The sequence below is a fragment of the Cervus canadensis genome, chromosome 27 (assembly GCF_019320065.1).
Source record: "Cervus canadensis isolate Bull #8, Minnesota chromosome 27, ASM1932006v1, whole genome shotgun sequence".
NCBI classification, from domain to species: Eukaryota; Metazoa; Chordata; class Mammalia; order Artiodactyla; family Cervidae; genus Cervus; species Cervus canadensis.
The window spans coordinates 51,940,510-52,012,598 of record NC_057412.1 but is presented as its reverse complement, the minus strand read 5'-3'; the positions used below and the strand labels follow the sequence as shown (position 1 = coordinate 52,012,598).

The window sequence follows — 72,089 nt, the reverse complement described above, 5'->3', positions numbered from 1 at the left end:
TCTGCGGCTTCAGTGAGGCAACCTCTACCTAGCACTCCTGGCTGACAATTAGCAACCATCTCATTGTTACCACACTAGGGCTAAGCTCTTATTTTTCTAGATCTATAACTATATTAACAATGGTTTCTATAACACAACCTTAGCACATTAAAAGCAAAAACACAGCAAGCAAATGTTAACCCAATAGCTACTTTTAGAATAATTTTTCTTGTGTTTTCTAATAGGGCTTCCTCACCCCCCGAAGGGCTCTATGTCTGTTAGGGCCTTTATATGATCAGGTTCTTTATGCTATTTTATGATTAGGGTATTATAAGCAATCATGCATATTAGTACCAAGGGCATAAATGCATTTGCCAAACAAACTAAAACTAAAATACCACCAAAGGAGCTTAAATTAAAACACTCCTTTCACTCTGGATAATCTCATAAAATACCACCACCCGAAAAACTTATTGATTAAAGTTCTAAATTGATTCTTATTTGGAAATAGATCGGGGAAGGCCTTCTGCCTGTGTCACAGAAATTAGGGAGTAGTCTATTGAAGCAAGCATCAGAAAGACAGATATCATCTTTAAGGTGAGCGCCAGGGGCAGCTTTTCAGAATCCCTGAAAACCTGATCCGCCTTGCCTGTCAGGCTGTCTCCTAGTGACCTTGTCATGGGTGAGATCTCGTGAGCTGGCCTTTTCGAAACCCCTGAAAACCTGATCCACCTTGCCCGTCAGGTTTTCTCCCTCATGACCTTGTCATGGGTAGGGTCTCGTGTGTTGGCTCTCGGCACATCACGTGATGAGTCACAGGGCAGGGTTGCTCACCTCGCCTGCTCCTACTAACCACCGTGTTTATTGCCTCTGACACCCATCATTCTTCAGGTGTGCAGTTTTTTGGTAACAAGTTCCATATTTTCAGTAGTTCAATTAAGTATAGGTTTGGGGTTGTGGCTTTTAATCAGTCCAGCCTGTATAATTTTTGTCTTTCAGTGATTCCTCCCAATTCCTTAGAGAGGGTGCCTTTTTCTTCTTTTCAAGTGCAGTGATTGTTTTACTCACACATTTATACAGTATGTGTGCTTTCTGCGTGTTTCCCATTGCTGCTATGGTAAATAACCACAAACTTGGTGGCTTAAGCCAATAGAAGTTTATTCTCTTACAGTCTGGAAATCAATTTTAGTGGATCAATATCAAAGTATTGGAACAGATGTGATTCCTCTGGAAGCTCCAGGGACAATTTGGTTCTTGCTTCTTCCAGCTTCTGTTGGCTCCCAGAAAATCTCAGCTTGTAGCTGAGAAACTTCAGTTTCTGCTCCCATGGTTTACCTTGTCTCTTCCTCTTCTGTAGGTGTCAAATCTCCTTTGGCCTGCATCTTACAAGGATGTATAGGATTGCATCAGGGTCCACCTGGATAATCCAGAATACAACCACATTTCAAGATCCTTAACTTAATCACCTACAAAAAGATTCTTTTTTCAAACAAAGTAATAAAGATAATCTTTCCAAATATAATATTTATAGGTTCTAGGGATGAATACTTGATAACTTCAGGAACCATTTTTAGACTGTCACTATACACATGTGCCCCACTCCAATTTATCCCCAGAAAGATAATATATATATATGTGTGTGTGTGCACTATATGTATTATATCATTTACATATATATGCATATATTTATCTGAACATTTTAAAAAAGTTTTCCAGAGTTTATAGCTTTTATCCCAAAGGTATCAAACTCAATTCATATTTAACAATAGAGCTTTGAAAATGCTGAAATCAACTGATACTACTTGAAGGATGTAGTACATTTGATAAATCCAGCTCAAGTTTCTTTTCAGTTACCTTAGAAATAACACATGTTGTGAAAGTTCAGAATTCCAAGAATCCCTAGTAGCAGTTTATGCTAATTAATACACACAAAAAAACAAGCATGGAGTGGAAAGAGTATCACATTCTTTGGCAAAGGGAAGAGAAAGAAGGGGAAAAACAACTTATCATGAAAAGGGCAGGGACCCAAAGTACATGTGAAAGCATGGACCCTTGGCAAAGCCCTGAAATAATTCTTTTAACAGATGGTCTGTTTTGCATTTAGAAACAAAATAGTGATCAACAAGTCTGAATATAATCTATGCATATATGTGTACATAGGTGCTTACATATGTACATATTTTAGTCTTTTTTTAAAGAAGCTAATTTGAAAATGAGAGGGTAACAGACAGGAAGGCCAGGGGTCTCCAAACGGAGGAAATAGGCTGCAAGTGTCAGACACTTTTATCTCTCTTAAGCAGCAGGAGAAAACAAACTAGTGACATATTCTTTTTCTCTTCCCTTCTCTATACAAATTTAAAAAGGTTCCTCTTAAAATACTGTGTTGCCATAATGATACCTGGTTTCACCTGAAGTTAACTATTCTCAGTCCTTGAGTTAACCAATGCATTTTTCTCTTGGAAATGTTTGTCTTAAGCTATGTTAGTGTACTATGGCTTTACCCCAGACTCTGTCTTCAAGTCGGTTCTGGGTTCCACCTAATGGCTCAGAACCTACTTACAAACCATTATGTTATACTCAGATATTGTTCCCCTAATCTATGTAATTGAAACTACTTGAATGGTAATCTGCCCTTCTACAAGATTCAAGTCAATCATTTTATGGCCCGGGATGACTGTCTGGCGCCAAGATTATCTCAAAATACATCTATGGATGAGGGGCCTGGTGCCATTCTGAGTTTTAAGACATTCCTTTCTTTAACAGACTGCTGGTGACTATATAACATTCAGCTGAAGACTAGCAGGGGGGTACTCTTTCTGCCCCCTTCTGATGCCTATGTCAGAAGCTTTCTCTGTCTCCTTTATAATTTAATAAAACTTTATTACACCAAAGCTCTGAGTGATCATGCCTCATCTCTGGCTCCGGATTGAATTCTTCTCCTCCGGAGGCCAAGAATCCCGGCGTCTTTTCATGGTTCAGCAACAACCTTTCAAAAATAAAGTTTACTAAACTTCCAGTTATATGATGAATAAGTTCTGACAACCTAATATACACCATGGTGATTATAGTTAACAGAACTATATTTTATACTTGAAAATTCCTAATGTTCTCACCACAAAAAAGAAATTATATGATGTAACAGAGGTGTTAACTAACCTTGATATGGTAATCATTTCACACACAATATAAAAATATGCCAAATCATCACACTGTACACCTTAAACTTACTCAGTGTTATGTCAACTGTATCTCAAAAACACTGGAAAAAAATAAAATTAATTGTAAACCTAATAATATATAAAGAAAATGATCCTTACAAAAATAAAACTTAAAAGACTTAAAATAGATCACCAAGTCATAAGCCTTTGGTCTTTAATGATGGTGGTGTTTTCCCCTTTTCTTTCTTCAAATAACATCTTTTTAAAGTTCATAGGTTACTGTTTCCCCTCACTTTCCTTAGGTTCCATATCCATGGATTCAACAAACTGAGATTGTGTAGTACTATATTTACAAACCATGCAATGTAATGTTAATTGCAGCACTATTTAGGATAGTCAAGACATGGGAGCAGCCTAAGTGTCCATCAGCAAATGAGAGGATGAAGAAGATGCGGTATCTGTATGTATGTATTCCATTGTGATATACATATTCCACTTTGTATAAAACATATATATGCAGTATGGAATGTTAGCCATACAGAGAATGAAATCATGTCATTTGCAGCAACATGGATGGACCTAGCAATTATTATGCTAAGGGAAGCAACCCAGAAAAAGCAAATAAATGATATTGCTTATCTGTGGAGTCAAAAAAAAAAAAATGCAAATGAATTTATTTACAAAACAGAAAGAGATTCACAGACTCAGAAAACAAAATCGTAATTACCAAAGAGGAAAGAGGGTGTGGGAAGGGGGATAAATTAGGAGACTGATATTAACATACTGACACTACTATGTGTAAACAGGTAACCAAAAAGGACCTACTGTATGGCAGAGGAAACTATACTCAACATTTTTTAAACTTTTAAACAAAAAATTTAGTTTGTATTGGAGTACAGTTATTGACTACGCCAAAACCTTTGACTGTGTGGATCACAGTAATCTATGGAAAATTCTGAAAGAGATGGGAATACCAGACCACCTGACCTGCCTCTTGAGAAACCTGTTTGCAAGTCAGGAAACAACAGATAGAACTGGACATGGAACAACAGACTGGTTCCAAATAGGAAAAGGAGTACATCAAGACTGTATATTGTCACCCTGCTTGTGTAACTTATATGCAGAGTACATCATGAGCAACGCTGGGCTAGAAGAAGCACAAGCTGGAATCAAGATTGCCGGGAGAAATATCAATAACCTCAGATATGCAGATGACACCACCCTTATGGCAGAAAGTGAAGAGGAACTAAAGAGCCTCTTGATGAAAGTGAAAGAGGAGAGTGAAAGAGTTGGCTTAAAGCTCAACATTCAGAAAACTAAGATCATGGCATCTGGTCCCATCCCTTCATGGGAAATAGATGGGGAGACAGTGGAAACAGTGTCAGATTTTATTTTTTGGGCTCCAAAATCACTGCAGATGGTGATTTCAGCCATGAAATTAAAAGACCCTTACTCCTTGGAAGGAAAGTGATGACCAACCTAGATAGCATATTAAAAAGCAGAGACATTACTTTGCCAACAAAGGTCCGTCTGGTCAAGGCTATGGTTTTTCCAGTGGCCATGTATGGATGTGAGAGTTGGACTGCAAAGAAAGTTGAGCGCCAAAAAATTGATGCTTTTGAACTATGGTGTTGAAGAAGACTCTTGAGAGTCCCTTGGACTGCAAGGGGATCCAACCTGTCCATCCTAAAGGAGATCAGTCCTGGGTGTTCATTGGAAGGACTTATGCTGAAGCTGAAACTCCAGTACTTTGGCCACCTCATGCGAAGAGTTGACTCATTGGAAAAGACCCTGATGCTGGGAGGGATTGGGGGCAGGAGGAGAAGGGGACGACAGAGGATGAGATGGTTGGATGGCATCACCGACTAGACGGACATGAGTTTGAGTAAACTCCGGGAGTTGGTGATGGACAGGGAGGCCTGGCGTGCTGCGGTTCATGGGGTCACAAAGAGTCGGACACAACTGAGCGACTGAACTGAACTGAACTGATTAAAGATATGTTGTTGGTAACTATACTTAGTATTATGTAATAATCTACAAGGGAAAAGTAATACATTTATATGTGTATATATATACACCTGAAACTTACATGCTATTATAAATCACTTATACTTCAGTTAAAAAATTAAAAAGAAAAATTAAAGTCGAAAGACTCTTGCTTCTCTAAGAAAGCTAAATGAATTATTTGCTTACTCATTTATTCAACACACTTTTTTCTGTGCTAGTCTCTGCATAGGGCTTCCCTGATGGCTCAAATGGTAAAGAATCTGCCTGCAATGTGGGAGGATCTGGGTTCGATCCCTGGTTTGGGAAGATCCCCTGGAGAAGGGAATGGCAACCCACTACAGTATTCTTTCCTGGAAGAATCCATGGAGAGGGGAGCCTGGTGGGCTATAGTTCATGACATCTCAGTCAGACATGACTGAGTAGCCTTAGTCTCTGTGTATGTGCCAGGCGGTGAGTACAATAAGCATGGTCTTTGCCCTTGTAGAATTTAAAGTCTAGTTTGTCAAGAAAGCTTCCCTTGTGGCTCAGCTGGTAAAGAATCCACCTGCAATGTGGGAGACCTGGGTTCGATCCTCGGGTTGAGACGATCCCCTGGAGACGGGAATACCAATTCCAGTGTTCTGGCCTGGAGAATTCCATGGACTATATAGTCCATGGGGTCGCAAAGAGGACACAGAAACGCGCCTTTCACTTTGTAAAGAAAAACTTCTTTAGTTCTACCATACTGTACTTCTAGGAGAAAGCAAAAAGCAGGAGATATTGATATAGAAAAGTCTAATCTGAACTTTAGGTATTTATCCATTTGCCAGCCCATTTTTACTAAAAAGCAAATTTTATTCCAAGTATGTTATCCTAAGTTGTTATGGCTTCAGTTAGGTTCAACCCAGACCAGTGAATGAAAGATGTATTCATTTTTTCCCTCAAGAATGAGGTACAATTCACAAGCCATAATATTCACCATTTAAAAATGAGCAGTTCAGTGGTTTCTAGGATCTTCACAAAGTTGTACAATCATCACCACTGTTATCATCACTATTTACATCACCCCCAAGAAGAAACTCTGTATCAATTTGCAGTCACTTTTCCTATTTCCCACTCAGTGCCTGGCAGCCACTAATGAGCTTTCTAGGGATATGCTTATTTTGAATATTTTGTATCAGTAGAATAGTTACAATGTGTCTGGCTTCTTTTGAACCCATGGGTGAAATCCGTTTCACCTGCTTTTTCTAATGGAGGTTTTAAGACTTTCGTGTCTTCCAAAGACCTGGTAGCCTGAACAACACGATGTTTGCCTGAGTTGTTTTCCAAAAACTTGGAGTCAGCTGCATCTAGTTCAAGCAGAGCGAAGTCAGCTTTGTCTAGCTGAAGTTGAGCTCATCAGTACCAGAAAGGACCACTGACCCTGAGCTGGGCACGCGCAGGCGAGCACACCCGCGCCCTCTGGACGAGCGGAAGCCTGTGCCTTGTTATGTGCCCTGCTCAGTTGCTCGGTGTGTCCGACTCTTTGTGACCCCCGGACTAGGCTCCTCTGTCCATGGAATTTCTCTGGCAAGAATACTGGAGTGGGCTGCCGTTTCCTCCTCCGGGGGATCTTCCCCACCCGTGAATCAACCCGCGTCTCCTTCATTGACCGGAGGGCCACCTGCGCCAGCTGGGAGGCCCGTCACTTAGATGCCTGGTAGAGAAATGAGTATCTTGCCTTCTCGGAGCAGATGAGACCTGTTCTCCTCGCTTCACTGCTCACTTGAGTGATTGATCACTTTGGCCTGCTGCAGGCACACTGGGCAAAACAAACCCGGTGAACAATGCCTTCACTCAGCATCAAGTTTCCAGGTTGATATGTGTTGTGCTCGTTGTGCTTACTTACTTGCTCAGTCGTGTCTGATTCTTTGCGACCCCGTGGACTGTATTGCAGCCTGCCAGGCCCCTCTGTTCATAGGATTTTTCATAGTCTCTGGCATTAGCAGGTGGATTCTTTACTACTGAACCTCCTGACATATGTTGTATCATGGATAAGTACTTCATTCCTTTTTGTGGCTGAATAATCCATTATACGGATATACTATACTACATTTATTTATCCCCCCTCCCTTTTATTTATTTATTTTTTTTTTTTGTATTATGAATGTTACCATAAAAACTTACATACAAGTGTTTGTGTGGAGCCAGATTCTGTTTGTTTGAACTGGTACCAAACAAAGCCCATAGAATGTGGTTAGCTGAGACATCTTTTAAGGCTCTATGGTTTCTCCTCTACTACTAACCCTAACCCAACTTAATCAAATTTGTTGAAGAAATTGAGTCATTTGTCCTGTACAGTTTTACAAAATCTGAATTTTGCTGATTGCATTTTTTTGACATAATTTAACATATTTTTCTAACATCTATAGTTTCATTAATAGCTGGATGTAGAGATTTGATTGGATTCAGACTTGATGGGACAGGGAGAGCTGACAGATTATACTTTGTTATTCTACAAGGGTAATGCCTGGTTGTCTGTATTAGCAACCATGGATGATCTTTGCCTAGATACATTATGGAATGAGAAGTAGAGATAGTCTGGTTTTGTCACTTCTTCTTTATTCATTAGCTAGAATATAGTATATAGGGAAAAAAAAATCTTCCCTCAAATATTTTGTTTTAAAAGGGATTCTTTTTAACTTTCCCTTTTCAACATTTCATTGTTAGTGTAAAGAAATGCAATGGATTTCTATATGATAATCTTGTTTCCTGCTACCTCACTGAATCTGTTTAGCAGTTCTAGTAGTTTTATATTAAATAAATATGTTATTTTTATCTAGAGGATAATTGCTTTACTTTGTTATGTTGGTTTCTGCCATACAACAGTGTGGGTCTGCCACAAGTATACATATGTTTCCCCTTTCTTGAACCCTCCTCCCACCCCACTAGGTAGTTACAGAGCACCAGGTTAAGTTCTCTGTGTCATAGAGAAACTTCCCACTAGTTATCTATTTTACGTGTAATAATATATGTTTCAATGCTACTCTCTCAGTTCATCCCACCCTCTGCTTCCCCTGCTGTGTCCACAAGCCTGTTCTCCACGTCTGTGTCTCTATTCCTGCCCTGAAAATAGATTCGTTAGTACCATTTTTCTAGATTCAGTATATGTGTTATTATATGATATTTGTTTTTCTCTTTCTGACTCACTTCACTCTGTTTTTAACAGGCTCCAGGTTCATCCACATCACTAGAACTGACTCAAATTCATTCCTTCTATGGCGGAGTAATATTCCATTGTATATGTGTACCATAACTTTTTTATCCATTCATCTACCAGTGGACATCTATGTTGGTTCCATATTCTAGCTATTGTAAATAGTGTTGCAATAAATTTGGGGGTACATATGTCTTTTGAATTATGGTTTTCTCAGGGTATATGCCCAGTAGTGGGATTGCTGGGTCATATGGTAGTTTTATTCCTAGTTGTTTTTTTTTGTTTTTTTTTTTTAAGAAATCTCCAATAAGTTGCAACAAGATCCTCTATGATTCACCTCCTAGAGAAATGGAAATAAAAACAAAGGTATTCATTTTAATGTCTTCCTTTTATTGGGGAAAACTAATCATTCAGCTAGATTATGTTGGAACTTAACAAGAAAGAAGGGCACTAGGGTGATTTCTCTAGTGGTAAGCAATCCACCTCAGCACTCTCTACCAACCACTTTGTTATTGGAATCATGAGATCTTTTTAAGATCAATGTAAATAATGAGCAATTGTTGTCTCTTAGGGCCATCAGTTTTCTTATCTAATTCTTATTCCATCTACCATTTTTATTTCAGAGACATTTGGGGTAACATTTGAAAATTTGGAAAGGAGAATTTTTATATTTGCCTCCAAAACATTTTGAATTGGAAATAAGTAGCCTTTAATAAATTTTTATTTGAGTATAACTGATTTACAATGTTGTGGTAGAGAAATAGTCTTTTAAAATCAGTGATTAGTCTGAAAGTCCAATTGAGAGCAACTGAAGAGCAAGTAACTGGTGAAGTTCAGACCATCAGTGTTTATTCTTTATACTAGAGGAGGCTGAGTAAAGTGTTTTGTTTTGGTGTACACCACAAGAATGTCAAGGATGAAGAGTGTCTTATTCTTTATTGTTTTCACAGTACTTAGCACACATTTTGTCAACTCAACAAATTCAACAAACCTGTGTTGGAAGAATAAAGCAAGTGAATACACAGAGCTCCAAGGAGATGCATGATGAGGGTCCTTTGGGGCAGGAGCCACTTCTCTTTTATCTCAGTATTTCTAGTTTCTACCACAGTAGATTCTTAAAAGGTGGTTGCAGATTTCGATTAAATGTAATTGAGTGGGTCTGTTATTCTTCATTGTAGATAGCAGGTCATTTACAAGAAAAATGGTCTCAAGGAAGCTTGCAGATTGGATCTAAGTAATTTTCTCTTTACTGTCCACGTGTCTGTCCTTTGCATTCCCACACAAAGACCACACTGACAGTGCATGGAAGCCAATTATCTGTAGTGTCTACTGTTGTGTTTTCTGTGCATATTCTCATTGAATTATTGTAACAATCATGTAGACAGGAATTCTGATCTCCATCTTACAGGTGACTAATCTGAGACTTAGGGGGGACTGGTAGAGGAGCATATTCTGGAAAGCAACAGATGGGCACAAGTCTTTGGTGACAAATCAAGTATGCCATTTCTATATGAAGCTATAAACATACTTTCTTAGTCCTGAAATACGCCAGCCTAGGGCAGATAGTCAGTAGACTTTTATTAACAAGTTAAAAACCAAATTCCCTCAATTTTAGAATGAGAGAAAAGAAATAAGAAAATGAACAAAATCAAGTATAATACATAAAGGCAAATTTAGAATTATTTTTGTTGTGTTTTTACACATATATCTGATTATATGTACTTCATGATCCAGTCTCTTCAAAATGTTTCTTTGTTATTGAGTGAAAACTTTTTCTTATTTAAAACTTCCTGTGGAAAATGTTTTGATTATTAGTAAGTTATGCCCTTGACACCAGTCCCAGGTGTCAAGGGAAAATATTACTAAATGGAATAAAAATTCTTCTTAGTTCAATCGAGTTTCCATGACTATCCACTTACGTCAGTATTTTCACTCTTTTAGAAATGGTATACCGAGTATGTTGGAACCATTTCTAATCTTAACACTTTTCACTTTATATTGGAGCATACTTGATTAGGTGCATGGGCTTATTTCTGGGCTTTCTATCCTGTCCCATTATCTATTCTTCCATTTTGGGCCAGTAACATACTGTTTTGATGCCTATAGCTTTGTAGCATATGGTAGTCTGAAGTCAGGGAGTCTGATTCCTCCAGCTCCATTTTTCATTCTCAAGATTGCTTTGGCTATTTGGAGTCATTTGTTTGTCTCCATACAAATTTTAAGATTTTTTTTGTTCTAGTTCTGTGAAAAAATGCCATTGGTAATTTGGTAGGGATTGCCTTGAATCTGCAGATTGCCTGGGGTAGTACAGTCATTTTGACCTCATTGATTCTTCCAATTCAAGAACATGGTATCTCTTTCCACCTTCTTTGCCATTTTCTGTTTCTTTCATCAGTATTTTATAGTTTTCAGAATACAGCAGAGGTCTTTTATTTCCTTAGGTAGGTTTATTCCTAGGTATTTTATTGTTTTTGATATGATGATAAGTGGAATTCTTTAATTTCTCTTCTTGATCTTTCATTGTTAATATATAGAAATGCAATAGATTTCTGTGTATTTTGTAACCTGCAACCTTCCCAAATTAATTGATGAGTTCTAGTAGTTGGCTGATAGCATTTTTAGGATTTTCTATGTATATTATCATGTCATCTGCAAACAGTGACTGTTTAACATCTTCTTTTCCGATTTGGATTTCATTTTATTTCTTTTTCTTCTCTGATTGCCATAGCTAGGACTTCTAGAACTATGTTGAATAAAAGTGACAGTAGACATCCTTGTCTTATTCTGTTCTTAGAGGAAATGCTTTCGATTTTTCATCATTAAGTATGTTAGCAGTAGGTTTGTTGTATATGGTCTTTATTATGTTGAGGTATGTGCCCTTTTATGATAAACAGGTGTTGAATTACGTCAAAAGCACTGGGACAACCCAGAGGGATGGAATGGGGAGGGAGGTGGGTGGGGGTTTGGGATGGAGGGACACATGTACACCTATGGTTGATTTAAGTCAATGTATGGCAAAACCCACTGCAATGTAATTAGCCTCCAATTAAAATAAATAAAATTAATTTTTTAAAACTTTTTTCTCCATCTATTGAGATGATCATATGGTTTTTATTCTTCAATTTGTTGATGTGGTGTATCACATTGATTTGTGGATGTTGAAAAATCCTTGCATCCCTTGGATAAATCTCACTTGATCATGGTGCATGCATGCTCAATCACATCTAACTCTTTGGAGCCCTATGGACTGTAGTCCACCAGGTTCCTCTGTCTATGGAATTCTCCAGGCAAGAATACTGGAGTAGGTTGCCATTTCCTCTTCTAGGGGATCTTCCAGACCTAGGGGCTGAACCCACATCTCCTGCATTGGTAGGTGGATTCTTTACCACTGAGCCACTTGGGAAGCCCATGATCATGGTACATAATATCTTTTTAATGTATTGTTGGATTCAGTTTGCTTGTATTTTGTTGAGTATTTTTGTATCTATGTTCATCAGTGATATTAGCCTGTAGTTTTCTTTTTTTGCGGTGTCTTTGTCTGATTTTGGTGTCAGGGTGATGGTAGCCTCATAGAATGAGTTTGGAGTGTTCCTTCTTCTGCATTTTTTTTTTTTTTTTGAGCTGTTTCAGAAGGATAGATGTTAACTCTTATCTAAATATTTGATAGAATTCACCTGTGAAGTGATCTAGTCCTGGACTTTTTGTTGGAGGTTTTCTAATCACTTTCAATTTAGGTAGTTGTGACTGGTCTGTTCATATTTTCTATTTCTTCCTGTTTCATTCTTGGGAGATTGTGCTTTTCTAAGAACTTGTCTATATTTTCCAGGTTGTCCATTTTATTGGCATATAGTTGCTTGTGTAGCCACTTATGATTCTTTGTATTTCTGTGGTGTCTGTTGTACCTTTCCCTTTTTCTTTTCTAATTTTATTGATTTGAGTCCTCTTTCATTTTTTGTTGATGAGTCTGGCTAAAGGTTTATCAATTTTGTTTATCTTTTCAAATAACCAGCTTTTAGTCTAGTTTCATTTAATTTCCATTTGAATGGAATAGCTTCTCCCATCCCTTCACTTTCAGTCTGTAAGAAGTGAAGTGTAGTCGCTCAGTCGTGTCCGACTCTTTGCAACCCTATGGACTGTAGCCTACCAGGCTCCTCAATCCAAGGAATTCTCCAGGCAAGAATACTGGAGTGGATTGCCATTTCCTTCTCCGGGGGATCTACCCGACCCAGGGATCGAACCTAGGTCTCCCACATTGCAGACAGATGCTTTACCATCTGAGCCACTAGGGAAGCCCAGTTTGTAAGTGTCCTTAAATCTGAAGTGCTCTCTTGTAGACAGCATATAGTTGAGTCTTTTTTTTTTTTTTAATCCGTGTAGCCACTCTATGCCTTTTGGTTAGTGTATTCAATTCACTTACACTTAGAGTAATTACTGATATGTTAGGACTTGCTAATCTGTTCAGTCCCTCAAAGGTGTCCGACTCTTTGCGACCCCATGAATCGCAGCACACCAGGCCTCCCTGTCCATCACCAACTCCCGGAGTTTACTCAAACTCATGTCCATAGAGTCAGTGATGCCATCCAGCCATCTCATCCTCTGTCGTCCCCTTCTCCTCCTGCCTTCAATCTTTCCCAGCATCAGGGTCTTTTTCAAAGCAGTCAGCTCTTCACATTAGGGGGCCAAAGTATTGGAGTTTCAGCTTCAGAATCATTTCTTCCAATGAATATTCAGGACTGATCTCCTTTAGGATGGACTGGTTGGATCTCCTTGTAGTCCAAAAGACTCTCAAGAGTCTTCTCCAACACCACAGTTCACAGGACTTGCTAATGGTGTCTTATTAATTGCTTTGTGACTGTTTTGTCACAATACAATCTAGATTTGTGCTTTGTAATTACCATGAGGCTGACATAAAACATCCAATAGATAAAACAATGCATTTTAACTTTGAAGGCATACAAAAGCTCCACCCTTGTACTTCCTTCCCCCTTTTATATTTTTGATGTAATAATTTACCTTTTTCCATATTGTATGTTTATTAACCAATTAAAGTTGCTGCAATTATTTTAAGTACTCTTTTTCTTTAACTTTTAGACTACAGTTAGGTGGTTAACACACCACTCTAGTAATTAGAATTTTCTAAATCTATGTATTTAACTTTACCCATGTGTTGTATGTTTTTGTACATTTTCATGTCACTAATTATCACTTTTTAATTTTAGCTTGAAAAACTCCTTTTGACATTTCTTGCAAGGAATATTTAGTGGTGATGAACCTCTAGGTTTGGAAAGTTCTCAGCTATTTTCTTTAAATCAAATTTCATTTCCTCTCCTCCTTTTGGAGTCCAAATTATTCTAATACTTGCATGCTTGCTGGAGTTCTATAAATCACATACACTTTCTTTACTCTTTTAAATTTTTTCTTTTGTTCTCCTCAGGGTTATTTCAAAGTTGTTATCCTCTAGATCATTGTTTCTATCTTCTATTTGGTCTACTCTGCTATAGATACTCTCTGGCACATTTTTTATTTTATTCATTAAACTCTTCAGTCCTGAATTTCCTTTTAGTTCATTATTATGACTGTTATCTCTTTGTGAAATTTCTCATTTTGTTCACATATTGTTTTCCTAATTTTGTTGATTTATCTTTTGGTATTTTCTTGTAGATTGCCAAGTTTTCTCATTAAAAGCTATTTTAAATTCTTTATCAGCTAGTTTGCAAAATTCCATATCATTGAATTCAGTTATTGGAGAATTATTGTTATCTTTTGATGATGACATATTTTCTTAATTCTTCATGCTCCTTGGACTTTTTCATTACTGATTTCACATTTGAAATAGCAGCCATCTCCTCAAAGCTTTACTGATTGCCTTTGGGTGGAATGTACAGTTGGTCCTGCTATAGATGAAAATTTCTCTGACCTGTATGAATACACCTAGTCCACACTTCTTTCTCCCTCTCAAGGCAGAATTCTTAAGTGTTTGTATCTCCTGTTCTTACGTCTCAAAAGGTTGGCAGCTGAAAATTTCTCTTTTATTTTCCAGGAAGTAGTGCTACAATTCAAGCTTGTGATTTCTCCCTTATCACAGATCCTGAGCTGATTTTCTGAGAGCACCCTGTTTATCGGAGTTCACTTTTGTCCCCTCACTCAGTAGCATGCAGAAGAGCTGGCCACAGAATCGGGGAAGTTTGGATTTGGCACTTGGGACATCTGGGGTGTCCACAGGCCTAGGGGGGAAATCCTAGAGTGAAGTGCTCCCAGAAGCTCATAGGTAGATTTCCTGCTGGCTGAGCACAGTCAGAAAGAACCATATCCTTTAATGCCTTCTGATATTCTTCTCTTGTCTCTTTCCCAGTCTGCCCCTTGCTGTAGTCATGGATGTCCCACCTCAGTACTTTGGGTGCTGCTGGAGAGAAATGGGTTTCTTCTGCAGTGTCCCACAGCTGGGACAGCCAGACATCCCTCACCCTCTTCCTTTTGCCCTCAGTGAAGTCTCCACCAGCTAGTTTAGTCCTGTGCTGTGTAGCCTTGGGGAAGGGATGGCGCTTCACATTGTTTCTTGTACCCTAGCCAGTGCATTCTTTTGCTCCAATGGCATGCTGTAATTTTCCCTTGGGAAGGCTGGAGTTCCACAGACTCTTTGTTGTCCATGAGTGTCTGCCAATTGGCACTCTCCAGGTTTTCCCTTTTCATGGCCAAGAGGGGTTGGTGTAGGTTTGCAGGCTCCTACTAATTCTGCAGACTCTACTGATGTTTATCTGCTTATTACCAAATGCACAGGTAGGAGAGACTCCTCCTCAGGCTCTTGGCACATGATATTGGATCCACAACTTTCACAGAGGTGCTTTTGTTTGGGGATGAATGCCTATTTTGTTGTTTAAAAGGAAGAAAAGAAAAGAGGATATCTATGCCATGTTGTTGCTGACATCACTGACATTTATAGTCTTATAGGCAAACTTAACATGAGGAAAAGAAGCCAGTAGAGAGACTGATACAAAATTCAGGAGAAGAAATAATGAGTGGTGTGAAGTCCTGAATAATGGAGATAAGAAGTGAGACACAAAAAAAGAAGGAGCATCCTTTTGAGTCATGAGGGAAAGAAGAGGGGATGGAACAAGGAGAAGGGATAAATGGGAAACTGGATCTGGGCTTGAATATTTCTACTGTGGTTTCCTCCTGTGCCATAAACATGAACACTCTGTTCTTCATTCCCCTCTGTGACTGATAGTATCAGAGAAAAATAAAACCATGCTGCAAGACATATAGATGCCTCTATAGTTAGATCCTGAACTGTGAAATCATTATATCCTTGGAAATTCCAGTCAGAAATGTTTAGAATACGTACCTATTTCTGCAGGCACCTCTTGCAGAAATGTAGCTAAGAGGAACTATGCATCGTGAACCTGAAGGGTACAGCAGTTGATTTAATATCCCCCAAGTTTTGCAGTTTGGGGAGCAGCAGGAGATAGTACCAAAGGCAGGGGGCACTGTTCTCACATGGAGGATTGGCCAAAGTGGTCATGGGAAATGCCTCCCACAAGTGAATCTCCGGCATTAGTCTCAAAGGACATGTGTTCCTGAGCACATCTGAGAAGCTTCCTTGAGATGCTTCAAGAAATCACTAGAAGATATTTTAACTGGTGAGACACGGAGGCAGGGCCTGACAAAGGTCCTGATTCTAGCACCAGGAGATGAGTTGTCAGAATCTAGACTGTCAATGTTAATGTTACATTATTTGTATCCATAGGCTCATTAGATTAGAAGACATTTAGACAGCATGAATTTCAGCAAGTCATTTTTATTTATTTCTTAAATATGTAAGAAGTTAATCAACACAGAAGCTTCAATTAATTAAAATTGGGAGACCAGAGGGGAGCTCTCTCACCCTGAGACTTCCTTGTCTTTCCTTGCAATAATTCAACCAGTGACAAGCCATGGACTCTTTATTATTGTCCTCCCAACTTCCTTTTCCACCCTATAAAACAGTTTTCCTTCCCTTGCTGTGCAAGGACTTGCATGTGGTTTGCCATGTGCAAACCAATTAAAAAGTATTTTAATTGGAGGATAGTTAACTTTACAATATTGTGATAACTTCTGCCATAAATCAGTATGAATCAGCCATAGGCATACATATGAACCCCTCCTTCCTGAATCCTCCTCCCACACCCACCTCCACCTCATCCCTCCAGGTTATCACAGAGTACCAGTTCTGGGTTCTGTGCATTATACATCAAACCCCCACTGGCTGTTTACATATGATACTGTATATGTTTCAATGTTATTCTCTCAAATCATCCCACTCTCTCCTCCCACTGAGTCCAGAAGTCTGTTCTTTGTGTCTCCTTTGCTGCCCTGCATGTAGTATCATTGGTACTATCTTTCAATTCCATATATATGTGCTAATATATGATATTTGTCTTTCTCTTTCTGACTTATGTCACTCTGTGTACTAGGCTCTAGGTTCATCCACCTCATTAGAACTGACTCAGACGCATTCCTTTTTAATACTAAATAATATTCCATTGTGTATATGTACCACAACTTCCTTATCCATTCATCTGCCAGTGGACATCTGCTTGCTTCCATGTCTTGGCTGTTGTAAACAGTGCTGCAATGCACATTGAGGTACATGTGTCTTTTTAAAGTATGGTTTCCTCAGGGTATATGCCCAGTAGTGGCAAATACCCAGATTGCTGGGTTGTATGGTAGTTCTATTCCTAGTTTTTAAAGAAATCTCCATACATTTCTCCATGGTGGTTGTATCAGTTTACATTCCCACCAACAGTGTAAGAGGATTTCCTTTTCTCCATACCTTGTCCGGTAATTATTGTTTTGTAGACTTGTTGATTATGGCCATTTGGACTAGCATGAGATGATATCTCATTGTACTTTTGATTTACATTTCTCTATAATGAGCAATGTTGAGCATCTTTCCATATCTTTATTAGCCATCTGTATGTCTTTGGAGAAATGTCTGTTTAGGTCTTCTGCCCACTTTTGATTGAGTTGTCTGCTTTTCTGGTATTGAGCTGGATGAACCGCTTGTGTATTTTGGAGATTAATTCTTTGTTAGTTGTTCCATTGGCTATTATTTTCTCCCATTCTGAGGGTTGTCTTTTCACCTCACTTATAATTTCCTTCATTGTGAAAAGGCTTTTAAGTTTAACTAGATCCTGTTTGTTTATTTTTGCAAAACACCAGTTTGCCAGGAAAGCAGCTAGCAATCTATTTGTTTTAGGTCAACAATAGAAATCACCCTCAGTAGTATCAGCATTTAGCCACAGGGGTTTAAACCCTAAATAGAAACTGGAGCACATGGAGCTCACGTGACAGCCATATGAAGACGTTTCGTTTTCATGAAGAGATGCTATCTCAGCTCATGGTCTGGGGCACACATGGAGCTCATGTGACAGCCATATGAAGACATCTCATTTTCATGAAGAGATGCTATCTCAGCTCATGGTCTGGGGACATGTGTACCCTGTAGACTAGGGAGAGATGAGTATCACTGAATGTGTAAGAGTGCCATTTTTCAGATCATACACATATGTGTATGTGTTTATTCCTGTCAAAATTATCAATATACTCTTGTCTTTCACTTCCTCCTAAATTGCAGTGCTCAAGTACTCCTCCTGGTGTCATTATATTGTCAAAAAAAAAAACCTCCCTGAATAGCAAGTTGAAAGATAACAGTCTTACTTCTTTCTAAAAAGCGGCCTAAAATATCTTTTCATTTGTGTTGCTTCACATGAAATAACTTCAATCATGAAATGTGTTCATTATTCCAGCATTCTAAGAATTTGATTTATATGTTATCCTTCTAAAGGCATACCCTTCATATGCCAATAATTCCCCAACTTATATCTCTAGTCTTCATCTAAACTCCACATTCACACATCTAATTCTATAACTGATAACTCCACTTAGATATCTGATGTAAATGTCAAATTTGGCATGTCTGATACAAAACTCTTAACTTCTTTCCTCTTCCAAGCCTGCTTCTGATGTCTTTTTATCTTAAGTAAATAACTCCTTACCCTTTTAGTTATGCCAAAAACCGTAGACTCACCCATGACTTCTGATTCATTCTTTCTGTTACATCAGCCCATCAGCTCCCTCAAAAATGTATCTTTATTATACCCATTCATCACCATACCCTTTGAAAAAAAGTGAAAGTGTTAGTTGCTTAGTCATGTCTGACTCTTTGCGACCCCACAAACTGTAGCCTGCTAGGCTCCTCTGTCCATGGCAAGCATCAGGGTCTTTTCCAATGAGTCAGTTCTTTGCATGAAGTGGCCAAAGTACTGGAGTTTCAGTTTCAGCATCAGTCCTTCCAGTGAACACCCAGGACTGATCTCCTTTAGGATGGACTGCTTAGATTCCCTTGCAGTCCAAGGGACTCTCAAGAGTCTTTTCCAACACCACAGTTCAAAAGCATCAATTCTTTGGTGCTCAGCTTTCTTCACAGTCCAACTCTCACATCCATACATGGCCACTGGAAAAACCATAGCCTTGACTAGATGGACCTTTGTTGGCAAAGTTATATCTCTGCTTTTTAATAGGCTATCTAGGTTGGTCATCACTTTCCTTCCAAGGAGTAAGCGTCTTTTAATTTCATGGCTGAAATCACCATCTGCAGTGACTTTGGAGCCCAAAAATACAAAGTCTGACACTGTTTCCATGGTTTCCCCATCTATTTCCCATGACATGATAGGACCAGATGCCATGATCTTAGTTTTCTGAATGTTGAGCTTTAAGCCAACTCTTTCACTCTCCTCTTTCACTTTCATCAAGAGGCTCTTTAGTTCCTCTTCACTTTCTGCCATAAGGGTGGTGTCATCTGCATATCTGAGATGATTGATATGTCTCCTGGCAATCTTGATTCCAGCTTGTGCTTCTTCCAGCCCAGCATTTCTGATGATGTACTCTGCATATAAGTTAAATAAGCAGGGTGACAATATACAGCCTTGACGTACTCCTTTTCCTATTTGGAACCAGTCTGTTGTTCCATGTCCAGTTCTAACTGTTGCTTCCTGACCTGCATACAGGTTTCTCAAGAGGCAGGTCAGGTGGTCTGGTATTCCCATCTCTTCCAGAATTTTCCATAGTTTATTTGTATTACAAAAGATCAAATAAAAGTAAAAAGTGAGCTTAGAAGCCAAGGTAAATTATCCTTCTTGCTAGCTCTGCTCTTCTTTCAACATCAATTCTTTTAGCCCCAGAGCACATTTTGAGCTTTGTCTCTGACAGAGCTGGTCCCTCAGCACCAGTATTAGCATCCTGTGCTTAACTTCCAGAGTTTTCCTCTGCCCTGGCCTTGGTCTGCAGGGATTTTTACCTATCTTTTTTTCAGCCTTGTCCTGGCCAGGTTCTGAAACCTTCCCTTCCTTAGGGGAGAGATCATCCCACTTCAGATGGCATCTTCCTAAGATATTTCTAAGTATTCCACACACACCCCCCCCCCCCCACCCCCAGTGGAGATGGGATAGGTAGAGCAAAAGGAAGATGAAGGATGAGGCAAAGGGACTGCAGGATCTGGCCAGGCTTGTGGTCAGGGTATTAGGGATGAGAGCCAGGGGACTGATGTAGAGGATTTGTCCGAAGGGAACCCATCCTCTTCTCTTCTTCAGCACTCTGTTAGTCTTAACCATTTGAGACTTCTGGAATTTATTTTGTGCCTTGAATCATATTTTCTAAAATAAAGTTGTTTTTCCTATTTCAATGGAAATCTGAATGCAGTGTTAACAGACTTCTTTCAGTAAATGAACAACAACCAAAAAAAGTGTTTTAAGAAATTTCCCTTAATAAGAATTCTGGGTCAGCATGAAAGATGAACTTTAACAGGAAGAAATTACCTTCTATTGCTATCAATAGCATCATTATTCACTGGATTTTCCATGAGTCTCTTGTAATATTTTCTCCAAAAAAGTAACTCAGTGAATTAAATGAAGGAAATACCCAACCATAATGAAGTTACAAAGATTGCATAATACTTCTTCGATACAAAAATAAACTTTTAATGCAGAGTCCAAAGGAAGATTTTAAAAAATACTGTTCAAACAAAGGGAAAGTGCAGTTCAGTGAGAAACAGTGAGAAATATAGTAAGACAGAGAAAGAGAAAGGATGGGATTCTGCATGAATCACATGTGTTTTATAGACAAGCTACTCGGTATCAGGAGATGTTGCTGTTGTTTGGTCACTAAGTTGTGTCCGACTCTTTACGACCTCGTGGACTGTAGTCCACCAGACTCCTTTGTCTGTGGGATTTCCTAGGTGGGTAATGTGGGCTGCCGTTTCCTTCTTCAGGATATTGTCCTGACCCAGGGATCAAACCTGCACCTCCTGCATTCTTAGGTGGCTTCTTTACCACCAAGCCAGCAGGGAAGTCCATCAGGAGATAGCCCCTACTATCAGAATGGACTCTGTTCCAGTCTCCATATGTGGTCTTTGGTTTAGCTCTTGGAACAAGGTTGAGAGAGTAATGTCCTAACGCATTGGTAATAACCTATTTAACCTTCAATATGCCTAAAGTTCTGCAACAGCAGTGACTTACCAGCCCAAAGGATTGTGATACCAAACAAAAATGAACTCAAATCCACAGTGTCAGATATGGGAACATATCTTCACATTCAGGAAAGAGATCAAGTTCCCCATATTCTATATACCAGTAACAATGACAGTCTCCTGGTGGTGACCTCATGGCCTAGGCAGTCTTTGGAGTGAGAATGGGAAAGGAACTGGAGAAAGGTGAGGCTACCATAAGAACAGAGAATGGCTAAAGAAGGGCTCCAGGAGACTGAAGTTGGAGGAGGAGTAGGGTTTTGACTTGTTGCTGGATAACTCCTCAAAGACAGTTTTAGTTTTGATTGCTTTTTTGAAATTTTTGTTGGATTATAGTTGATTAATAATGTGTGTTAATTTCAGGTGTATAACAAAGTGATTCAGTTATACATTTACATGTACCTATACTTTTCCAAGTTTTTCTCCTATTAAGTTATTACAGAATATTGAGCAGAGTTCCTTTTACTATACAGTAGGTCCTCTCTTTGGTTCCTTTGTTATCCTTTGGATAAAGAATTATTCATTCCCAAATTTCATAGTACTGAGGTGGAGAAACTGTGGCATAGAACATCACCTTGGAATTTGTCAGAAATACAGATTATCAAGCCCCACCCAGACTTAAATGAAGTGGAATCCGAGAGCAGGACCCAGAATTTGTGGCTTAAGATGTCTTCCAGATGATTTTGATTCTCAATATAATCAGAGAGATTACTTTGATTGAACTATAATTTTTTAAAAATGTAAATCTTGCTAGTTTCACTTCTTTATGTTATTCAATTTCACCATAAGATTCTTTTCTAAACATTTCACAACCTACTGAGACCATTTGGCCAATCCTATTATCAATCATATTCAGGTGAGACATCAGTGATTTCTTAACATGGTTAATTTGAAACTCTGAATGATGAAAAGTCTCATGATAACAAGAATGACTAATCAGAATATCTCACATCAATAGTCTGACAGGGTGACCTAAGTATAACTGGTGATACAGGAAGGATGAATGATCAATCCAAAATTTCACCTAAGGGACATGGCAGATCTTTAAATTTGACATCTAGCAATGAGATCTAACCAGTCCATCCTAAAGGAGATCAGTCCTGGGTGTTCATTGGAAGGACTGATGTTGAAGCTGAAATTCCAATACTTTGGCCACCTGATGCGAAGAGCTGACTCATTTGAAAAGACCCTCATGCTGAGAAAGATTGAGGGCAGGAGGAGAAGGTGATGACAGAGGATGAGATGGTTGGATGGCATCACCGACTCAATGGACATGGGTTTTAGGTGAACTCCACGAGTTGGTGATGGACAGGGAGGCCTGGCGTACTGCAGTTCATGGGGTCGCAAAGAGTCGGACATGACTGAGAGACTGAACTGAACTGAACTGATGGTGAAATGGTAAGGTTTTGGCGAAGATGAAGGAAAATATGGAAATTCGCCTCCCTCAATCTAAACAAAACATACACTACTCATAGTGTAACCTGCGGGTCAGGACTCTTGGCAGCATGTGGGGGCTGTTAGCCGTGCAGCATCTCAGGACCCACTATAGACTCATTAAATCAAATATATAAACACTATATTTTCCTAAGTTCTCCAGGTGGTTCATATGCACATAAGAGTTTGAGAAGCACTAGAATAATTCAAGAGCAATGTTGTCTGAGAAGTACATCATTTCCTTACTGTTTTTGCTTTTGATACAACGATGTCTTTTTGGGTTCCATTACTAACACACACTTGAATACATAAGGAAATTAAATTAAAAAACTTTGTTCTCTAATTTCCTTGGAAATGAAGCATCCTAATTTTGAAATAACAGAAAATATCCTAGTCAACTTTCTGCTTTTGCCAAAGTTGAGTAACATCCAACTGTCAACTAAAAAATATAGTCACAGCCTGAAAGTAGAGAGTTATATTATTTGGTGGGAATGTTTAGGACTCCGAGCCCAGGAGAAAGCATCTCAGTAGCTCTGAGAAATCTGTTCCAAGCAGTCAGGAGGGGAAGTCAGGCTATATACAAGTTTGCAACAAAGGGAGCAGGTAGTCTGAACATCAAAGATCAACTATCAAGTTAAGGGATTTACATCTACATATGGGAAGATGCAAGCCTCTGGGCTCACTGAATTCATTCCTTTCATATGCACCTCACATATTTGGGGCCAATCCTGTTTCCTACTTCACCTTAAGGAGTGGCAGATGGCTGCTTCTTGCATTCTCCCAGCTCTGCAGCAGTCACCGTTGGGGGTGGCAGCAACCTCTGGATCACAGTTTTGGCAGCCCTATTCACATTTGGAGGCCAGGGATCGCTGATACCTGTGACATTTCTTGTTTATTGGTACGGCAGGCAATATTTTCATTTCACAGAACTTGGATGCCACTATCCAGACAGATAAATGAAGGAACCTCATGTCTGCAATATACAATTCTTTCCTTCTTTCTTTCATTACTCCTTCTCAGCCTCCCATCACCACTGCTTGGTTTGTACTTTTATTCATGTGAAAAATACCTTTTGAGCATCAAGTGTGTGCCAGGGTCTGTTCTAAGTGTTGGTGGTTTATGGAATGAAAAACATAGCTCATAACTATATTTAAGGGCATAATTTCTAATAAACTATATACAAATGAGATAAAGGACAGACTTTCAATTTTTTTTCAAGTGTCAAATAAATTTGATACAAGTTTAAAACATTAAATGGATGAAGTAAGTGACAGACTTATAGTCTAATGTTTTTTTATTGGACTTCCGTGGTGGTTCAGACAGTAAAGAATCTGCCTGCAATTCAGGAGACCCAACTATTTGGCACATATTTTACAAATATTTTCCTTTATGAACCTTCTATTGTAGTAGTTTCTTTCCATGTCTTAATCTTTGGAATGAATGACAACTGAAATTGTTAGGGGAAGCACACTGGTTGAAACCGCCCACCCTGGCCAGGCACCATAGTAACCATTTGCATGAGTTGTTTTATGGCAGGAGATCCTGATAAGGAATACGGAACTAATAGGCCACCACCAGCGGGAAGAGTTCGGGAAAGATCGAGAGGAGACACTGCCTGTCCGTCCACTTCCCAGAATCCCTCTTGCTAGCATCCATCTTGGCTGAGCGATGCGTGCGCCACCAGGAAAGACTCTGAATTAGAATGTGGCCAAAGACCACCCGGAAACTAATCCCATCACCATAAAACCCAAGACTGCGAGCCACGCAGCAGAGCAGTTCTCCTGGGTTCCCTTACCTACTGCTCTCCACCCGGGTGCCCTTTCCCAATAAAATCTCTTGCTTTGTCAGCATGTGTCTCCTCGGACAATTCATTTCCGAGTGTTAGACAAGAGCCCAGTTTCGGGCCCTGGAAGGGGTCCCCCTTCCTGCAACAAAATGAGCAAGGATAAAGCAATAGAAAGAAGTCTAGGATGAGGGACATCTCTATTTGGGCCCCTAGGTCAGTCTGTTTGCCTTGGATTAAAGTCATTTTCTGTTATATCAATTCAGCCAATGAATCAGGATATCTCCTCCCATATTAAAGTGGGGGAAAATGTAATTTAATTTTTTTCATATATTTGACACTCTTTTGGGCAAAGTACACTGGAAAGGATGCTGTACTGGGTGTTGGGAGAAGGCAGTTTGAGCTCTGGCTTTGTCCTTAACTAGCTATGAGACTGAGTCTATACTGTCACATTTCTGAAACTCAGTTTCCTAAAATGTAAAATGACAATAAATGTAGTAAAATTTATGAAAGCACTTTGATATAAGGATGTCATTAATCATGTAAGAAAGAATTACTGTGTTTTGGGTCTTGCATTGTTTGGGGAATAATGCTTACTCAGAGTTATCATGAAATGAGGAAGTAAGCCGCAGCTGATGGAATTCTGAACAATTCCATATAAAACACGTTTGAATTTGTTTACAATAGCTTCCTGAAGACCCAGAATTACTTTTGCCTAATCCTGTTTAGAATTTCCAACAACTGATCTCCTGAGTATATTTACACATCTAACTTTACCATCAGATGACTCTATTGGGGGTCACTTGTAAGTCCAGGTTGAGGTACTCTTAAAGAGAAGAGGTTATCAATATTCAATCCCTGCTGCACTCTTTTGCAATGATTTTCTATTAACATACCAGGCAGGTATGAATGAACAGTCAAAAAAGCAACATTTAAGGTGGCTATTCTCTCTTAGATGAGCAAAATAAGTCTTCTTTATCTATTAATAAATGAAAATTATTGATTAGAATTGTTCCACTGTGCATATATAATTAAGTAAAACCAATTATTATAATCTTTTAAATTTTATCATCTTGATAAAAGGGGGGAAGTACACATAAAATGAGATATTCTTCTATTTTTATCATTAAAACTCACATTTTTATTTGTCTTTCTCCCTGTTTGTATCCTGTCAACCTTATGCTAGATTGAATTGATTGACCCTTTAGGAGAGATTGGTCTAGGAATTTATTTCCAGTCTTTGCCAATTTTACTCCTTTTTTTTAATCAAAAAATATTATTATACATGACACTGTGGTTTCTGTATCCTCAGATCCCTCTTACTTTATGTCTAGCCAGTCAGAACACTTCCGTTATTGTTGCTCATCTATGCAAAAAAAGAAAGAAAACTAACATTATATTTTGTTGTGCTTTCTCATTTATTCTTCAAAGCAATGCCAAGAATTATTCACAAATGAGGACATGTGAGCATGAAAAGTAAGTTTGTGATTATGTAGTTAGTGTATTGCAGACCTTGGATTTGCACTGAAGATTGACTCCAAACCTCATCATATTGCTATACTACTTATTTCTAGCCTGCTGGTCTCTTTTAAAACTAACATGTTTTTGAGCATGAAAATCCAAATTTTCCTTCTAGTCTATCACTCAAATCACAATTACTTCATAGGAACACCACAAGTGCTAAAATGTTAAAAGTCATAATGCAAATTCCAATTAATAAGGTACTTTAGTATTTGATGGTTATACCTCACTACCTCTTATATTTCTCTCAACAGTAGTACAAGATGAATCTCTTTGTAAAATTTTTATTTGTAGGATAATGATTTCCAATGTTGTGTTGGTTTCCACCGTACAACAACCTGAGTCAGCCATACGTATACTTATGTCCCCACCCTCTTCAGCCTCTACATCCCGCTTCTCTAGGTTATCACAAAGCGCTGAGCTGAGTTTCCTGGGCCATACAGCAGCTTCTCGACAGCTATCTATTTCACACTTGGTAGTGTATATACGTCAGTACTACTCTCAGTGTGCCCCATCCACTCCTCCCCTTGAATATCTTTTTTAAATAGGGAACCAAGGTTTAGAGGGGTAACTGACTTGTGGGAGCTGGCACAGTGATGGTTTTGACAGTGTGAACCTTGGTTTTCTGGCTCCAAATCCACCATAGCTGCATGACTCTACTATGTCCAGAGTGTTTTGTTGAGGAAACATCTGTAGCTTTCTTTCCGGGGAAGAGACCATCAGAGGAAGGACAACAAAGATCTCAGTGGTCTTTGACAGTGGTTTCCTTCACTAACAATTTCAAAAGTGGTCCCTCCCCCATTTCCTTTCTTTTTTCCAGTGAAGGTCTAGAGTGGTAGGTAGTCACTATGGCTGATATTTGAGGTGGGTTTTTTTTTTTTTTTTTATCTTGGAGATATGCTTCTTCTCTCCCCTTATTTCCTTATGATCATTCATTGAGAGGTTCAAACACAGTTTGCAGTGTGGGTGCCAGAACTTGTTACTAACTGAAGAATGGCTGAGCCAAACTATTGCAAAAACCAGTCCCACTGGCTGACATGATTGCCAAAGTGGGGAGGCTCTTTGTCCACTCATCCACCCTTATGGGAGCTCTTGCTCTTCTTGGGTAACCTTTTCTCTCAATTTCTTTAGTCTTTTTTGCAACATTATCCATGTGGAGACCTGAGGGCTGTATTCTTGGCTGGGTTTCTGAAGACTGACACTGAGTTTGATAAGAACATGAAGTTTCACAAAGGACAAGATTGTTGGAAAAAGGGGAAACAAAACAGAATCTTTGATAAAGTGAAGTTGTGAGTCAAGTAAACCAAACAAAATATACATTGAAAAGGGTGAGAGTGTATATCATGGGAGAAAATCAGATAAGAGGCCAGGATAATGGTGAGGAGAAAGGCAAGGGCTAGCTTAGAAGTGCCTATGAAGACAAAGTATGAGGAGTTTTACTGACGCACCCAAGGTAGAGATAAAACCCTTTTAATATAGGCCAGGGTCACAACTTCTTTACCAACTGAGCTATCAGGGAAGCACTCAATATGTCAGCAAATTTGGAAAACAACAGTGGCCACAGGACGGGAAAAGGTCAGTTTTCATTCCAATCCCAAAGGAAGGCAATGCCAAAGAATGCTCAAACTATCACACAATTGCACATATCACACGCTAGTAAAATAATGCTCAAAATTCTCCAAGCCAGGCTTTAGCAACACATGAACCGTGAATTTCCAGATGTTTAAGCTGGTTTTAGAAAAAGCAGAGGAACCAGAGATCAAATTGCCAACATCCACTGGATCATCAAAAAAGGAAGAGAGTTTCAGAAAAACATCTATTTCTGCTTTATTGACTATGCCAAAGCCTTTGACTGTGTGGATCACAATAAATCGTGAAAAATTCTGAAGGAGATGGGAATATCAGACCACCTGACCTGCCTCTTGGGAAACCTGTATGCAGGTCAGGAAGCAACAGTTAGAACTGGACATGGAACAACAGACTGGTTCCAAATAGGAAAAAGAATACATCAAGGCTGTATACTGTCACCCTGCTTATTTAACTTATATGCAGAGTACATCATCAGAAACGCTGGGCTGGAAGAAGCACAAGCTGAAAACAATATTGCCGGAAAAATATCAATAACCTCAGATATGCAGATGACTCCACCCTAATGGCAGAAAGTGAAGAAGAACTAAAGAGCCTCTTGATGAAAATGAAAGAGGAGAGTGAAAAAGTTGGCTTAAAGCTCAACATTCAGAAAACTAAGATCACGGCATCCAGTCCCATCACTTCATGGGAAATAGATGGTGAAACAGTGGAAACAGTAGCTGATTTTATTTTTTTGGGCTCCAAAATCACTGCAGATGGTGATTGTAGCCATGAAATTAAAAGACACTTACTCCTTGGAAGGAAAGTGATGACCAACCTAGGCAGCATATTAAAAAGCAGAGACCTTACTTTGTCAACAAAGTTCCATCTAGTCAAGGCTATGGTTTTTCCAGTAGTCATGTATGGATGTGAAAGTTGGACTATAAAGAAAGCTGAGCACTGAAGAATTGATGCTTTTGAACTGTGGTGTTGGAGAAGACTCTTGAGAGTCCCTTGGACTGCAAGGAGATCCAACCAGTCCATCCTAAAGGAGATCAGTCCTGGGTGTTCATTGGAAGGACTGATATTGAAGCTGAAACTCCAATACTTTGGCCACCTGATGCAAAGAACTGACTCATTTGAAAAGACCCTGATGCTGGGAAAGATTGAGGGCAGGAGGAGAAGGGGACAACAGAGGATGAGATGGCTGGATGGCATCACTGACTCAATGGACATGAGTTTGGGTAAACTCTGGGAGTTGGTGATGGACAGGGAGGCCTGGCATGCTGCAGTTCATGGGGCCACAAAGAGTTAGACACGACTGAGTGATTGAACTGATCTGACCTGGGTCACAACTTTTGTTTTAATTCCTTTGCTCTTCACTTGAGAATGGCAGTTCCAGGTGAAATGGAGAGGATGGAATCAAGTCAGGTCAGATACTCCATTGAGAAACTAGAGAAAAGTCACCCTTGGTTTAGTCAGAAGACATTTTGGGACATTTAAACAATGACACCAGGACTTACACTTCAGAACGTTAATTTTCTGGGGCTTCCTTAGTGGCACAGTGGTAAAGAATCCTCCTACCAATGCAGGAGACATAGGTTTGATCACTGATCCAGGGAGATTCCACATTAGTTGCTGTGAAGCAACTAAGTCCGTACACCACAGATGTTGAGGCTCTGCTCCGCAACAACAGAAGCCACCCCAAAGAGAAGTCTGCACCCTGCAGCTGGAGAGTAGCCCTCTGCTCACCGCAACTAGAGAAAGCCCACACAGCAATGAAGACCCAGCACAGCCAAAAATAAATAAATAAAAATTATTTTAAGAATTTGAACACAGAACTTTAAAATGCAGAGCAGACAGTTGTAAGTATAACAGGTATTCAGGTTTAGGCAAAAATGAGAAGGACTTGTTTACCTCAGAGAAGGATGGGCTTGTGTCAAGCTTCCCTCCCTCTGAGATGGGATTGAAAAAACCATAAGACTAACAATATGGCAGAAAGAAAAAGTTACAGAAATTATTTCACTTAAAAACACTATCATCAGATGCTAAGTAGAACACAAGCACTTGTCATATAGTAGAAGCTCAATAAACATCTACTGAGTGTATGAATAAATGACTCAAAGTCATTATGATACACACAAGAGGTGTTTGGCTTTAGCAGTGAATATAACATTTGATAGTATCAAGAAAATGGGCATCTTCTTCCCACATCAAATTTTATTATTTCCAAAAGGTAAGCTAAAGCCCCAATAATTTGGCCACCTGATGCAAAGAGCCAGCTCACTGGAAAAGACTCTGATGTTAGAAAAGATTGAGGGCAGGAGGAGAAGGGGATGACACAGGATGAGATGTTTGGATGGCATCACTGACTCAATGGACATGAATTTGAGCAAACTCCAGGAGATGGTGGAAGACAGAGAAGCCTGGTGTGCAGCAGTCCATGGGTTCACAAAGAGTTGGAAACAACTTAATGACTGAAAGCAACAATCAAGAAAAAACAAAACTCTAACAATTGAGAAAAAGAAGTAAATGCTAAGATTGCCTTAAGAGTTTAAACAACATTGGTAGTTGACAATGATTTATTTCTTAAATTTTGTGGGGTGGATTGCATTTTTAGTATATTACTCTTTATTCCTTATAAAGCCTTTCTTAATATCTTAGTTTAAAATAAATTACAAATTTAATGAATTGAAGTAAAGCTCATTATTTTGTACCCTGCCAAAATGTAGGGTCTACAGGGTCAGGGAGGAATTGAAGCTGAAGCTGACAGGGAGTGAGCAGACCAACCCCCAGAAATCCTCCTCTGCCGAGGATCTAGGAGTATCATGGAGTCCATTCTGGTGGCATTTGGGAGGATTTTACTAACCAGCTCAGTCCTCTATTTTTCTATCCACCATAAAGTTTTATTTAAAAAAAAGTCTTAAAATATACAATTAAATATTTTTCTGAATGCCCCTTAGGATCTAAAACACTAATATGACTCTGTGAAAGTTATTATGGAGCCCTTTAACCTGACTTTCTGCTGCCATTGAACTCAGTACTGGGAAGTACAGTCTACAGTAAGGAAACTATCCCTTCTCAACCTTTAAACCAGCTAGTTAGTGAACTAGATCTGAGTCCCATGTCCAAATTTCCTATAGTTTGATCAGAGTTTGACTGAGTCAGCTATAGTCCATTAATTTGCTGGCACCTGGTCTAGAAGCAATGATTAGGAAGCTCAGCATTGTCTTCCAAGGAATAAAAAGCTACTCTAGACCTACATTGTTTCTAATCAATGACAAATTTATATGAATTTCAGGGATGCAGAAATCCTTGTCCTTTATTCCAAGATTGCTCAGAAGTCACCCTGGAAGAAAAATATAGTACCTTAATTGTTTACCCTTATTTAGAATTAGGCATGCAACCATACTTGAATATTATTTTCTATTTAAATTTGTGATCACTTACACATATTCTTAAAAACAGAATTCAGCTAACATGATACTTAATGGTGAGAAATAAAACTTTCCTGAAAAGATCAGGAACAAGGAAAGAATGTCTCCTCTTACCACTCCTTTTCAAAATTGTACTGCAAGTCCTAACTAATGCAATAAGACAGAAAACAAACAAAACAATATATTGAGAATGAAAAAATATAACTGTCCTTTTTAGCAAATACCATATGTAGGCAATCTGACAGAACTGACAAAAATATTCCTGGGACTAAGAAGTGATCATTACTATGTTGCAGGATTCAAGATTCATATGCAAAAGTTAATCACTTTCCTATATATCAGCAATGAACAAGTGGAATTTGAAATTATTTTTAAAATGCCATTTCCATTATTACCTCCCAAAGTGAAATACTTACATATAAATATAACAAAATATGTACAAGATCTATATGAGGAAAACTATAAAACTCTGATGAAAGAGATAAAAGAAATAAATAAATGGAGAGATACTCCATGTGCATGGATAGACTCATTATTCTTAAGATTTTTGTACTTCTCAAGTTGATCTATAGATTCAACATAATTCCAATCAAAATTCCATTGTTATTTTGTAGATAGAAACAAATGGTTTCTAAAGTTTATATATTCACTGGCAAAAGACCCAGAACAGGGAAGACAATACTGCAGGAGAAGAGCAAAGAAGACCAACACTACTCAACTTCAAGACTCACTACAAAGCTACAGTAATCAATGCACTGTGGCAGTGGTAAAAGAATAGACAAATAGATCAGTAGAACAGAGTAAAGATCCCCCAAATTGGCCGCATAAATATATTCAAGTGATCTTTGACTAAGGAGCATAGGCAACACAATAGAGCAAAGAATATAGACACAGATCTTTCATCCTTCACAGAAATGAACTCAAAATGAATCTTGAACTTAAATATAATGTGGAAAGTTATAAAAACTCAAGAAGACAACATAGAAGAAAAATTTAGGTGATCATGAGTTTGGTGATGACTTTTCAGATACAACACAAAAGGCATGACACTAAAAAATAAAAAATATTCTGCTCTTCATAGAACACAGTCAAGAGAAAGAGAAAGCAAGCCATAGACTGGGAGAAAATATTTGCAAAATGCATCACTAATAAAGGACTGTTACCCAAAATATAAGATGAACTCTCAAAACTCAACAGTCAGACTATAAACAACCCAGTTCTTTAAAAAGTCCAAAGATTTGGACTCTCAAAGACAACTCACCCAGGGGATACACAGGCGGCAAATAAGCACCTTTATACACAATGAACTACCACTATACACTTATTAAATGGCCAGAATCCATACACAGACAACACAAATGCTGGCAAAGACTCAGAACAATAGGGACTGTCATTTACTTCTGGTGGGAAGGTAAAATGCTACAGCCTCTTTGATTTCCGAAAGGAAATCAGTCCTGAAAATTCATTGGAAGGACTGATGCTGAAGCTGAAGCTCCAATGCTTTGGCCACCTGGTGCAAAGAACTGACTTATTAGAAAAGACCCTGAAGGCAGGAGGAGAAGGGACAACAGAGGATGAGATGGTTGGGTGGCATCACTGACTCAGTGGACATGAGTTTGAGCAAGCTCTGGGAGTTGGTGATGGACAGGGAAACCTGGATTGCTGCAGTCCATGGGGTCGCAGAGTCAGACACGACTGAATGACTGAACTGACTGACAGCCACTTTGAAAGACAGTTTGGAAGTTCCTTACAAAATTACACATTCTGTTAACCATATGATCCAACAGTGGCACTCAAAGAATTGAAAACTTAAGTCCACACAGAAACTTGCTCAAGGATGTTTGTAGTAGCTCTGTTTATAACTGACAAAATTTGGAAGTGACCGTGATGTCTTTGGTGAATGGAAAAACAAACTGTGGTCCATCCAGATGATGGAATATCATGCAATGCTAGAAAGAAATGAGCTATCAAGACACAAAAAGACACAGAAGACACTTAAATGTATGTTACTAAGTAAAAGAAATCAATATGAAAAAGCAACACATTGTATGGTTTAAACTATATGACATTCTGGAAAAAGCAAATGTATGAAGAAAATAAAGGACCAGTGATTGCCAGAGGCTGGGGGGAAACAAGGGATGAAATGGTAGAGTACATAGGAATTTTAGGGTGTGAAACTATGCTATATGATATATAGTATATATAGTGTATACAGGGCATTATACATCTGTTGAAACCCATGGAAGGTACAGCACCAGTGAAGACTAATGTGTAGTATGGACTTTGGGTGATAATGATGTTTCAGTGTAGATTCTTCAACTGTTACAGATGTACCCCTCTAGTGCAGAATGTTGATAGTTAGGGAGGCTGTATCTGGGGAGCAGGCAAGAATGGGAAACCTCATACCTTCTGCTCAAATTTACTGTGAACTGTTATGCCCAATGTCCGAATCCCCGAGCGGGAAGAGAGAAGGCCTCCAAGACAATGCAACTCACAAAAAGGGAAGTTTATTGCTGACTCGAGTCAGGGCTCCTGCCGCATCCAATGCAGTGGTGTGGGGTCAGAGAGCCCCGAGCCCAAGCTGTTACACAAATTTATAGGGTGAGCACACGCCATTGGTAGTTGGTTTAAGCGGATTGGTTACAAGTTTGCAAAGCAATTTCATTGGTCAAACACACTCAAAACTTTCACGCGTGCGGGACTTTCCCGGGGGTTTCCGCCCCGTTCCTAATTGGCAAACAGCAGTCAGTGTTAAACTGATTGGTTGTATCCAGGTGGCCTGATAATCTTACCACCCAGAAGTAGGAAGGCCTACTCCTAATCTAAGCTGCCTGCCATGGCGTTACTTCTGCTCGCCTCACAAACCTAAAACCAAAATCTGTTTTTTAAAAAAACCAAAACACTAAAATGTAAAATTGAGAGACACGGGTTTCATCCCTGGGTCAGGAAGATCCCCTGGAGAAGGAAATGGCAACCCATTCCAGTATTCTCGCCTGGGAAATCCCATGGATAGAGGAGCCTGGCGGGCTATAGTCCATGGTGTTACAAAGAGATGGACATGACTGAACAACTAACACTTTTTCATGGAACACTAGTATGAAGAAAAAAAAAAAGGACTGTGTACACAGAGTCCATCTGTGCCTTTTAAAAGATTTGCTTTACGAGTTTTCCAGAAAGCTGCCTGTTCCTCTTTTGAGTCCCTAAGGACGATCATAGGGACTTTCTTGTGCGGAAGGTGGGAAAAAATCGGAAGCGTCTTCTCTGTCCCTTGGATGAACTAAAGCAAAAAATGCTGAAGAAGCCATTGAAAGCGTTTTCACATTTCTTGTTCTCCACTTAGGCATCCACTCATATTCTCTGAGTGACTCTTATATAGATACTGTTCTGGACACTGAAAACATAGGAGTGGACAAAATAGAAAGTTCACACTTGATATGGAAAGTGAAAGTGCAGTCGCTCAGTCGTGTCCGACTCTTTGCGATCCCTTGGACTGTAGCCTACCATGTTCCACTGTCCATGGGATTTTCCAGGCAAGAATACTGGAGTGGATTCCTTCTCCAGGAGATCTTCCCGACCCAGGGATTGAACCCAGGTCTCGCGCATTTTAGGCAGACGCTTTACCATCTGAGCCGCCAGGGAAGTCAAGTGAAATGTGGTTGCGGTCGTATCTGACTCTCTGCGATTCTGTGGACTGCAACCTGTCCCACTCCGCTGTCCTTGGAATTCTCCAGGCAAGAGTACTGGAGTGGGTTGCCATGTCCTTCTCCAGGGGATCTTCCTGACCAGGGGATCGAACCTCGGTTTTCTGCATTGCAGGCAGATTCTTTACCAACTGAGCCACAAGAGAAGCCAAATATTTCTTTGAGCACCGCCCCCTCTCTTTTTTGGGGGGGGTGCAAGAATACTGGAGTGGGTTGCCATTCCCTTCTCCAGGAGATCTTCCTGACCCAGGGATCAAACCGTGTCTCCAGCACTGTAGGCAGACGTTTTACCGTCTGAGCCACCAGGGTGTAGAGGAAACAGCAAATACAGACAAAAACCCTAATCTGTAAACCAACAGATATGCCTGCCAGCAGCATAGCTCCATGTGGTTCAACCCTGGTGACGGAGAAGTCACTGTAGAAGGGGTGGCAGGAGGAGGAGGTGGGGCTTCCAGGGAGGGCCAGCAGCCAGATAAAGGTCTGCCTGGTTTACATTTTAATCCATCTGAACATGTTTCTCCTGATCTGCTTCCTCCCATTCACGCTCTGACCCTGACCTCAGTGCAGATGGACATTCTCTGCCTTATAAGGGGAGGAGGTCTGTCGTGGTAGTGCCGCCTGCCAGGAAAGTTTACTAGTTTCAAAAGAGTGGGAAGGGGAAGGAGGGACAATTGAGCTCTGTTTACTGAGTCACAGAACCGGCACCAGGCTCTGCTGAAAGAAGCACAAATCACACCCTTGTTTTCCAGAAAGGCACTGCCCACCAAAACCCCTTCAGGGTAAAGAGTCTGAAAGAAGCCAGTCAGATTCATTTTTACCATAGCAAGTATGTGTATGTCCTTTGGAAGTGGGAAGCATACTGAAGAGGGCTTTTTTTTTTTTTTCCTTCTTTGCTGCCTCTTGCATAGTTTTTCCAATTAAGGGATTTGGGCATCTACCTTCCTGGGGATCCCTAATTCATTCTCTCTGCTCCATTGCGAGTGAAGTTCCACGGTTCTCTGCACACTGTTTTTCTCTCTAGCTCAACCTCTTTCTATCCTGGCTTTCTCTCAGCCTCACTTCCATCAAAACGATTTTTTTTTTTAGATCCATCTCAGACTGACAACAGTCGGCTTCTTTTTTTAATTGCATAGAGGCTTTTGTGGACAGGAAACAATACTTAACAGTAGCCTGTGCTATCACTGATGTTCTATCTACTACAGTTATAAACTGAAAACCTTGTTCTTTTTAAACTATTAAACACAACTGCAAAAATCTAGTAAATTAAGAATTTTAGATTGGAGTTAAGCACAGTATATACTTTATTGTTAGATTAGCTTATACATTTCATGAACAAATAGTGCATAATCTTTCAGACGCAACATACAAATTTATTACTTTATTTAAACATATAATTCAACAAATGAATGTATAAAGCCATTAATTTGAATGTTTCTATGTATTTGAACACATTTTAGAGACCTGGTTACTTACATTCCTATAAATATTTCCATCTATATTCGCATTTCATATAGTGGATTTCCTGGTGAACAGCTAAGAAAGCAGACATGCAAACCCCATAAACAAAACCTTCCTAAACACATACACAACTATAGTAAACCTAATTATAACAAAAACTTCTACAGATGATCCTTGAATAACACAGGCTTGCACTGCATGAGTCCATTGATATGTGGATTTTTTTCAGTAAATACTACATGACTGGTTGAACCGTGGATACAGAACTGAGGATAAAGAGAGGTGGGGGAGGGGCTCAGCTTCCCTAATCTCCTTGTTGTTGTGGCCAACTATATATTTACATATGATTCTCATAAGCATTTCAAAATCTTAAAGCCTAATTTAGTAAACTTCTAATTTAGTAAATCAGATTATCTCAAGTATTGAAAATTGATTATAAATATAAATGGGTAAAATACCTTAAGTGTCTCAGTAAAAATCATTTGTCTACTATGTTCAGTTCAGTTGCTCAGTTGTGTCCAACTTTTTGAGACCCCATGGACTGCAGCGCGCTAGGCTTCCCTGTCCATCACCAACTCCCAGAGCTTGTTCAAACTCATGTCCATTAAGTCAGTGATGCCATCCAACCATCTCATCCTCTGTTGTCCCCTTCTCCTCCCGCCTTCAATCTTTCCCAGCATCAGGATCTTTTCTACTGAGTCAGTTGTTTGCATCAGGTGGCCAAAGTGTTGGAGCTTCAGCTTCAGCACGAGTCCTTCCAATGAATATTCAGGACTGATTTCTTTTACGATTGACTGGTTGGCTCTCCTTGAAGTCCAAGGGACTCTCAAGAGTAGAGAGTCCTTTCTTCCCCAACACCACAGTTCAAAAGCATAGTCTACTATGTTAGTTTCCTATAAACATATTTTAATATAAGTACATGCAAAGCAGTAAAATGATTTTTTAAACTTGATATATTTGTATTAAAATAAAATTTTGCAGAAACAATGTCATATTTAGTTTTTTAGCATCCATGTGTTTATTTCTTGGTACAGTCTTAGGTTTGCAAATCATTTATTTAAGTAGAACAGAATCATGATTCAAGGCCCATCATAGTAGCTGAAATTATTTACTCAGAGTCCTTGATTAGACATTTTATACCATAACTCAGTTGATAAACAATCTGCCTGCAATGCTGGAGACCCAGGTTCGATTTCTGGCCTGGAAAGATCCCCTGGCAAAGAAAATGGCAGCCCACTCCAGTATTCTTGCCTAAAGAATCCCTATGGACAGAGGAGCCTGGCAGGCTACAGTCCATGGGGTTGCAAGAGTCGGACACAACTTGGTGACTAAACCACCACCACTATGGGTTGGGGGGTATTGGTCATTGGTCAAGGAATTAAAACCTGGAAGATATAAACCAATACAAAACACATACCAAAAAAGATTCAATTCGGGTATACAGGGTAAGACTATTTTCATGGCTTCTGCTATGTCAGTGGAGAATCCACTGCATCAATTTCATGTGTTTTGTAAGTCCTGGTCCTCTTTTCAGTATCACCCTTACCCAGATTTTATCATTTTTACTTACAACATTTTATCATGTGATTTAAATAAATAAATACTATAACACATATCCAAATTTTCAATCTCTCTGCTTCCTGATGGGAATAAACACAGTTGTACAATATTGTATATTTTATTGCTTTAGCAATCACTATTATTTAAGTTGGGCAAGGCAAGAAATGAGGACATAAATGGAGTAAAGTTCAATGAAACTATGCATATTGGCTTACTATAACTACTGTAACAAAGTGCCACAAAGTGAATTGCTTATTCTCTCAAGTTCTAGAGGTTAGCAATCCAAATTTCAGTCAGCAAGGCCATACTTTCTCTGACATCTGTAAGGAAGAATCTTTGCTGCCTCTTCTCGTCTAGCTTCTGGTGGTTTGCTAGCAATCTTTGGCATTCCATGAGTTGCAGATGGATCTCTCTAATCCTTCATCTTCACATGAGGTTCTCCCTGTGTCTCTGTCTCTTCACATGGTATTCTTTTTATAAGGACACTAGTCATATTAAATTAGAGGTACACCATACTTCAGCATGACCCTGTCTTAACTAGCTGTATCTTCAATGAGCCTATGTCCAAATAAATTCACTTTCTGAAGGACCAGGGGTTAGGACTTTAACATACAATTTTTTTTTTTTTTTGGAGGACACAGTTCTTTATATAACACCATGGTAGAACCAATGGCTTGTAGATACTGGTCATGTGAAGCAGAGTCTCTCAATCCTGGCACTGTTGACAATTGAACTGGATAAACCTTTGCTGTGGAGGGCTGTCTTGTGCATTATATGATGTTTAGCAGAAGACCTCTACCTGCTAGATGCTGGTAACACTCTTCTATCTGTGAGAACCATAAATGTTTCCAGACATTTCCAATGTCTTCTTATGGTTGGAGGGTAGAGGCCAAATTGCCTCAGCTGAAAACCACAGATAAAGGATAATTAATGTTGGACTACTTGAGAGGAAAAAGAAAAAACAGGAACAATAGGAGGCTGTCTAATGGCAGTGGGAAGTGTGAAATGGGAAAAGGAAGTCATGAAGGGTAGCAGTTTCGTGATAACAGAGATTAGGATGTGATCATAGGAGTGTGTGTCATAAGTAGGAATGAGAACTAGGTTAGTAGAGGGGAAGAGGCCAGGGAATGAAAGAATCATCTACACACATATTGATATAATCAATAATTATGACAGAAGTAGTTTCGGAGACCAATGACTGAAACTAAAATCTTTAAGGAATGAGGGGCAGTTACTTGAGAAAGGTAATGATTATATAAAAAAGAGGAGAGGTTCATAAATTATCTGATGATTTGAGACTTAATGAAGGGGTTTTTAATGGAGCCAAAAAGGAAAGCAACTTGGAAGTGGCACAAGGAGCAAAAACGATACCTCCCCACATCACAGCCCAGTCCAGGGATATAAGGAAAGCAAAACCACAGCAGAGGGCTTCAAGGAAATGTTGTTCTCAAAAGGGCACCAGGTTCAATAAGTGCAGGAAATAAAAAGAAACCTTTAGGAAAAAAAGGTTGAGGATGTAGGGGAGTTTGCTGGTTATTGGTCATATGTTCCAGGGAACAGAGTTGAGGCTTTCAGGAGCTGGTGATTGGTAGGAGGCATGGTCAGGAAAGGGAATTCACAGAACCAGAATTTAAAGGTTAGGTGCAGGAGGATGCGCTGGAAAGATAAGAGAAAATATCTAGAGCACATAGCATTATAGATGATAATAGAAGAGAAATTTTAAAGAAAAGAGAATCTGATGTGAGATACTGTGAGAAGAGGTAAAAGATATTCATTGAACTTGATGATATGAGGGTCACCAGAGTCCTTCCAGAAAGAAAAAATTTGCTAACAATTTTAGAGGATGGTGGAGTTATCTCACCATCTACCCAAGAAGCCCAGGTTAAAAAACTTCTGCTGTTGCAGAAACCAGTAATTGAGAAACCAAGCACCACACCCAGACAGTTGAACTCAGGTTTATCACACTGGTGGGCCCAGAGGAGTTAACACTCTAAGCTCTGAACCCTAAACAAAGGGGCTACAGAGGTTTTATACACAGGCATGATTAAGTGGGTTTGCAGGTTTGCAGGGGCCGGGTGATTGCAAAGAGCAGGACGAGGGTGAGTGAGATAAGCTCCAGTTCCTAGCATTGTGAGTCCCACTTTCTGAGACCTATGTGATCCAGACTTTGCAAGGAGCAAGCTGAGTTACAGAGGCAGAAGGAGCAGGAGGTTATGTAAAATTTTAACTTTTCTTCTTCACTATGTGGCTTCCAAAAAGTCATCTAATCAGTAATCTACATGGGCTCAAATTATTGTGTTAATTCTTTACTATCTCAAAAATAAGGAAAATTTTTAGTTGACTTTAAGGCCAACTGTGGGGCTTCCCAGGGGGCTCCATGGTAAAGAAACCACTTGCCAGTGCAAGAGGTATGGGTTTGATCCTTGGGTCAGGAAGATCCCCTGGAGAAGGAAATGGCAACCCACTCTAGTATTCTTGCCTGGAGAATTCCATGGACAGAGGAGACTGGCAGAGCTACACAGTCCATGCAGTTGCAAAAGAGTTGGACCTGACTTAGTGGCTACACAGCAAGGCTAATTGCAATTATGTGAGTTTTGTGTCCTCAGGTAGGCTAGTGGCCCACAATAAGAGGTCATCAGAAAATAAAGAAGGCATATTTGCCTGTAAGAAAATCTGTTCCTCTACAAGTGTAGAAAACATCAGATGAATCAGCTTTAGGGAGATGAGTTATGATGTCTGCCAGATATTCCCAATCTGTTTTCCAAGCATAATCAACACTGACTTCCTCTGGCCCTAGAAACTAATCTTCCTGTTTGGATTTAACTGAATTATTCTTAACCCAAACAGAGATGATGGACAATGATCTGAATAAAAGCTGGGTATTCCTGAGAAATGATTCCAGAAAACTGCAGTCAGAAATATGTAAATCTGACTCCCATTTCCATTCAGTGGACTCTCTTCCTCCCGACCCTTAACCCGCTGAACCATATTCGAATTACCAGAGGCAAAGGATTTTATAACCCTGGCCTTGACACTCTTGAGCAATTCCAGCACTTAGGAAGTTCATTCTTTTACTTTCTCCAAGTTGGTTCTAGTTCTCTTCTTGGGAATTTTGTATTCTTTTCCTGGAGCTGCTATCACAAATTACCATAAATTCTGTAGCTTAAAACAACACAAATTCATTCTCTTGTGGTTCTGAAGGCTAAAAGTCCAAAAGCAAGCTTGCCCACGGGGCTACACTCCCTCCAAAGTGTTTGTGGGCTATATGTTATTTATCTATTCCAGCTTTTGGTGGCTCCAGGCATTCCTGGGCTTACTGTCGCATTACTCTGGTATCTGCTTCCATGGTCACACAGCCTTCTCTTCCCTTCTATACATGTGTCTTGTGAAGGTACTTTTCATTAGATTTAGGGCATGCTGAGATAATCCAGGATGATCTCATCTCAAGGTCCTTATCTGAAATCACACTGGCACAGACTTATTTTCCAAATAATATCACATTCTTAGGTTCTAGGGACTATGATGTGAACCTCACTATCTTACAGAAGAGTGAAGTGTATTCTTTCAGAACATCAAAGGCTGGATTTAAGTAGTAATTCCTGGAGAATTTCTCCAAGTTTTGATCAAAGTGAAGTGAAGTGAAGTCGCTCAGTCATGTCCATCCAACTCTTTGCGACCCCATGGACCATAGCCTACCAGTCTTCTCCGTCCGTGGGATTTTCCAGGCAAGAGTACTGGAGTGGGTTGCCATTTCCTTCTCCATTACATCAAAAGTTTATATCACATCATGTTTTTTTTCCATATAGTTATGTCTAGTTTTGCCAGTTTCTAATTGGAAAAATTACTTAGTCTTCCCAAACCTCCAGGATTTTTGTTGTAGTTGTTATTGTTGTTCTTGTGGTGGTTGTTGTCAAATGGAATAATGATACCCTTTCAGAAGGTTATTGTGAATATTAAATGACATAATGTATGAACGTCAATCAGCACTACACACTACTTAATGTTAATTATTATTATTATTCTTTTATAGTACTTTGAAGTTTTTAATGTGCAACCAGTGATTCTTCTGATTTAATACTATAATCCCACAGTTGGGTATTATGTCAGGAGACCCAGTCTTGGCAAGATAGTACCACAGCATTAGTTTAAATATTGATTTTTATTTGTCCCTTCTCTTCCCCAAAGTGACTTGAAGCAGTTTCAAAATATATATACTTAAAAAATAAGTTGGGAAAATCAACCAAGTGAAAGGTAAGCATTCATATCAACCATGATGATAAATTCAAATTCCATCAATTGAATGTCATAGTTGGCTCTTATAGGAATATTAGCAGTGGCTCTGGCTCTTCTAGATGGCAGAATAATGGGTTAATTATTTTTTGTCTCTCCTTCCCCTGTTTTTACTCTTCTGTACTTTATAATTTTTCTATAATGAATGTTTTTATTATTTTTATAATCAGAAATAAGTTCTTAATTGAACTTCTTGATACTCAAGGAAAGAGTGCATGTATATAGTAAAATCAGAAAGGAGGGAGTGTGTCCTTCCCTTTGGGAAAATCAGTTTTCCTACTATTGTTTTTACTTGGAGTAATAATCAGTATAATGTACTTTTAACTCAGCATTATTTCTCAGGAAATACATTGACAATGCCCACAGATGCTTCTTGCAGCACTGATCAAAAAGAACAGAAGGTGTACATGATTCTGTAATGGACTAAGATTATGTAGTCCTTAGATAATCACTCCTAAAGATCACTGTGAAGAGAGCCCAAGAGTAAGTGAGAAAAGTGGGTCTGGTTTATTGGAACTGAGTCTGAAAATGTGCCCAGAGCTGGCTATAACAGTTTGGAGTATCTGGGGATGATAAGTATGTGTTTAAAATTTTGCAATAATATTGTGTGTAGTATAATTCCAGAGATGATGAAGTACCTGGTCTAGATGGGTGGCCTTTAGCCTGTGGCCACTTTAAGAGCTGGAACCCTAGAGTCATTGAGGGAGGCTCTAGTCATTGGAAGGTTAAAAGCAGAGCACTTGAGATTATATTTCCATTGATAAAGATCTAGAGTAATTCAGTGTTGTTGATTGAGGAAGATTTTATTTGGGAAATAGATGAAAATGCAGCAGAGATGAATAAACTGTGAAGAGACAGGTGATATTATTCTTGTTCAGAGGAAAGTCTTCCCTCAAGTAGCCCATTAGTAGCAAAGTTGGAATCCAACTCTTTTTAAAATTTGATTTATGAGTTTTTCAAATATATACAAAAGTAGAGAGAAGAGTATAAATAATCTTGATTTCAACAGTTTCTACATATGGCCAATCTTATTCCCTATCATCCATATCTCAGATATCATTACATATGTAATGATGTGGGATCAAAATATAAAATTGACTTATAATAAGTACATTTATAAATTTTATTTCCAATTCATGACATCACAAATTTTCTTAAGTTATTTTAAATGCATGCAGGAAGGTTTACTTTGTCTGTCCTTAAGTTTTAAATTTCTCCAGGAAAAGATTTTTCCCACGCCTTCCTCGGCAACTATCTCTCAGGACCTGGGACAGCTGGGTGGTTGAAACAGAGCTTAGTAAATGCTACCCACTGAAAGATACATGCTGCTGTTCTCATCACCATAAATATAACTAGCAGAATATGGATCAAATAGCAAATATAAATGCAGCGTTTCTAACAGCTCTATGGTTAGAAAACTATACATACTTTATCGGTACAAAAGCCAATTATCACAACTGCGTCTAATGACATCATCACCTTTATTCCATCTCTTTGTTCAAGAAACTAAGTCAAACACAAATCCCAAACTTGTGAAGTCACTTGTTTTCTCTTCATCTTTTTACCATTTTTGTAATGTTCTCTCTTAACATGTTTTGCTTTTGAAAATTGATGACTGGAAATTCATTCAAGTCTGATTTTATGAGTGTTAGTTAGTTTTACATGTGATTCTTGTGACCTTTTTAATTTTTATTTTAAACCTGGTATATCTCAAAAATTGCCCCTCCTTAGCCAAGAATTTGCGTGCTTGCCCTCTCTCTTTGTCTGTCTCTCTCCCTTGTCAACATTCACCTCCAAAATTACCTTAGCTGAAAATAATCAAAACTCTTCTAGTCAGGGGAAAAATTTTTCCAGAATTTAAGCATTAGGTCAAAACTACATATTATCTATCAAACCAGATGTTTACCTGTTCACTGCCAAAGAAGTTGGAGGAACATCAAACACCAGTGATGGGAATAGCTTTGAATTTCATGCAGATGGAGGCGGTGCAGGGAAGTTTGGGTTTCCAGTAAGCTCAGCAAGCCAGCAAATATCTTTAAACTTAGGAAATGGTTTTTCTTAACTAAGCAGATTGCCTCAGGCTGTGTAAGAGCCTTTTGTCTGTAATTACAGAAGGAGTTCCAGCTCCTGGTTCTTTCAGATGTACCAGTAAAGGAGTGAAACTTTGTGATTTTAGTGAATAACGTGGCATTCTGAGGCATGTTTCCTTATCTCTACAAGCTTTTTTAATTCTGACTTTCTGTGATTGTCACACAGTTTCTTTCAATGCCTTTTGGCATGTATCAGGAAAGGTCAGCTTACCCAGGGCGTGTCAGTCAGTTCTTGGGGTCTCAGGAATGGTTGCTGACCTTTGTTTACACAAGATGGTGGATACGCATGACACTTTGGGGATAGGAGCCTGTCAAATCAAGTACAACTTGGTAGGCCTGGAGTTCCTTTGAGGAATACATTCTCTCTTTCCTAAGGGATTTGTAGATTAAAGTTAGCTCTAAGACAAAGTAGAGAAAAGCATCTCCTTCTCCCAAGTGGTTCCAACCTAACTCGGGCACCTGCAAAACTAGCTTCATCTCTCCGCAACTCGCTGGGACAAGGGAAAAGGGAGATAAAATTCTAAGCCATCTATGAGCTGCATGCTGTATTTCATGAACACTGGCCTGGGTCAATGCTGCTGCTGCCAAGTCGTTTCAGTCGTGTCCGACTCTGTGCGACCCCATAGACGGCAGCCCACCAGGCTCCCCCGTCCCTGGGATTCTCCAGGCAAGAACACTGGAGTGGGTTGCCTAATCCTTCTCCAATGTATGAAAGTGAAAAGTGAAAGTGAAGTCGCTCAGTCATGTCCGACTCTTAGCCCCCATGGACTGCAGCCCACCAGGCTCCTCCGCCCATGGGATTTTCCAGGCAAGAGTACTGGAGTGGGGTGCCATTGCCTTCTCCGGCCAGTGCTACCCACCCCTAAAGATATCAATGTGTTTCCACCCAACTGGTCACTGTTTCTGAAATTTTAGTGTTTCCTGATGTTTCTTAACTAGAAACCACATGGTTTATTAATCAATATACTACTTAAAAGCACTTAATTAAAGCCATTGACATTTACAATATTGTCAAATATTTACAATATTACAATATGAAGGGAAACCAAGGTGAATACAAGTTCAGGGGATTATCACATATAAAGCTAAATAGCAGCAGCAGATCCAGAATCACGTGGTATCTGAAGTGCATCATCAGGACAGCTAGGCTTCAGTGACTTTTGCCCTTGAATTACAAAGTGAAAGCTACTTTCAAGAAAACACCACTCGCTTTTTGAGTTCCAGCTCTTTGATTTGAGCACTCCCCTCTCTAGGCTCATATGATTTAGGTGAAAAGCATCTAAATATCTGTTGAATTCTCTGGAAACTTTCAAATTCTGGAGAGGCCTTTCCATCATGACATATTACCAAATCTGGTAAAGCAACATAATTCTATGGAGAGCTTTCAGGGGTATCAAATTTTGCATCCTTTTTAAGTGTTGGAGGGCTCTCTGCCATCTCTGATGGCAGATGGTGGCTGTTAATACTCTGGAGCAATGTGGCAAAACTGTATTCAGAAAGCTGATGCCCAGTAGAAGAGATTTTAACTTTTTTGTGTTTTTATTCTTTTGGGTTTTGCTTTGTTTTAATAGAATGCCAACATGATCAAGGGCTGGGAGGACTTTTTCCCTGGCTTACAGAAAACCACCTTCTTACTGACCAGATTCACTTTGCCTGAAACGCAACAAGTCAAAAATGCTAAGACACTGACTTTTGTGTGTTCTTTTGGTCTTATCCTCAGCACAAAGAAAGGCCATGTCGTCCTGGAGGATGTATTAGGGTCCCGGCTTCTTTTGAAACGAAGCCCAGTAGGTTTTCTCTCTGCTCAGCCATCTTCTGCTGCCAGCACTCCTGTTTCCACCCCGAGCCCACACCCACTTCCAGACGGGGTGGAGCTGACTGTGAGCAGGGGCTAGGAGCACAGACGTGAGACCTGTGGTGTTTCAGTGCGGGTTTTGAGGTCACAGAGCAGACATGCCTCAGCGTAAGCTTGCACACATTGAGAACCATACTCCTTCTCATTTGAGCCTTTACAGATACTCAGTAAGACAAACTTGGGGCACTCCCAATTTATAATTGAGGACATGTAAATTCAGGGATATTAAGTGATTGGTCAAAGATCACACATTACTGAATATCAGGGATGAAATTTAAACACCATTCTTTTGGTTCTAAATCCATTATGCTTGTCTCTATGCTTCATGACCATCAATTTCTAAAAGTCCTCTGCTATTCTCTAGTTCAGTCGTATTCTCTCATAAGGCAGGAGGGATGCTCCAGTGCAGAGCTGTTTAAACTACTCTTCCCTCCCTCCCCTAGCGTATTGTCACAAAACTGATTTGCTCAAGAAATATTCCTTGACTGCTTATACTAAGTGCTAGGGAAAAGCAAGCCAACTGATTAAAACCTCTGCCCTCATGAAGCTTACAATCTATTGGAAGGTGACAGATAATAAACAAATAAATGAGTAAAGCAGACAGCATGCTAGAGAGTGACAGATGCAAGGGAGAAAAGTGAAGCTGAAGAGGGAGAGAGAAAGGGTTTGCTGAGGAAAAGGCTTACATGACCGCCTTCAGGAAGAACATTCTAGTTAGAAGAGTTAAGTGCCAAGGTTTTGTGGTGGAAATCTTTCTGAATACTGGTAAAACAGCAAGAAAAGGGTAGTGTGGCTGGCAGAGTATAAACAGGAGAAAGAGCAGTAGAAGGTGATTTTAGAGTATCAGGGAGCCCAGTCATGAAGGGCCATAAAGCCCATGTAAAGACTTTGGCTTCTTCTCTAAATTAGATGGGAAGCACTTGGAGATTTTGTGCAGAAGAATGACAAGATCTGTCTTGACCTATATTTTAAGAGAGATATGAGAATAGTCTAAAAGGGGAAGGAAGCAGAAGCAGGGAGATTAATGAGAAAGCGATGTCTATATATACACTACCATGTGTAAAATAGCCAGCTAGTGGGAAGCTGTTGTGTAGCACAGGGAACCAGCTCAGTGCTCGGGAGGGGGTGGGGTGTGGGGGGAGAGGGGTTGGGAGGGAGGCTCAGAGGGCGGGGATATGTGTATACTTACGGCTGAGTCACATTGCGGTACAACAGAAACCAACACAACAGTTATCCTCCAATTAAATACATTTCAAATTGTTTAAATTTAAAATAAATTTTAAGAAAGAAAAAAAAGCTATTAATATGTCAACAGTCTATGAGAGCAGGAATGAAACTTTGGGCCAGGTGGTAGGATTAGAGGTGAGAGTCAGAGTCTAAGTGTACCGACAGAGCGGATAGGAATGTGCTGACAAACAGGACATCGATGGATGAAAGCGTGAGAGCAGGGAACAGGGGGGGCACTGGGCAGGAAGTCCGGGATTCTGAGTTGGAGTTTTCGTCCCACCTTATGTCCATAGGGTCACAAAGAACTGGACATGATTTAGTGACTGAACAACAGTAACGTGTTTTCAGTGTGACCCAAAGAAAGTCACTGAAGAACTTAGGGCCTCATTTTTCACACTTATAAAAATGGGCTTGAAAACCTTCCCCCGCCTCACAAGGTTCAAATGTATATGATGTCTATGCAAGAGCTGGCTTGCTTACAGCTGAATCACGGTGCTGTGTGACCTTGTCCAAGTTCATTAGCCTAAGTGACTGTGGTGGGAAGACTGAAGTCAAATCTGGAGCATTTTCAGAGCAAATGAAAAAAAACCACAGTTGTCAGGAATTACTTTAGGAAGCTTTATTTTTAGAAATTTAAATCTCTTTCTCAATGAGCTAAATAACCGTAGAAGAAAGTTGGTCCAAGAAAACTCTTCTAAACAAAGCCTCATAGTCCCTGGCCATCATGTGGATTTTGTATTTTTTGTATTGTTTGAACTTGTATGTTTGAAATGTTACTTAGTTAGTGGTTAAAAAGTTCCAACCCCTCCCCCCACATTCTCATCTTGAGTTTTAGTTCTATTTTAGCACAGAAAACTTCTTTTACTTTCCCTTATCTCTGAGCTCATTTACCACCACCCTGGAAAGTTTATAAATTTTTACTGCCAAGAAAAGTTTGTGACTGAGTTATTCTAAGTGACTCAAATGTTTGCAACTTCCACAACCTTGATAAATAGACAAAGCCCAAACTGTCTTCTTCTAACTCACAATTTCGGAAAAAGCTCTCCTGATGGAAAGGAGCAGGATGAGTTAAGGGGGAACTGGTGAGCCCCTCCCAGGAGCATGAGGACAGCACTCACCGGGAAGCACTGGTTCTCCCCTCGGATCTGCCTTCTCAGAATCAGGCGCTCTGAGCTGTGCCTTCCACTGCCTCTCTCCACTCCTATGAACCTCCCAAGTCTGTCCCATCAAAGTCTACCAATTCTAAGTCCAAGCCTCTCAATATCTTCCAAGGTAACTGATTAGCCATTTAATACATCAATTTAACTATTAGGAAGAAGGGTTAGACCAAGGCTTCTCTGCAGGGGAATTCCCAGAAAGGTAATGGCCTAAATAAAATTATGGTGGAATGCTTAGGCACTATGAAGATAGCTATTTCATAAAGGAGTGCCTTTGGGCACTCACGAAATCTCATAAGATGGTCTCCTTCTTTGCCTATTCTTTAAGTGAGCAGTCCTTAAAAGTGCCCTTGAGACCATTTCAGGGGCTCCACAAAGTCAAAACTACTGTCATAATCACACCAATTCCTTATTCTTTATTCTCTTACAAATGTGTTGTGGAGCTTTCCAGAAGTTATCTGATGTATAATGTTACCATCACTCTGATGACCCAATGAAATGTATGCTTGTAATGTATTGGTTTTAATATCAAATATGGTAAATATCAACAGACATAATTTGCTATATAAGAAAGCTCTTTGGGTCCTCAATGATGTTTTTACATGTATAAAGGGGCCCTGAGACCTTTAAATGTTTGGAGCTACTACTTTAAGCTACATGATCTGATCTGGCAACTGAGATGCCAGAAATATAGCTAAATCAGAAGCAGGATATTAAGTCCTACTAAATTCAAAGCTGTGCGAGCTAATTCATTTGAAAAGGTTAGTATCTAAAAGCAAAATCAAAACAGCATATATAAGGAAGTGCTCCAAAACTGACAGGGTCATATCACCAACATGAAGGAGCTCTCACTGGTCAGAGAAGGACATCTCTGTTGTGAGAAATCAGAAATGTCAACAGCATCTTTTAGAAGACTGAGAGAGGGGAGGGCTTCACACACAGAGGGAAAATATAAGTATTATCATTAATGTCCACATTTTCCACATTCCCCAAGAGAATATCATGAGCCAAGTAGTTAGACACTTTTAATTATTTAGTATATTAATACAAATATATGAAATAATACATAATTAAATAACATATGAAAAGCTTACTAAATATATAAATATTCAATACAACAATAAAGACAACTTCCTAGGTCACTGGATACAGACAAGAAAGCAAAAGATACTGAAAAAGTCACCAGCTTGGTCCAATGATGATTTAAGAGTTCAAAACTGTTCCACTAGTTAGAACAATGTGTTTACAACAAAGGAATTTGTACAGCCATACATGCTTCCTCTGCTATTGTGACAAGTTACCTTATGAGAAAAAAAGTTGGGGGAGGCAAAGCATTTGAATTAACTGACTGCTATTCAGAAAACTTTCTAAACACCTCTTTTCATAATATATTTCATTATACTAGGTTGAATTTAGAATGATTAAAATAGGACTGGGTCATATTATGAGACAAATGGATGAGAAATGCATGCTTTTTAAAAAATGCAAGTTGCTGTCTAAGACTAACAATATTTAGTCTGCTATAAAAACAGATAAGCAAAGTTAAGGTTGCCAATGTTACTTCACAATAAATTCAGTTCCACGTCCATGTGGTAAACATCATAGAAGTACATGAAGAAGAGCAGTGAAACTGAGACTTCTAGAAAGACCAGTTAATAGCAAAAACAGTAAGCAGGCAGTGGACAAGATACCCAGTGATGAGGAAATAGACTTATGGACCAAAGAAGAAGGGAAGAAGAGATGGCATATCCACAGAAAGGCAAAAGGCAGTCTCAGAAAAGTTCTTTGGTCCCTATCTTCCTGTATTCTTCTCTCTTTCATTTCTTTTCTCTTTATTTATCCTTTTTTTTCCCTGGAATTACATCTGTTTTTAGAGCAGAATGGCAAATTATTCGGTCCAACTTCTTAACTTTCTGGATGCGAACGTGAAAGTTCAATGAGATATGGTTAACACAGAGTTGCCACCAGTTGGAGTCAAAGTCAACCTCCGAGCGGTGGCTCCTGGCTCCAAGTCCAGTATCCTTTCAACAGCACAACACTGCATCATTTTGCAAAACCAAGTCCTACAACAGACCTGAGAGGTAAAATGACTTCCTCTGGGAACTCACAGAAGCACTGGGTGGCCTGCGTGGCAGTGGAAAGTCTTGAAATTCTTAGGCCTTTGACTCCCATTTTTTTGCTCTTTTAGGTTCCTTGGAGAATGACCCTCTTTCTTCTGCTTGCTTCCTGAGTCAGATTCAAGTAGACCAGGAAATAACTTTCAGGGTTCTGTGTGACTCCTCTAGGGCTCTGGGTAAAAGAAAGATCAAGATACGAACTTTGAACATCTATAATTTCTATTCTAATAGATTTTCAGCAGATAGATAATAGAAGGATCAATAAACACAGAATTCTCCAGTGCATATTTCATCAGCAAAGAGAAGGAAGTAGATATCGCTGACCCAGTGTGCTGGGAGGCACTGTGCCTCTCTTTAAAAGGATATGAGTAGTTCTAGGAAATAATAGCTTACTATTCTTAAGCAAGATTATACTTGCTTAATAATACATGTAAGACTACAAGTAAAAGAACAGGCTCAAGAATTCCAAATGATCCACATGTATTTTAAGACCTTGAGCTTTGTTTCCTATGGATATTCACTTATTGGACATCAAGGTAGGTATGGTCACAAACTAGACAGATGGAGGCCCTTATAAGACTATTAGCTTTCTAGCCCTTAAACTGGGAGAATGTGGGCCTCCCTACAAGGCAGGTAAACAGTGAAGTAAAAGATCTGGGATTTTATCTTGGCTCCAAATCTCACTCTCTGTGTAATCTTAAGTAATTCTTCACTGGAACCTGAAGTTTTGCATGTTTTAACTGTGCCAACATTTCTAATACCAGTGATTTGTTCCATGGTGAAAGACACAGAACAGCTCAGGCAAGAATGCCCAGACTTGCAGGTTTGTTAACCACCTACTTTATGACTGGATTGTGTTATGACATTTTGATATGATGGGTGGCATTGATACCGATTCAAGGGTAAAATTTTATAGACAGATAGCCTTGGGATGCAAGATTTCTCCCAGCAGTTCTAACCTAGGTTGTTCAACAATAACTGCTTTACACTTTTCTCATTTAAAGCATCCCTTCTTCTGCTTGAAACCATGATTACACTGGAATGGGCTGAGAGTTGCCACTCAGCCAGCCTTCAACTGGGAAGCTTAAGTACCATTATTAGTAAAGCAAAGATTTTAATTTTTTTTGGAAACATATATCTTTTATATTATTCTTCTAATTAATCTCCAATTTCAGCATCACCAATTATTTAATGAGCATTGCTGTTATTTGATAGAGTCCTAAGCTTAAAATAAGAGAAAATGACTTGATTCTACCCAGAATATAGTGTTTCACTAACATTGCCATTATCATCATTGCAGAGAACTCATTTATAAGGTTAGGTTACTGTGAAGCAAAGTGGGAAAAATCAAAGTAATTATATAGATAATATAGTTTAAATAAATCACTTTTACCTGACATAGATATTTTGAAGAGAAATGAAGTTTGGAATATGCATTTCACATGATTGTCTAAGTCTTCCATTGGTTTCCAATTCAACCGTGACCCAAACAATAGAAGACTGCTACTCAGAATAAAAATTTCTAAAAATTAGGTGAAGTGAAGTTGTTTCTGAGAAGCTTGTAATCATTGGTGGTTTGGCTAATGAAAAATAAAAGATTATTCTTAACCTCAAATTTAATGTTTTTGTAGTATATGTCAGGGGCAAATTTATGACATCAACTGGGTTTTAATAGGAAAAAACTATCAAGAAGTTTCCCTGGGAAATTTTAATTTCTTTTCACTTTCTATTTAGTAATAGAGTATTGATTCATAATATTGATTCATAAAAGAAAAAAAAAGTTATTTGAAAACCTATTAAACTACTATCATACTGTTGTAGTCTCACGAGAAGTAACTGTGATCTCTCTAGAAATGGTGCAAAGAGAAACTGCCTCTAACTCATCACACCTTCCTCAGAGAACAGCTTTACTGTTGAAAAAAACCAACACTCTCTGGCATTACATCAAATCCTAAGAAAAGGGGCCTGACTTCTCTATGAAAATAACATCTGTCATTAGAGATTACCCCTCTGTCTAAAACCTATAAATTTGCTTATGTTTTTGTGAGCAATAAATCAGTGATTTTAATCTACAATAAATAATTTTGGTCATTTATCTAACAAAGATTTGACAGACTTTTCTTACCAGATTTGTCTTACTACTGGCAGCTCCAGGGAGATGATTCTTTGTTTACTCATATTCAATAAGCTCAAAACCTAATTCACCTCTACTTTTTCTTTCCCCACAAACTGATCTCTCTCACTCACACACACACACACACACACACTCTCTCAGTTCCCCCTCTCCACCTCCATTTCTGTTCACATGACCATTTTTTCAGGTCACTGAGGTCCAAAATCTTGGGGTCATTTTGACTGATCATGTTTCCCTGCCCATCCAAAAGTTTTATGTTTCAGAAGATAATAGAAAAAGAGAGGAGAAAAAAACACAAAGGGTAAAGAAACATATTTTGTAATAACCTAAATGGGAAAAGAATTTGAAAAAGAATAGATACATGTGTAACTGAATCACTTTGTTGTATACCTGACACTAACACAACACTGTAAATCAACTATAATCCAATATAAAATAAAAATTAAAGATGACAAGAAAATGTGGTAGGACTATTCACTTTCATCACAAATTGACAACCAAAATTTTTTACTTAAAGAAATTTTTAAAAGTCACTATATTTGATGATTTTCTTCCTTTTCTTCCAAATTTTTGGGTTACTTAAGTTTTGGTCTTAACAAACCAGTATTTTCTCAGCCTTGAGAGTTTGTCTCCAGCATAGCTGACACTTGATTTTACTAGCTACTTAAGTATATGGGACCAAATAACCTTAAGCTGACTCTCTTTACTTCAGCAACTGAATAAGGCATGAACAATTATATTTCCCAGAAAATATGAGACTTAATAAACAAAGGACAATTATTTTGCAAATGTCCCTTTCTAGTGAAATTTACCTTGGGCTTGAATGGACTGTATTATGAGATTCTTGTTCAAGGGGACATTTTAAAATGAATTTGAACATGTCATACTTTTCTGCTTATACATTTACAGAAGTATAGAGCAATATCAGCAAGCACAGACTAAAATAAACACAATTAACAACTGTGCCTTTCAAGTCAGGAAACCATAACTGGAAGAATATTCCAGCAGAGGTCAGGAGACCAGGATTCTAATTTTAGGCCTGCTGTTAACTGTGTTAAGGGAAGGAAGTCAACTTCAGTTCCTAACTGGAAAAGCAAAATATTTGGAAAAAGTAGAGTCAACTGGCCTTCTGCCTTTGACATTTTGCAGAGAGCTAAGGGCTTCCCAGGTGGCTCAGTGGTAAAGAATCCATCTGCCAATGCAGAAGCCTCAGGACACTGGATTCAATCCCTGATCTCTGGGTTGGGAAGATCCCCAGGGGAAAGAAATGGTCATCTATTCCACTATTCGTGACAGGATAATCCCACAGACAGAGGAGCCTGGCAGGCTACAGTCCATGGGGTCTCAAAGAGTCAGACAGGGCTGAGTGACAGCACAAGGAGCTCTATGGGCTTAAATTTATGTGCAGTAAGATTATCTGATTTGCAATCTCCTGTCCCCTACAGAACAAATCCTTTTATCTACATCTGCAAAAGGTCACTGATGCTGGTGATTTGTTGTTTTCCTTACAAAATCACAAGAATTCATCTAGTATTTATATAAGGCTTATGCAAAATTAAATGTTCAAAAAGCTTAGAACATGAAAGATATTAATCTATGAGACATAAAAAGAGGAAAAAGGGTAGCACGTGAGTGATACTTTTTTTTTTTTTTTGGTAATGTCATGTCTCTGCTTTTTATTTATTTATTTATTTATTTATTTTTATTAGTTGGAGGCTAATTACTTCACAACATTTCAGTGGGCTTTGTCATACATTGATATGAATCAGCCATAGATTTACACGTATTCCCCATCCCGATCCCCCCTCCCACCTCCCTCTCCACCCGATTCCTCTGGGTCTTCCCAGTGCACCAGGCCCGAGCACTTGTCTCATGCATCCCACCTGGGCTGGTGATCTGTTTCACCATAGATAGTATACATGCTGTTCTTTTGAAACATCCCAGTGAGTGATACTTTTAATAGAAATGTAAAATAACACTCAAAGTGAACATTTTCCTCCCCTTTCTGTCAGTCATGTGAGCTGGAGAAAGCTCCCACAGCATTGCTTCATCCTAGAAAATTCCCACTACATACAACATAAACTGCACATTTTCATTAGCTTTAATAAATTATGCAGTGTCTTCAGAAATGAAAGAAGTTTAATTCTTCCCCTCTGGCTGACTCCTCTTGTTTGATAGTGTCTCTTGTTTTATATTCTTTCACAATGTTTAGACTCAGCATCTATGAGGTACTGAATTTGCAGTTTAAGAAGTGGAATTGAAAAAATCTGTTTGAAAATCTACCCTTCCATTCATTCATTCATTCTTTTAATGAACATTTAGTGAGTATACATAAGATACTGTGATAGATGTTGTAGGAGATGGAAAGAAATTAACAGTGTATAAGGGCAGGATGACATGATGCAGTTATTATCCCCTGTGCATTGCCTAGAGCGTCTGAGCCATAGTGAGCACATAACACGGAAAGCACTACTGAGATGGTGATCACATTGGACAGGTTCACAGTCTCTTCAGTGGGATAGCTGACCTGTTGTTCAGTCGCCCAGTCATGTCTGACTCTTTGTGACCCCCTGGCAACATGCCAGGCTTCCCTATCCTTCACTGTCTCCTGGAATTTGCTCAAACTCATATCCATTGAGTCAGTGATGCCAACCAACCATCTCATCCTCTGTTGTCCCCATCTCTTGCCCTCGATCTTTCCCAGCATCAGGTTCTTTTCCAACGAGCTGACTCTTCGCATCAGATGGCCAAAGTATTGGGTCTTCAGCTTCAGCATCAGTCCTTCCAATGAATATTCAGGGTTGATTTCCTTTAGGATTGCCTGGTTTGATCTCCTTGCAATCCAAGGGACTCTTAAGTGTTTTCTCCAGCACCACAGTTGAAAAGCATCAATTCTTTGGTGCTCAGCCTTCTTTATGATCCACATCTCACATCCATACATGACTACTAGAAAAACCATAACTTTGGCTACATAGACCTTTGTCAGCAAAGTGATGTCTATGCTTTTTAATATGCTGTCTAGGTTCATCATATTTTTTCTTCCAATGAACAAGTGTCTTTTAATTTCATGGTTATCACCCCTTATTTAGGACTTTCCTGGTGGCTCAAATGGTAAAGAATCTGCTTGCAATGCAGGAGACCCAGGTTCAATCCCTGGGTCAGGAAGATGCCCTGGAGAAGGAAATGGCAACCCACTCTAGTATTCGTGCCTGGAGAATCCCATGGACAAAGGAGCCTAGCGGGCTATAATTCACAGGGTGACAAAGAGTCAGACATGACTAAGCACTCATCCCTTATTTATATCTTCATTTGAACCCCAGATTGTCATCAAACAATAATTTTTTCCTTCTTTTTACTTCCTATGGGACTCACCTCGATCTTGGTTCCGATGACGTTTCCAGTAGAGTAGAATTGAGATTAAGACCAGAAGAATTACCAAGGAGACAATGCTTAACAGCAGTGGAACTGAAAACCAAAAGCCTGTGGATATTGAGGGGAGAAAAGGAAAAACTAGTGATAAGTGGAAGCTGTAGAGGTAAAAAGTAATAAAGAAATAGTTGTAATGAGTTTTTACTAGAATTGTACTTTTGATGAAAATTATTCTTAAGTATATAAAGGTCTGCATTCATGACCTCATATTATTTTAATAGCATTTAAATAATAATTAACATGTTTTATGTGGTTACTATGTAGTAAGAGCTTTGAATGTGTTACCTTCTTTAATCCTCAAAATAGCTCAAGAGTTAGGTATTATTATTGCTATCATCTAACAAATTAAAAAAACAAACAACTGAGGCTCAGAGAAGTTGGGTAAGCCCCAAATCAGCGTAGTAATTGGTAGAACAAGGCTTGGTCAGAGATCTGTTTGCCTTCAAAGCACATAATCTTTGCCATACTGTCCATTAAATCAATATGTTTATTGAGGAATTTTTGGAAGATATAGAAAAATATAAAGGAAAAATAATGAATCTCATGATTCCAACCTCCAGGAATAAACTCATCTCCATGTTTTAATTGTGTTCCTTCTAATCAATGTCTTTGTTATTAAACTTCTTTCTAGTAGTCAATAAATGCAACTTAGCCTACATATAAGTTCCTCAGTGTCACTGTGTAATACAAAGTCAGAAAAAGCACTATCTGATTTGGGAGTCTCCGGCATCTTCTCCATACCTTTATAATGGGATTTGTCATGTCATAATTTAACTGAGCACCTTCAGATTGGTCTCACTAGTGTTAGACACTAGTTAAGAGTTCAGATTGGTCTTCAATAGATCTAGTACTTGACATAATGGTTTAAGTGTGAAAATTTTTAGTAAATGCTTGCAGAATGAACAAATATTATACAAATGATATAAATGTTATAAATGATAATCAGTCTATTTGGGCACTCTTAGAAAAGAAGACATGTTCCTTTTCAGATTCTTGCTTTTCAGGGAAATTTACCCTTCATCTTGGTGAAATCTAAGGATCTTGTCATAAATGTCCAAATCTAACACCACAAACATCTTGATCAAATTTACTTAAATGTTTACTTTTTAATTAGTTTGCTTTTTCAAGGACCCCAGAAATGACTACAAGACATGTTCATTAGAGGCTATCTGGGCTTCCCAGGTGGCGCAGTGGTAAAGACTCTTCCTGCCCATGCAAGAGACAAGGGTTTGATCCCTGGATTGGAAAGATCCCCTGTAGTAGGAAATGACAACCTGCGCCTGGAAAATCTCATGGACAGAGGACCCTGGTGGGCAACAGTCCATGGGCTCACAAGGAGCTGGACATGACTGAGCAACTGAGCACATGAAAATGAGGCATAAACTTTTCCGGGTTCACAATGTACCCTGAAAAATGCAGCAATATCTTTTAATAGGGGGCTTGTTAAATGAGTGCCTCATCCAGAGTTAGTGCTTCAAAACTACGCAGAGAAAGGAAACTATGGCTGTTGTCACTGAAGTGTCTTGCCTCTAAGACCACTGCTTTCCTTATTCTCTCTCCCATCATCTTTACCTCTTGTATCAATGAGACCCAGAGATAAGAGTTTAGATGGAAATACAAGACAGCAAAAGAGGTCCTGAGCAGGAAGCAATTTATTTTAAAATGATGTTGGGAAAACTCAGATTGGCTTCTTTCCTAAAAGATCTATTGCTCCTTTCCCTTAGTGTAGATTATGCAAAGTTTTCATCTCAGATGTGACTTCTTCCAGGAAAACATTGTAATCCCTCCAGACTGAGCTGATGCTCCTTCTCTGCATTCTCAATCTTCCCAGGTTATACCACGGCTTTCTTTTTTTTCCCCCTTTTATCAGAGAATGGTTTGTTGCAGGGTCAATCAAGGAGAACAGGTGGCTCCTGCTCAAAAACCCCAAACTCCTACCATAGCTTTCTTATGGAAGCATTTAACCTGCATTTTTACAACTACCCAGCTCCTTCTTCATTCCTTCCTGGACTAGAAGCTTCCTGTGTTCGGGGACTGAATCCTTGCTGTCACATTTCTGGCATAACAAATACTCAGGAGCACAGAAGAATAAATCAATGGAATGGATCTCAGTAAAAGCATTCAGTGTGTGAGCAACATACCACAATTGCCAAAGCAATAAAATAGGCTATACTGGCTTCCTCAACTCTGTTTTTCTTCCCCTACTTATCCCATTCTCTGCCTTATCAGCTTCTCTGCTAAGAGGCCAAGAGGCCCTGCAGAGCATTCACCACCTTGCAGGTGTGTGTCCACACCTGCGACCACAGAAACCTCTCTTACCTTTGTTCACAGTTTCCCTGTAGTCAGTCACAGTCCCCAGGTGTAGCACCTGGCAGATCACATCCTTCCCCACCTGTCTCTTGGGGTCTTTGATCTGGAGGGTGCTGGTGACAGACGTTGTTCCATTGGGGTGTGAGACGATCTCAGTACTGTTCTCAATTCCTGACCCAGAGACCTTCCAGGAGATCATAGGGGCTGGGCGAGCATTGGCCGAGCAAGTGATGTTTAGGTGATCTTCAGATAATTTATAGTGAAGGAATACTGTGGGCTGTACTGGGACAAGAAAATGATAAAATCTGATGTGAGTCCGATACTCTCCTCAGAGAGAAGAGAGGAAGATCTTTACAGAAAGACAGTGGGATAATGTGGCACATCCAATCCAAACTGGGGCCTTCTCTTCCTGTCTAATTCTCTGAACAGCAGGGTAGAGACTGGCCTATACAACCCTGTGAGAAGAATGATCCTCTATGGAGCTTGTCTCTAAGAGAATTAGCTAGATGGACAGAGGGTACATTTCCTCCCAAACAGTGCAGAGAATAATTATTCTTTTCTCTTTCGTGGGCAATGCAGTATCTCTGCCTCCTTCTGGGTATCCCTCTCAAGCAGCTGGACAACAACTATCAAGCAGCACCTCCACACAGCTGGTCTGCACTCCTCAGAAAACCAGAGCAGTTTCAGAACAGAGAGCCTATAGGGGGGCTGCCACATAGAAAAAGCCTTTTTCTATTTGGAACTGGGCCAGTGAATAAGAGGCATGGAGCAGACTTAGAAAGTCCCTGTTTGAAATATCTATACAAAATGCAAATTAGGAATTCAGTCAGTAGTCAGAAAAATCACAGAATGACAGTTGTGAGGACTTTGGAGATCACCTTATGGAGTTAACACAAAACAAACAGCTTATGAAGAAAGGACATTTTTAGGTCAGCTGTACCCTGTTCCCTTTCAAAAGTCCCTTGACTAATGCGTTCATTTTCCTTGGAATGTACAGTTTATCTCTGCTGAGCAAATGCAAATGTCTTTCTATGGTTGGCTTTGGAGCACAAAAGATAATTAAAGGGCGGTGCTAAATAAAAGCTTGTCTGTGTTTAGAAGTTCAAGAGGTAGGTGGGTGGGAGTAGGCTGGAGGAAATGAGCCTACAGGAGGACTGTGGCTCTGTCCAGAGAGCCCAGATTACTAACATCAGTGAGCCCTGGGGGAAGAGAAATAAAAGTAAAGGAGGACCAGTACGGCTGAAATGGCCAGCCTGGCTAGCAGGGTTCTCTGGTATATCAAAGAATCACTTGGATGAAACTTATACCTTATGGCTGGAAAGTGTCATTATGAGGAAAAACTACAGAATTACCAGCTAGAAGACACAGAGGAGTCTGCGTTTCAGGCATACAAATTATTCAAAGATTAATGAGTAAAGAAAGGGAGCAAGAGAGAAAGATGAACAAAAAGGAAAGAGGAAACAGAAATGAGAAAAATATGACACAAGAAGGAAAAGGAAGAAAATGTTGAAAAGAAGGAAATAAGGAAGGGTGAAAGGAAATGAGGGAGGGGGGCAAGGAAAAAGAGCAAAGTAGGGAAAAAAAAAGAAGAGGAAGGAAGGATTGGAGGAGGGAAGAGACACAGAAAAATGGAGACAGGAGACAAAGGAATGAAAGAAATAGAAGTCAAGAAGAAAAGCCTGATGCAAGATCCTGCAGAGACAACTCATGGGCAAAATAAGTGAAAGAAACATGTTATCTGGTGTCATCCTACCTCCCTTGCATTCTTGTTTACTGAGCCTCTCTTTATCCCTTGTCCAATATTCTTGGTGTGTTCAAACTCTCATTTTAACATTCCTAATAACCCTAAGTTTGACTTTTCCCTTCTAAAACCACCACCAAGTGTGCATCTTCCAAAACTACCCCTTATTCCTAATTCTTAGTTCTTGATCCCAGCTAAGCATCAGTTAACAGGAAAGGAATCTTGTCAAACTAAGCCTCTTAGATTTTAGAAGAATGCTTATTTTTCAGCTAAATCCCTAGCAGGCATTGGGTATGAAGAACCTCTGCTGCATGGCTGTATCAATTTTGCGAAAGATCCACTGAAATAAAAATGAGAGGGACCCCCATAACTGGCTCCAGCTTAGCCCAATCTGGCTTTGTCCTTAGGTTCAAAAATATGAAAGTTCTTAGGGACCTTAGAGATGATCTATTTCACACTTATGGTGCAGATAAATAAACTCTGGTACACCATGGACAGGACTCCTCTAGGGTCACATGACTCCTAGTGGTAATGCCAGGTCTGAACCATAGCACTGCTTAGGGAGAATTTATCCTCACTATGGTCCTTAGTTTACTCTTGTTGACAACAAGAGTATTCTTCAGGGCAAAGATAACTCCAGGCAAAGATTCAACATAGGTCAATGAACTCTCCAAATAACCGTAACCACAGTTACACAATAGACAAGAAAGGTCAAGTGTCCTCCAATGAACCTTTCTGGGGCTAGGATCCTGAAAGACTAGGTACTACCTCCACTACATTTCAAACATTCTTCAAAATAACATTTCAAGCTAGAGACAATGTATTCTCAGAGACTCTCACCAGAGAGAGTGAGGCAGGCTATTCCTGAGATCTTTCCAGAACCAAAGGTATTAAAGAGGCACTTGTAACACGCCTCATCCTCCAAGGTGGTATTCCAGAAGGTAATGGTTGAGTTCATGAGTCCCAGCTGGGTGATGTTTATCTTGTCCTTGTAGGCAGGCTGGACTACAACCCCATGGTTCTCGCTGTAGGTGATCATGTTTTCTGGGCTTACAGCCTTGACTTTTTGCCATGTCACAATCAAAACTTCTTGGGGATGTTGCAGAAAGCATCTTAAAGAAGCAGGTGTGTTCAGCAGCGCTTTTACGTCCTGGGTCACCACTTTATCATGGAATCATAAAAGAACATTTATATTTTAATACATACACAAATAAACATTTTTGATAAACGATGCATGTTCAAAGTCAAATTTAGAAAGAAAGAAAAATACAAAAAAGAAAACAACATTTACCTACCTTCCTGATGTTGCTAAAGAAATATAAGTTCAAATATGTTTGTTCAGTCTTTTAGAGTGGCAGAGTAGAAAAATAAGAAAGCAAACTCCCAGTGGCCAGAATTTACATGAAGAATCCCTGTAGGCTGGAAATTAGGTGAAGTGAGGTTGAAGATGGAAACTGCCAGATAGGATAGAAGTATCACCAAGTGAGTTTATGCCTGGAACAGTAACAGCTAGGAATAAGAAAGGGTCAATGGATAATATGCAGTGATTAGTTTAAGTGAAGAAGTTACAGCAGCCCTATACATTCCACACACACATCTGAAAAGGAAGGGGCAGCAGTAGTGACGTCTGCCATCAGGAAGCAGTGGTAAATATAGGAACATGGACAGAGAGATGTACAGGACAATGCTCCAGGAGGCTGATAGTACCAGAGAGCTTTGACAACTAAATTACAGTCTACACAGTCCCCTGTTTCTACTGACTGTAGTACAAAATATAAGGTATGGCAATAATTTCTTCCCCCTCCAATGATGGCTACTCTTATTGATACGATAGATGACTCAATGGGAAATCTCAATACAATAACAAATAGACAAACACTTGAGTAAGCTAACACAATGATAGAGGAATAATAAACTCTACAAATGAATAAATAAACATTTTTACATGGACAAATGTGATATCTCAAGTGTGAAAAGGAACCAGCACTGTAAATAGAAGAAACTAGAGATGTATAAAATGAGAAATAAACCCTTTTCACAACCTGGCTGCCTTAGCAGAATGAGTATTACTGAAGACTAAATTAGTAAGTAGGAAGACCAGATCATAGAATTCTTCCAGAATTGGAAGCATTAAAAATACAGAAAAGATTAAAGAAATATTGAAAGACTGATATTTCAATATTAGTCCAAGTAAGATTTTTAAAAGGAAAGAGAAGGGGAAATGGAAGACAAAAACACTGTAAGAAACAAAAATGTATTTTTCAAAATGATAAAAGGAGGAATCTGAAATAAGATATATCCTTCATGAACCTTCATGTACCTAGCAACATAACTCTGAAGTATATAAAAAGCTAATAGAACTACAAAGGAAAATGCATAAATCCATAATCATAATGGGAGAATTTTTCACTGTTCTCTCAGAATTTTCACTTCCACCTATTAAAAAATAAGTAAAGAAATAAAATCAAATACAAAGATATAGGAGACTTTAAAAACAAATATTTATACATGTACATGTACTATGTCCATATGAGCATGTATTTATAAACCTTTACCCAAAAGAAAACATACACACTTTTCAAACCACATGTGAAACACACCCCGAAATTAAACTTGAAGTAGTATACAAAAAAAAAATGACCTTGCATTGGGTCCATAATGCAATAAAATTAGAAATTTACATACTCTTGTCTCCTTAATTACACCAGAAATCATAACAAAAGTTTTAAATCACTATGAATGACAATAAGAATATCATATATTAAAAGCTGTAGAGGCTTATAAAGCAGTTCTCAGGGGGAAATATTTAATCCTAACTTAATTTATTGGGAAACAGGAAAGATTGAAAAATGAATACCTACATACATTCAAAATTCCCACACACCAGAAATTGATAAAAGGAGTGAATTAATAAAACTAAAAGCACAAATTAATAAAACAGTATAGAAAATACTGACTTAAAACACCAAAATCTGTTGTTTTATTTTTTGACTAATAACACAGATAAAATGACTAGAGTAATTAGAAAAAAAGAATATCTGCTCTACAACATCAAGAATGAAAAGATGGGCATTGCAACAAATACAAACTGGAACCACCAAGTGTTGCAAAATTCCAATTTCAGTAAGATGCACTCTTGATAGTTGCAAAAAGTTCTAGGGGAATAGCTGTTGTTAGGATGGGGTTTCCTAAAGTTTGCTGAGTACAGAGCATAGATTTGAATAAACTGCTGCTGTTAGAATAGAGAGTAAAAAGGGGATCAAAACTAGAGTTTTAACTTCTAGGGCGATTTTTCTCTTTGACTATGCAAGAAATAATTTAATGGAAAGTTTACAGTTATTTGCTGCTTATGTGAAATCCCATTTAGGGTCCCCCAGTGGGTAAATCCTGTGCTATGCATGGTGTGAAGCGTCCCTTTGTGCCCCTGTGAAGGCCGATGACTACGGTACACACCACACTGTTGTGCAGGTTTCCCAGTCGTATCCAACTCTTTGCAACCCCATGGACTATACAATTCATGGAATTCTCCAGGCCTGAATACTGGGGTGGGTAGCCTTTCCCTTCTCCAGAGGATCTTCCCAACCCAGGGATTGAACTCAGGTCTCCCACATTGCAGGTGGGTTCTTTACCAGCTGAGTCATGAGGGAAGCCCAAGAATACTGGAGTGGGTAGCCGATCCCTTCTGCAGCAGATCTTCCCAACCCAGGAATCGAACTGGGGTCTCCTGCATTGCAGGTGGATTCTTTACCAACTGAGCTATCAGGGAAGCCCATAGTACACACCACACAAAAGGTAATAAAAGGCCATCAGTAAGTGAGGTGTGGTCTCCTATGGAACCAAGGAGAAAGGTCTGGCAGAAGTAGGAAATTCAGCAGATAAGCGGACAGCACAGGTGTGTTTTATATAACAGACTGTGTGAACCCATGTAGCTTTCATATTTCACAATTTTTAATATTTTTCTGTAAGAGGGACACACCCAGTTTTAAGGCTTATTGCAAGATAAGCCCTAGAGGGCAAATTCATTCTTACTCCCCCACGCATCCCCATGTCTTCACACACATAAGGAATTATTGTTTTAAAACATTATTCACTTTGATAGGTGAAAAATGATGTCTTAATTCAGAAAGAATTTTTTTCATGTCTGGTTTTATCTATGAAAAGTTTCTTAATATTAAAGTTTTTGAAAACAAAAATGTGGAAAGCAGAAAGAACCACTCCCAGTCTTCCAAACAAATTACACAGTTAAATAATTCATGCAAATGGACACAGCACAGACGAGAGTGGTCAGAGGTCCACTCCGGAAACCGTGTTTCCTGGATCCCACGCAGGGGAATCGAGTATCTTTACCTTGTGCCCTGCATAACACCAGTGCTGCCAAGAGCCAAATCAGTTGGAAGGTAGACAGATGACAGACGAGCCTTCTGAACACCTGAAGACAGAGAGCAAGTACAGAAATGGGCATTTGAATGTGGACAAAGCTAAGGGAGCTTCAATCTAATTGTTGTATCAGGAAAAACTGCAGCTAAAGTTTTAACCACCGGAAGCCTTTGGTTTTGTGGAAGCAGAACCAGGGACTATAAATGGAAGAAATAACAGAGGCTGCTTAGGGTGGGATGGGAAAAGCAGCCATGTGGTTCTTTCATTATGGCCATTCCTAGCAATTTGAGGCCATGCTCCCAAAGCCACCACTGTCAAGACTGATGAGAAAACAAACTGCCAAAAATATACCCAGAAAACACAGACTGCAAATGTTGAAGAAAATTTACTCCCCAAATAATCCACATCTGTTAATATTAAAAATGTAACTCAGGTGTAACCACTTTGCAGAATATGCCTTGATACTTGCTGAGGGAGATTTTCCTGCAAATTCTGCACAATTTATGTAAATTGTACCTTTTAAAACCAGTATTTGGCTTTTTTTCTTCCCCCTTGCTTTATTTTTCATGTGTCTGGGCAGAAATCCTTGGCCTTGTGGGTTTTTTTTTTTAAACAAATCATTGTGGTATTTAACAGAGTATTACTCTGGGAATCATTTTGCTATAAAATGAAGAGTGGAATGGAGACAGATTACTCTGCAGCAGTCACCATCCTCCTAAACTCCCCACTCCTGGGCCCAGGCACAGAGCATCCTTCTCAGGACACAAACCAATGCTAATCAGCCTCTCTTTGCTCTCCCAGCCATGGGTCAGAAAAGCTGCTTCCTCCATCACCTTGTATTCGTCCCATCAGCTTTTTCTGGGATGAATGCCTATCCTTGGTCTTTCATCATTTAGGCTTTTAAAACTCAAATGCTTAGGCTCTTGTTATTTCAAAACTTTGGCTTCTGAAACCAGAAGTTTTCTTTGGCATTCTGATTCCATACCATCACGCCACATGGAAATCTAGGTTCTAGTAAAGGCTGTGATGAGGAATGCAAATAGTTTAGTAGCTCTCAGAGTAAAAATCTGTATTTTAGGATAAAAGAAAAAGCAGACACACACCAAACCACAAGATGTGGGAACTGGGAGACAGTAACATTTAAGAAACAGAAGCACAGTGATTGAGGTGAAAAGAATTAGAAAGAAAGCCTTGCTATTAATTAGGCACACATTTCTTCTGGCTAATTTGAATTCAGGTTAGCACAAATACTAGGTGTGTAAGCTTAGACAAATCATTTTACCTCTTGGAGATACAGGAAAAAATTAACAGTACCAATCTTCTCTGTTAAAAAGGTTAAATGAGATGGTATATGTAAAGCTCCTATAAAGTGATTGATAAAAATAAACACTAAATCAATGTAGCTGTTATCTCATTAGGCTACTGCCTGTATCTCACTATTTGCTGAACCCAGGGTAGGCAAGACTTGAGTAGGGAAGCTGGAAGAAGATACAAAGAGCACAGGACTGCAGACATTCCTTATCCTGCGAGGCAAGGCAGACAGGCTTCACTCTCTAATGGCTGACGTGGCAGCAACAATGACCACACAACTCAGTGCAACTCACTCCAACCTGACTCTCCTCCAGCTTTTCAGGTGGTGCTTATATGGGGCCACACCATGATGCGTGAGCGCAGTGCCACGAATGATCCCAGCTGTAGGATTTGAGTGGAGTGAGGTGACAGCCTGATCTCTGCCACCTGGCCAATTGTTCACTCCCTACATTCCACCCCTTCAGGGTCCCTCGCCACACAATCTACGTGCCCATCTTCCACGATATTCCCTTGGCGAGTAACCTCCACAGGGGCAACTCTGCCCCTGAGGATTCTCTCATTTAGGACCCACAAAACTCCCCCACAGGTGCCGGGCCCACCCCTTCAAAGAGGGGATCTTTGGGGGTGTTCACAGCCCACCAACATGATTACACTTTTCTAAATCTGAGGACATAGCCTTTACAGTACACTGTTAGCACATCATAGGACACAGCCTTTACAGGACACTGTTCTAAATCTGCATCAAAAGACATTGCCTTTACAGTACACTGTCCTCTGTATCTCAGGACCATAACCCATATCATCAGCTCATGTAACCACCCGTATCTCTTGCTATCGGTGCTTATACTGCTGCTCTGGTCTCAACTGCCCAAGGGGCCTTGCTAGTAACTGGGGACCGGCATCATGGCACTATCCATATTCACCTTCAGGGCAGTCAGGAAAAGTCACTCCCGGTGTCAGCAGCCGTCCATGCCACCTTGTCCGGCAAATGGGAACTCACCTCCTGTAACACCTTTTCAGTGCTGGCAGGTGAACCATCCACCACTTCCCTGCTGACTTCTTCTGTGGAGCCTCAGGCTCCTCTACTTGCTGTGTATCCTGCCAACTATACCAGTTGGCTCACTGTATCTCACTGTTCACTGAACCCAGTGTAGGCAAGGCATAAGTACAGAAGCTGGAAGAAGCTGCAAGGAGTCATAGGAATTGCAGACATTCTTTATTCACCATGGCAAGGTAGACATGCTTTACTCTCCAATGGCTGACACAGCAGCAACCACCAACATTTGACTCAACTTGACTCTCCTAGAGCTTTTTAGGCGGTGCTTCTATAGGACCACACCATGATGTGTGTGCAGCACCACAAATGATCCCAGCTGTGGGACGCGAGTAGAGTTGGGCGAGAGAGCCTGACCACTGCCACCTGGCCAAGTGCTCTCTCCCTAACGTTACTGAGAATTAATTAAGCATTTAAAGTACTTAATACAGTGCTTAAGATATGGTAAATGCCAGTATGTGTTACACAGCTTAAAAAATTCATTAATCAGATCACACAATAATGGAAGTAGAGAAGTCCACTTATAACCCTTGCCAAGAGGGCCAGAGTCCAGAGACCTGGGTCTTACCTGACAGCTGTCCATCTGGCAGCTACACTGCCCCTCCCCTGAAAATTTGTAGGTTCAAATCCTGAAGCTGCCACAGTCATATGGACTTGGAAAAATTCCTGTCTGCCTGTTTCTTTATTTGTAAAACTGGGTAATAACTCCTTCTTTGAAGGACAGGGGTGAAGATTAAGAGCACCTGGCACTCAGTAAACACTAGCTGGGAGGCCACCATTCTTCTTTGTTAAGGAAGGCAATGAAATAACTGGCTGTGTAGTCTAGCCAATAAACCATATGCAAAAAAATTATCTTGAGGCATTACTTGTATTTAGATTTTTTAATTATTATTTTATATCAGTTACCAATTTAAATGAAAATCCTCTCCTTCATTTTGTCATATACCTAGATCCCGGATAACAAAATGCCTGTCTCTCACGGATACCCTGGGTTTTAACTCTGATTTATCCGATCCTTTTGGCTTCCTATGGCAAAGGCCCAGAGGATGCAGAAAGAGGCTGGAGCTTCACAGAGGAGCCAGCCTGATCCTGAAATTCTGCAACCCAACCGCAGATTTCAGGACCAAAATGGAGCCAATACAGCACCCTCTATCCACGCAGCCAGGGTCCGCCTCCAGGCCCATTTCCTCTCAAAGGATGTCAGTGATCGGAGAAAGCGTCTCCAGAGCCTGCACCTGGCAGCATCCTGTTTCCAGTTTACCGCGACAGATGATCGCAACCCCAGGAATGGAGGTATGGCCTATACACCTCGCTTTGGAAGGCAAGATCCGCTTCTCTGCAAGGTTCAGAACTGAGAGGAAAGCGCAAGCAGGAATCCCAGCTCTGAATCAGAGAGGGGAAACCCGCAGCCTAGCTTCGCAGCCCGCCACCGCCCCGGGGCCACCGGAGAGAAGTCGCCCACCCTGCGCCCTCTTTTCCACGCCTGGCCTAGCTCACCAGACACTCCATCCTCGCTCCTGGCCGCGCAGGTTATTTGGTTGCTGCTGGGAAGCCTGGAGGGATCTCACACCGGACCAGGGAGAGCCGCTCCAGTTCCGCGGAGCAAAGACGCCTTTGCTCCCCACGGATTCGCCGCTTAACTCCTCCTCCTCCGCCCGGCTCAGGCCCCGCCCCCTACTCCTGTACCCGCCTACCCTACCCCGCAACGCAGAGGCGTAAGGGGGGATTAAATAGTACTCATCTCTTCCTGTCTTCAAAGCATTTCGCCGTTTTCAGAGGTTGCAACTGGGAAGACTGAGCAAGTGTTTGGAAAAAGATACCTTGTTTCCATTTTCATTATACAGACAAAGAAAGGGAAAGGAGGAGGTGGGAAGACATGAATTGCCTCACTGCGTGGTGCTTGGAGGAATGGCAGGCTGCATTGTGGACCACGCAAGTTATGAAATGATTTTTGAGAAATGTTACAGTTTCCCCAGTTACCATCCCGGAAAATCCAAGTATTTTGAAGCTGAATTTAACCAACAGACAATTTGCAAAGCAAATGTGTATTTATTTTTATCCAGAATCAAATTATATATTTAAACCATAAGTGCTGTAATGATCTCTCTTTTATTGATGTGACTGGGTTTTTTTCTCTGCTGTGAGAAATTTTCTTCCACTTGCATTGATGATGAGGATATTTCTTATTTTAACAAGTTCTGGAGTTCTTGGCTCTTCAAACAAACAAACAAAAGACAGATCAATGAAATGTTCAATTCCGATAGCCTTTTCTGTTTTCCCGACCACCAACCCTGACCACCACACCTACGGCAAGGTATTGGGACAGAGCTTCTATTATACTCAAGGCTGCAAATTCCTTGGCAGTAAATAAAATACTGATTTTTTTTTTCCAGAAAAACAAACTCTGAAAGGACTAAAATATTCATGGAGTGGCAAACAAGATACATAAGAGAAAGCTGCTGCTGCTGCTGCTGCCAAGTCACGTCAGTGTCCGACTCTGTGCGCCCCACAGACGCCAGCCAGCCCCCCAGGCTCCCGTCCCTGGGACTCTCCAGGCAAGAACACTGCAGTGGGCTGCCATTTCCTTCTCCAGTGCATGCAAGTGAAAAGTGAAAGTGAAGTAGCTCAGTCGAGTCCGACTCCTAGCGACCCCATGGACTGCAGCCTACCAGGCTCCTTCGTCCATGGGATTTCCCAGGCAAGAGTACTGGAGTGGGGTGCCATTGCCTTCTCCTAAGAGAAAGCTAACATATAGCAAAATTAAAGGTCAAATTTAGGAAACTTAAACAAAACTCTTAAAGCTTCAAATATGACAAGTAGAGACACCAAGAAAAAGAATCAAAGTGACTTTAAATGTCACAAAGCACTGCTGGATGCAAGAAGGCAATGAGTTAACTTTCAAAATATGGAAGAAAAAAATAACTTTGAACTCTACTTTGTCTTTTATAACTACTGCTAAAAAGGTATTATTTTTTTAAATACTTTAAATTTTTTGATTAAATGAGTGGTTCACAGGGTGAAATGCATACATCATCAGTTCAGTTCACTCGCTCAGTCATGTCTGACTCTTTGAGACCCCATGAATCGCAGCATGCCAGGCCTCCCTGTCCATCACCAACTCCCGGAGTCCACCCAAACCCAGGTCCATTATCGGTGATGCCATCCAGCCATCTCATCCTCTGTCATCCCCTTCTCCTCCTGCCCCCAGTCCCTCCCAGCATCAGGGTCTTTTCCAATGAATCAGCTCTTCGCATCAGGTGGCCAAAGTACTGGAGCTTCAGCTTCAACATCAGTCCTTCCAATGAACACCCAGGACTGATCTCCTTTAGGATGGACTGGTTGGATCTCCTTGCAGTCCAAGGGACTCTCAAGAGTCTTTTCCAACACCACAGTTCAAAAGCATCAATTCTTCGGAGCTCAGCTTTCTTTACAGTCCAACTCTCATATCCATACATGACCACTGGAAAAACCATACCTTGACTAGACGGACCTTTGTTGGCAAAGTAATGTCTCTGCTTTTTAATAGGCTATCTAGGTTGGTCATAACTTTCCTTCCAAGGAGTAAGCATCTTTTAATTTCATGGCTGCAATCACCATCTGCAGTGATTTTGGAGCCCCCCCAAAATAAAGTCTGATCCTGTTTCCACTGTCTCCCCATCTATTTCCCATGAAGTGATGGGACCAGATGCCATGATCTTAGTTTTATATATATATATATATATACTTTTTCAGATTCTTCTCCATTATAGGTTATTACAAGATGCTGAATGCAGTTCCCTGAGTTACACAGTAGATCTTTATTGTTGATATATTTTAAATACAGTAGTGAACATATGTTAATCCCAAACTTCTCCCTCCCTCTGTCCCCACCATCCCCTTTGGTAACCATAAGTTTGTTTTCCATGTCTGTGAGTCTAACTCTGTTTTGTAAATAAATTTACTTATATTACTTTTTTAGATTCCACATATAAGTAATCTTATATAATACCTGTTTTTCTCTGACTTAATTCACTTAATATGATAACCTACAATTCTTTAACCTCTTTAGTTAGATATATATCTAGGAATTTTATTCCTTTTGATGCTATTGTAAATGGGATTGATTTTCCTAATTTTCTTTTTGGAAAATAAAATAATTTGTTGTTTATATGTAGAAACACCAAATTTTTGTCTATTAATTTCATATCCTATAACTTTATTAAATTTGTTTGTTCCAACTGGTTTTTTTTGGGGGGGGGGTGGTTTCTATATATAAGATCATGCCATCTGCAAAAGGGGCGGTTTTACTTCTTCCTTATTGATTGTTATGCTTTTTATTTCTTGCCTAACTGCTCTGGCTAGGACTTCCAATACTATAGAAGTGACATGAGTGGGTATCCTTGCTTTGTTTCTTATCTTGGAGGTAAATATTTCATTTTTTCATTGTCGAGTGTAATGTTAGCTATGGGATTTTCATATATGCCCTTAATTATTTTGAGATACTTTCCTTCTATTTCTAGTTTGTTCAGAGTTTTTATCATGAAAGGGTGATGAATTTTGTCAAATGTTTTTTCTATAGTGTGTTGAGATGATCATGTGATTTTTATCCTTTATTCTGTTAATGTGAAGTATCACATTAACTGGGCTTCCCAATGCAGAAGACCCAGGTTCAATCCCTGGGTCAGGAAGAAAATGGCAACCCACTCCAATATTCTTGCCTGGGAAATTCCATGGACAGAGGAGCCTGGTGGGCTACATTCCAAGGGGTCGCAAAAGTCATATTTATCATGGTGTGCATTACACCCCTAGTATTTATCTTATAACTGAAAATTTGTACCTTTTGACCAGCTTCATCTAATTCCCTCTTCCCCCACCTTCTTGCTGGTGGCAGCCACAAATCTGATCTCTTTTACTATGAACTTGTTTGTTTGTTTTTGAAGTATAATAGACCTACAACACCATGCTAGTTACTAGTGTGCAACATACTGATTCAATATTTCTATACATTACAAAATGTTCACCACAATAGGTTTAGTTATCATCTAGACCATAAAAAGATTTTACATAATTATTGACTATATTCTCTACACTATAGCTTTCATACCTGTGATTGATTCATTTATTGTGTAACTGGAAGTTCGTACATCCTTATCTCCCTAATCTATTTCTTTCATCCTCCCACTCTATCCCCTCTGGCAACCTTCTGTATCTATGACTATTTTTATTTTGTTATGTTTGTTCCTTTGTTTTGTTTTTCAGATTCCACATATAAATGGAATCATGTGGTATTGATATTTCTCTGTCTGACATTTCATTTAGCATAATACCATCTAAGTTCACTCATGTTGTCACAGATGGAAATATCTAATTCTTTTTATGGTTGAGTAATAAATGGTAACCCACTCCAGTATTCTTGCATGGAGAATTCCATGCAGGTTCAGAGTTCCATCCAGGTTCCAGAGAAACCTGGCAGACTAGGTCCATAGGGTTACAAGGAGTCAGACATGACTGAAGTGACTTAGCAATAGTACATCTGTATAAATAGTACAGATTTGTACATAGTATAAAATCTGTTTTATCCATTCATCTAGTAATGAGACCTTAGGTTGCTTTCATATCTTGGCTATTGTAAATAATGATGCAATGAACATAGGGGCACAAATCTTTCCAAATTACT

General features: G+C 39.5%; 1 protein-coding gene across 2 annotated transcripts; it reads right to left on the bottom strand.

Moving 5' to 3' along the window:
• Positions 1–48,967: 48,967 nt before the first annotated feature.
• CD200 (CD200 molecule) lies at positions 48,968–68,735 on the bottom strand. Of its 2 annotated transcripts, XM_043448914.1 has the most exons (6): positions 67,931–68,735; positions 64,039–64,120; positions 60,532–60,852; positions 57,960–58,232; positions 55,584–55,691; positions 48,968–50,249 (listed from the first exon to the last, which is right to left on the bottom strand). In XM_043448914.1, exons 1-6 carry the CDS (start codon positions 67,940–67,942, stop codon positions 50,242–50,244), a joined length of 804 nt encoding a protein of 267 aa, XP_043304849.1. In that variant the 5' UTR covers positions 67,943–68,735; the 3' UTR covers positions 48,968–50,241. The 2 variants fall into 2 exon arrangements, with proteins under 2 accessions (XP_043304849.1, XP_043304850.1); XM_043448915.1 differs by lacking the exon at positions 64,039–64,120.
• Between the last annotated feature and the right edge of the window lie 3,354 nt (positions 68,736–72,089).

Bases quoted from the DNA above. Each gene is read 5' to 3' on its own strand.
- CD200 (XM_043448914.1), bottom strand. The intron at 60,853-64,038 runs GTAAAGATACTC...TCCATGATAAAG, and splicing joins GGTGTTATGCAGGGCACAAG to TGGTGACCCAGGACGTAAAA. The intron at 58,233-60,531 runs GTGAGAGTCTCT...TTCTTGTCCCAG, and splicing joins AGCCTGCCTCACTCTCTCTG to TACAGCCCACAGTATTCCTT.